The sequence below is a fragment of the Argentina silus genome, assembly GCF_951799395.1.
Source record: "Argentina silus genome assembly, chromosome: 18".
Classification (NCBI taxonomy): domain Eukaryota; kingdom Metazoa; phylum Chordata; class Actinopteri; order Argentiniformes; family Argentinidae; genus Argentina; species Argentina silus.
This window is the reverse complement of record NC_139672.1, coordinates 13,712,227-13,784,315: the sequence shown is the minus strand read 5'-3', so window position 1 is coordinate 13,784,315 and position 72,089 is coordinate 13,712,227. Positions and strand designations below refer to the sequence as shown.

At 39.7% G+C, this 72,089-nt stretch overlaps 2 protein-coding genes across 2 annotated transcripts in view; one reads left to right on the top strand and one right to left on the bottom strand.

Annotated features, from left to right (window-relative positions):
* The window catches only part of focad (focadhesin), a 30,753-nt gene extending 28,383 nt beyond the window's left edge, over positions 1–2,370 (bottom strand). Inside the window, exons 1-3 of the mRNA XM_083690127.1 lie at positions 2,303–2,370; positions 1,459–1,533; positions 549–703 (exon numbers count right to left, since the gene is read on the bottom strand). Coding sequence (XP_083546253.1) covers positions 549–703; positions 1,459–1,533; positions 2,303–2,359 — 287 coding nt within the window. The 5' untranslated portion in view covers positions 2,360–2,370. The remainder of the gene's footprint in view (positions 1–548; positions 704–1,458; positions 1,534–2,302) is intronic.
* Positions 2,371–13,760: 11,390 nt separating this feature from the next.
* Positions 13,761–68,216, top strand: mllt3 (MLLT3 super elongation complex subunit; the record flags this gene model as incomplete). Its single annotated transcript, XM_083689802.1, has 13 exons — positions 13,761–13,872; positions 37,211–37,293; positions 42,692–42,835; positions 44,330–44,368; positions 46,228–46,356; positions 50,278–50,865; positions 61,798–61,861; positions 62,370–62,423; positions 62,889–63,024; positions 64,942–65,038; positions 66,252–66,320; positions 66,982–67,053; positions 68,085–68,216. The coding sequence occupies exons 1-13, from the start codon at positions 13,776–13,778 to the stop codon at positions 68,214–68,216; spliced, it is 1,704 nt and encodes a 567-aa protein (XP_083545928.1). The 5' UTR covers positions 13,761–13,775.
* Between the last annotated feature and the right edge of the window lie 3,873 nt (positions 68,217–72,089).

Below are 72,089 nucleotides of genomic sequence, written 5' to 3'. Positions count from 1 at the left end.
GTCAAGATTTTTTTTCTGTGTTTCGGAAGAATCATAGTGTTGTGAATGTCGGCTTCTAGGGTTGATAAATTCCTTGGAAATCTTCATACAATATTTAGATTTGGTAAGCTAAAATTTTATTTGGTTTCATTTTGTGTTAGAATGATGTAGCTGTCGTAAGACTATGCCTTTTATGACATTGATGAAGCTTGAATTTGAATGTTGAGTTTATCGAGCCAAACCATCTTTGGAAATCCTGAACATTCATAGCTCACTTCGAGGCATGCAGCTTGGCTCAGCTCAGTGCTTTGAAAAGGGTAAGAAACTCCAACCTCAGCTTCAAATCATGGAACAAAGATGGCCTTTTACCATCTCAGACATATGGTGCAAATCGGACATGTTTTTTTATCAAGACAAAACTCTGTGTAATTGACCCATGCTTTTACTGTCATCATTATTTTGCTGTATCTGTTCAGTACCTTGCTGAAGGTAGGAGGGTTTGTACCTTGTTGAAGGTAGGAGGGTTAGGGTTATTACCTTGCTGAAGGTAAGAGGGTTAGGATTATTACCTGGCTGAAGGTAGGAGGCTGAGGATTCTGTTGAGGACATAATGAAGATCTGCATGGCCTTGCTCCACCAGAGACACCAGGGCATCGCAACAGGCAAAGCGCACAGTCGCGCAGTCACTGCAACACTGGTCCCACAGCACTTCCACAGCTGGGCCCTACAACACAGCAGCATAGTCAGACACACCATGGCTCAGTCATTACATATCCCTGTTCCCACAGCACCTCACAGTCACAAACACTGTTGCAGTCACTGCAACATTGATCCACTGCAGTCACTGCAACATTGATCCTACATCACTTCCAAAGCTCTGGGCTCTAAGATGTAACAACATAGCAAGAAACATAGCAGCATTCCCCCCCAGAGCCTCCATAAGCTGTCCCAACAAAACAGCAGCATCAGTTAGAAACACGGCAAGTTACTACACTCATCACACTCATTCACAGCAGCACACTGGCAGAAACATCATAGTCAAAGACACACTGTACATATTCAGGTTTTAGAAAAATGTCTAGATGTGTGTGAGCTGGCCACCGCTGTTGTTCTTCGGCTCATTATTTCTTTATTATTAACATTGCGTGGTGAAGAATGTTGGAATTAAAGATAGTTGTATGTTTAAAGTTACGATTTTGCCAACATAACATTGTGGGAAGTTCTAATAGCCACAATGTTATGTGTACAACATCTTAAGACCTGCATCGCTATACTGGGAGCGTTGCAGTTTAAAAAAGATGTATTTGGTTGTTTTGAGGACCTTTGTTCACAGTTACCACCATCGCCCTAGCACTTCCATGGTAGCATGATGACTTATCCTCACACAGTCAAAAACAGTGGGAGACAAGAAACACAGAAATACACTCAGAAACACAGATAACATTCAGAATCCGAGGTCAGTCAGAGACACACACTCACCTGGGCGAGGGCCTGGGTGATCCTCTCATTCTGGCCCTTCTCTTTCAGAACAGCAGCAACAAGGCTCCTCACCGTCTGCTGACACAAAGCACAGGCTAATCCAGCTACTTTGAACTATTCCCGAATGTGATTGACAGTCTCTATATATTGGGAAAAGGAAACCTTTTTTTTTTCTTTTTATGGCTCTATACAATTCAATTATCAGTTTTAATTCAATGTTGTTTTTGTTCAGAAATTACAATACTTTTTATACATAGTCCCCCTATTTCAGGGCACCTAAATTATTGGGAAATTTGGCATGACAGGTGTGTTCCGTCACATCATTTGTGCAGGCATAAGAGAGCTGTCAATGTCTAGTATTGATTGTAGGCTTTGCATTTACCTTTGGAGTCTGTCAACATGAGGACCAAAGAGATGTCAATGAAACTCAAGGAAGCCATTATGAGGCTGAAACATCAGAAAAATCCATCAGAAACATAGCCAAAACCAAAATCAACAGTTTGTAACATAATTAAAAAAGAAATTAAGCACTGGTGAGCTCAGCAATGAGAAACAGGCTGGTTAGCCAAGGAAGACCTCTACAGTCTTCAGTCTGCCTTCTTTCATTTGAATGATGTTACAAACTGTTCTTTTTGGTAAGTCTTGACTTTCATTGACACCTCTTTGGTCCTCATGATGACAGACACCAATAGCAGACACCAAATGCAAACGCAAAGTCTAGAATCAAGATCGCAAATGATTGCAAGCCGTGTCTCCAGTTATGTTTACATTCTGCAGTTTATGGCATATGAACTTCCAGTAGTGTATAGAGAGACCATTAATTCATGCTCAGTCATTACTTTACCTGAACCTGTATAAGAGGGCTGGGAAAGTCAAATCTCTTTTTCAAACTCTCACTCATCTTCTCCGGCCTTGCCTGAAAATATGGAGAGTGTAAAAGATTAGAAGAAAATAATATATTGGGGTTTTGTATTTTTAAGGAGATCACTTAGAAATGCAACACAAAGGGGCTCTGCTGTAACAGTACATATCCAGGCTACTGCGCTAGCCTGCTCTTTTCAGAGTGTCGAATTCTATTCAGAATCATGTATCATGTTCATCCCTGCAAGAATGGGAAAAAGCCATTTAATAGATGGATTTCATGTCAATAAACAAATATCAGACTCGAGCAGATGTGAATGTGATAACATTAAAGCGCATGGGGTAACAAGGAAGCTCAGATACAAATAAACTAGGGATGCACGGATTGATCGGCCAGCAATTGGTATCAGATCACAAAAACGTCAAGTTCGGTTGTGTGGGAGGGCTTAAAAGAGCGCCACTACAGAGGCTCGATGGAAAATATGGTGTAATTGTACAATTCAACTGATCCAGATGTTTTTTAGGTGCACGTCTTTTCTGTTTAGCTACGTCAAGCAGCCATGCCAGTTAAACTCAGTGATATATTGGTAGGAAACAGGGCAAGTAGCTTCCTACTCAATAAAACATAAAAACGTTCTTCTTAGAAATTTCAAACTTTCTGTAATGTAGCAATGTTATGTTTCCACATGTAGCGATGTTAGGTTTCCACATACAGTGCCCTCCATAAGTATTGGAAAGAGGAAGCATTTTGTCTTCTTTTAGCTCTATACTCCAACAGTGAAATCAACCAATTGCTATGGGGTCAAAGAGATTATCAGCTTCAATTCAATAGGTTTTTTTTTCAGATTGGGTTCACCATTCACGCCTACCTCCTGGTACTACTGATGCTGCCCGTGTGGGTTTGCCCTTTTAGCTTGGGGATATTCTTTGTAGATATTAGGGTGGACTGATTAGGTGTGTGGTATTAAAGGCAAGAGTTTGGCAGGACATGTGTTGCAGAGTAGCACATCAGAGAGTTATCGCCAATACCGATATATATCGTGCATCTCTACATGGCATATCTGCTGCCAGTCGACCGATAGCCTATGAAACAAGAGCAGTACTGAGTGATGCCTGAATTACAGCCATCAGCTTTACCCTACTACAAATGCAGTGTAGACTACACCTACTCTAAGGAAAAGCACTCCTGGGGGGGGGGGGGGGGGGGTAGCTATTGCTTTGAAAGCCAACCCTTGCAGTGTAATCTTACAGGTGGCACTTGCCAGTACATCATTTTGCATGAATTTAATGCATTATTCACAAGATACCTTCTAGAGTGACTCGCTACCAAAGTAGCTAAACCGAAACTGACCATCTTGGGTTGTCTCATTAAGCATGACAATGAGACAGAGCGCACTGACCACCAGCTGTTTCTATCAGGGCCATGGCTGGCTAACAGCCAGGGGAGATCTGTATTTGCTGGTTTAACTCTGTACAGGACGAAAATGAGACAATGTGCCCCCCACCCACCCACCCAGCCCCACCCCTCCTCCCTATCACGAAACTGATAACTGACGAGCCCTCACTGTGGAACACCAGTTCCATCCTTCACGCACCATCAACATTCTCATTCACCTAAGATAGAAGCCACACTACTGCCCAAACATATAACCAGGTAAGGCAACCATATTCTGTATTCTGCCACGAGACCTAAACAAGTTGAATTTGTTGTTTAAAACTAATACTGTAGGTGTTGTGAGTAAAAGACAGGCTAGACGTGTTAATGTCGGTTCCTTTACAATAGGCCTGGGCCTATTTGATTTGTTTCACATTGCTCAACCACTATTTGGTTCTGCTAAAATGTTAAAGTAAGTTTAATTATAATGGGAATACAAATGTAGGTTCTCTGTGTTGGCAAAACATGGCAATGCAGAAGGCATTAAGTAGTCCATGTTGAAAGTGAAGCAATGTTGGTGATGTTACACAAGATTACTTAGAATCTTTGGGTTGCCATGAGATAAAAAATCATTACTGTTCATTGTGTTCAACCATATTCACCTTACTACATCACGTTTTATGTCCAGTTAGTCTTAGAACACAAAACTCAGAGATACAAGTCAGCGAAATACATAAATGAAACTCCAGTGGTTTCTAGACTGCCTTTAACTTGTTCACTAACAATGTAGACTGCCGTGTACTGCCAGCTCTGCATTCACGCAAGTACAGACAATGTGACATTGTTTAAACGGCCATTCCTGTGCCTTTGCAAATGACATGATGACTATGGCTTGTTGCTTGTCCCCCACAACTATACTACCTATGGGCAGGCAGACAGGGACTTAGTTAACCTTTCTACTTATCCTCTTCAAATATAAGTAACATTCCACTTTATGTTGACAAAGGGGATACATTGCCTCCAAAAGTGTTTGGACAGTTTTGAATTTGGGCTCTATATTCCAGCAATTTCAATTTAGATATTCAATTGATGTGTGGCAAAAGTACAGAATGTGACCTTTGTTTCTAGGTTATTTTCATCTATTTTACCATTGAGAAATAAAAGGCACTTTATTTATGTAGTCCCCCCCCCACCCCTGTGATTTGTATCGTCTATATCATTTTCATGCAGACTTTTTAAAATGCAAGTGTGATGCATTCTGAAAAAGCAGGTGTATTGACCATGACCTTCAATGTGAAACAGCGAGGACTAGCGGCTGAAACTGGCGTGACATGTGACAACACACTAAAATTACAAATATAATTCAAAACTTATTCTCTGAACACCAGTAAGATCGATCTAGCTCCATTTAGACTTCCGATTTCCCTTTTCGTGGCTTCAAAATAAAAGTGCGAGTTTTGAGATGGGATCACAATATGTTTTCTCTTATTTTAGCTGAAATAAGGACAAATGACCCAAAAGAAAGTATATTCAATTTTGATCTTTACAATGTACATATTGGTGCAATTAAATGTAATTCACATGCCTATTACATTCGTATAAATTGGACTGTGCAGAAATGTCAATAATTTCAATTAATCTCTGGAACCACTCTACTCTGCAACACTTCTAGAATATGGATAAAGTGAGTTTGAGTCTAAATGTCTTAGCAAATGTTGATGGCTATTTACTCCGGCCATACACCTCAAAATGCCCTATCTGCACTGTGTAGGACACATAATGGACTGTACAGAACTATAATTTCAGTTCATCTCTGGTAACACTCTGCTCAGCAACACTTCTATAATACAGATCAGGTGAGTTTGAGTCTAAAGGATGATAAAGGCAAAAACATTAGAACTAGCTAGTATTGAATCATGTTATTTCACGTTATAAAAAGTATCACATCAGGTTCAGTGATGACATCTCCTGCGCCAGTATTTAGTTTTGGAATATGTAATTCATATAGTGCTATTGTACACAGTCTTGTACCCCTTTTTTACGAAAAAAAAAAATATATATCCTTAGTTGGCTTGATGTAAGGTTGATATATCATTAATAACATCACGGAAGTTTCTAACAGTCACATTTTTTATTTTAACTCGCCCTGCATTTAGCCGGAGCCGGCTAGCTTGTACCGATAGCTACAGCAGCAGCACTGATCAGCGAGAAATGATAAACGCAAAAACATTCGTAGCAGCTCGTACTGAAATCCTCTACAACGTTCCGCTACGGGCCATAATACTGACAAACCACTTCAGCAAACTTCTGGTCAAATGTACAAGCTTGTCAAACTCTCACCTTTCTGGTCCAGGACTGCAGAAAACGCAGGTACGGTGTGTAATAGGGATCAAAATTAGTTCGAAAAAGCAATAGAATAATTCCTAGAAATTTGATTCGTTTGTTTCTGTTATCTTTGTCGTTACATTTTGAATTGTAAAATATTTAAAATATATATTAATTATAAAATAAACAAAAAGCAAAGTTATGTCATGGGATCTGAGACTTAACAAGACACTAAAGCAAGGAGTTAAAGTATAAAAAACAAATCTATATTTTTTGATGAAAGTGACATGCTGTAGAAGCGTATAGACACTTGGTTTTGAGAAACATGCGTAAGTAATGGGACAGTTAAGCATGTTTTCTTCTTTTGGCACTATTCTCTAAAAGTTTGGATTTGAAATCAACCAATTAGGCCTACGATGAGATTGAAGTAAGAAATTCTCAGCTTTTATTTGAGTACATATTGATTTCACCATTTAGAAATGACCTCTGAATGAACGCTGTGTACATATAGTCCCCCTATTTTAGGGCAACACAAGTAATGTGGCAATTGGCTTAACAGGTGTTTCTGGTAAGTCAGGTGTGTTCCGTCACATCATTTCTGCAGGCATAAGAGACCTGTCAATGTCTAGTAGTGATACTAAGCTGTGTGTTTGCCTTTGGTTCTGCTGTTGGTGTCTGTCAACATGAGGACCAAAGAGGTGTCAAGGAAGCCATTATTGGGCTAAAAAATCAGGAGAAAAAAAAACGGCTTAGTCTTGCCAAAATGGAACATCATTACAACAAAAATAAAAAAGCACTGGTCAGTAATCATAAACAGGCTGGTAGGCCAAGGAACACTTCTACAGTGGATGAAGAATTGTCATCCTAATTAAGAAAAAAAAGCACCTAAAAGCCTGCAGAGGTCTGGAATAAGGTCATATAGACAGATACAATGAATATTATCATGTACCAGAGTTATTGCAAATGTACAGTTTGGATGAAAAAAGGATCTGCCCAAGATTTACAGCATACCACCTCATGTGTGAAGCATGATGGAGGTGGTGTTATGGTTTGGGCATGTATAGATGTCACTAGAACTGGCTAACTTGTCTTAATTGATTATGTAACTGCTGACCCAAAACAGACTGCCATAGCAACTAGGGAGTTTTTCAGGGCCAAAAAGTGGAAAGTTCTTGACTGTCAAAATCAAATCTTCAGATTTAAATCCAATTGAACATGCATTTTATTTCCTGATGATAGGCAAAAATACATCAAAACAATCAACAACTGAAGATGGTTGCAGTACATGCCTGGCAAAGCATCACCAGAGAAGACACCCAGTGTCTTGTGGGTCAATGGGTCACCGACTTCAGGCAGTTATTGCATTTAAAGGATTGTCAACCAAATACTTAACATGAATGCTTAATTTAGACATTTGAATCTGTCCCATTACTTTTGGTACTCTGAAATAGGGGGACTATGTATAAAAAGTGTTGTCATATCTAAATTGTAAAACCAATACTGTATGTACACCAAATACCGTCAAATAATCAAATAAAAGCTTATAATTTATACTTTAATTTCATAGTAATTGTTTGATTTTAAATCCAACCTTTTGTAGTATACAGCTAAAAGAAGAAAAAATGCTTCACTGTCCCATTACTTATGCAGGGCACTGTATATTCATAATGATGGGGTCCTATGGCAATCCTGACTCAGCCAAATATGGCTATCAAATATTGTATGTCAGGCAACTAGTTATGCAAATAAACAAAGTCTTTATCAATTAAATAGCCCCCTTGTCCGCAAGGTGTCTGTGGCGGCCAATATCCATGGAATCTTGGGGAAGACTGCCATCCAGTGGTACTAAACATTCATTGCTGTGGAATTGAGAGTACAGACGGGAGACTTGTGAAAGGTCAGCCATAGTTGAACGGGATTTATCATAGATGATTCACTCTCCAAACCCAATTCTTCATCGCAGTGCTGCCAGGACTTTCTGTTATCGTCTCAGTTGTGTCTACAACCCTATAGCAAAATCAAACTGATACAGCAATCTTTTGACCTGTACAACCCTCTGAATCAATGCATTTGTTTGCACAAGTATACTTGAATAAGGTTGCAGAATGGTTTGCTTTAGCCGAACACAAGTCATACTTGTGCTAGCGCAGGGTCTGCCAGTTCAATGAGTTTCAGTTCAGTTTCAGTTTGCTTTATTTTCCAAGATGGGAAACTTGGCTTGCAGTCAGGAGTCACAATTAAAAACATACAATATACAAATGCAATATACAATTACACAGAACAGAACAATCATGGAGGTCATCAATGATTTAGTTTTCTATGCAAATTAAGCAAGTTTATTGTACAGCGAATAAACTCAGAATCTACGGCCTGAAGGGAGTGTTTCAAATTCAGAGTGAAGGGAATGGTCTTCACTGTCCAACACAGATGGAGAAGATACCTTACGGAGGGGGGGTGGTGGTGCAGTCAACTTGACAATAGAGTTCAGGCGGTTCTTATTCCTGATATTAAGGTTACAGTACCAAGCAATCATGGAGAAGGTAAGAACTGATTCAATAAAATATTTACATAAAACCACGTAGCTTCCTCAGGAAACACAGATGTTGCTGACTCTTCTTATGGAGCATAATTTTACCAAAAACATCTGGTTGACTCATTGACTTTGGGCTTGGTTATAACATGTATGTATGGTCAATGCAAAACTAAAAAAACAATCCATTTAACACGTGAGAATTCATAAAAACTATATTTATTCCACCAATTTACATTTCAAACAATGTTTCAGGCAATTCTATTGTATTATGTACAAAGTACAGCCAACCAAGGCTTACAGTACACTGTTAAAAGAAAGTGTTGTGAGCCACCAATTTAAAGCATTCAAAATCACAGTGGGACAGGGTAAGGCCGAAGAAGGTCAAGTACTCCAGACGAGTGAAGCTTCTCTGACTGGATGTTGAAGTCACCCAGTAGTGAGAGTGGTGTACCGTCCTCAGGGAAGAAGATGAGAAGTACATCCATCTCATCTAAGAAGTGACCAAGCTGACCTGGTGGATGATAGATAACGACAATGTGAAGTATGACAGGGGAGGTGTCAGAAACAGCATGGAATTCGAAGGTGGATATGGACAGGTGTGACAGGGGAAGGACATTATGTGACCACTTAGGTGAGATGAGGAGTCCTGTGCCTCCCCCTCGACCAGAGAGTCTAGGGGAATGCGAAAAGGAGTAGCTGTGTTTTCCGGTGTAATCCATGTCTCTGTGAGGACAAGGAAGTAGAGAGACATGAAGCAGGCATAAACTGAGATAGCCTCTGCTTTCCGGACCACTGACTGGCAGTTCCAAAGTCCTCCCACGACAATGAGATTGTGGTCAGTTGAGCATGGGGGGTAGATTAGATTGGAATGGTTGCGAGGGGAGGTGTAGCGTCGATGTGTCCTCCTGAGGGATGAAATAACAGGAATGGGGAGAAAGCACATTGTGATATTTTCTGGTATAGAGATAGAGGGTTTGTGGGCAATACAAGATGTAGGTCGCGCTCAATACACTCAGAGTAGGCAGCTTAAAGATGAATGCATAATGGAAGTTTTGAACTTTTGACAGGCTATACAAGTGTTAACAGCTTTGAGTTTTGTGTTAAGAGTTCAAGAAATGTAGCACATACCCTGTGCCCTGTGTAAGTGCCCTGTGTAAGTATTTGGTAGTGCTTCAGTATGTGGAACACTTTTTGTGGCTTAGCGAAAGTAGCTAATTGGACAATTTTGGGGTATTACGAACCATTTATTAGGTTTTTATTCAGTGTTTTCTTATTCTCATATTATAAGTCATGTAGTAGCTGGCCAGTTAGATGTTATTTCAGCAACCTTCCAATCACTGGCTCATATCTGGGTATTGAACCGGCGACCTTGGGGGTAGAAAGCAAACAGGTATAAGCTACCAGTTAGTGCCTAATATGTGTTCACAAAACTAAGTAATTGGACAGTGAAGTATTTTGTGTCGGAATCAATAGGATTAGGCACAAAACAATGTGAAGCAATAATGACAAGGAATAGACGTGTAAATATATAGTCTACCAGGTAAGTTATTTGTTGATAATATTGGACACTACTATACCCTCAGGCTATGCACCTTTAAGCAATAGCATCAGTGTTTGTTCTTCCACACGTATCCTCCTCCTGGCCCTTCTGCTACAATACTTCAACAACAAATATTTGGGTTGGCACAAATTTCTGAGAATTAATACGGGCCCGGTCGGTTTTGGCTTGAGTGTTATGCAAGCATTACAGTAGCCTGTGTTTATGAAAAACTTAATTTTGGTGTGGGGCCTGACCCAAGTTGGGAGAAGGGTATCGTGTGTGCCCTTATCTTCCTATGTCCTCCTAAATTGTAGCCTATTAGTGAGACACTTCCAGTCTGGGCCCGCATAAAACAACCCTTCCCACTCTCCTTTGTATTCTGCCTTGTTTGGTGCAACGTTTTTTTTTTTTTTAAAGTTCCGTTGTGAGTTTTGATGGCATTATCATCAGTGAGAGACTGATTTGTGCTTGGGGGGGGGGGACAATTTGTGCTTGGGAAGGAGCAATGCTAAAATGTAAAAAAAATAAAATAAACTAAGGTTAATAAACTAAGGTTTATGAATTCAAGTCTACATCAGTGCTTTTGGAGCTACTCTGTCTAAATCAATACTGTTGGTGTTGGAGGTGCTCTTGGACATTTTGTCCAAATTAAGCACTCATGTTTAGTATTTGGTCGCATATCCTTTGCATGCAATAACTGCCTGAAGTCTGCGACCCATTGACCCCACCAGACATCATCTTCTCTGGTGATGCTCTGCCAGGCCTGTACTGCAGCCATCTTCTGTTTTTAGGTCTTTTTGCCTAAGTCTCATCTTCAGCAAATGAAATACATGTTCAACTGAATTTACATCTGGAGATTGTCAAGAACTTTACACTTTTTGGCCCTGAAAAACTGCCTAGTTGCTATGGCAGTATGTTTGGGGCCATTGTCTTGCTGTATGATGAAGTGCCATCCTATGACTTTGGAGGCATTTGCTTGTACTTGAGCTGACAAGATCAATTTCTCCATACTTTCCTCTTGTCATCACTCTGGTATGTTAACCTTTGTCTCACCTGTTCACAAGACCAAGGTGTTTCTAGTCACTAAAATTGAAACTAAAATGAAAACTAGAATATATAAAACTAAATAAAGTTAAATAAAAACCAACATAATTTTCTTATCGTTTTAGTTTTTGGGGGGTTGTCATTGGTCAAAAGATGATAAAAAGCGAGTGTTGCTCTGTGTCCTCATGCCTGTCAGATGTGTCAAGTAGGCTCCCTTATGCATCAACATCACTAACTAACATCACTAACTAACATCACTAACTAACATCACGAACTAACCTTAGAACTTTCAGCTGAAACAGACAGCTAACATGGCAGTCCGTGGTCGGTCGAAAGGAAAAGCGTACTCTGTCGACAGTTTTTTGTTCATATGAATCAATGAAACATGTACCTGTCATTCAAAAATATATACTGTAAACAGAATTCCAGTGTGTCATGCATTTGCCATAGGCCTACTGGATCTCTATAGCACTTTCATTGAAAAATACAGTACATTCTCCCCCTGAAACTAAAACTAAAACTAAATAATATAAAAATAAGGTATGAAAAAAATTAATTATTTCTTAATTATTGTGAGCATTCTTCGGTCATCCACTGTAGAAGTCTTCCTTGGCCTACCAGGCCGTTTGCGATTGCTGAGCTCACCAGTGATTTTTTTTTTTTTTTTTTTTTTTTAAATCTCTTTGGTCCTCATGTTGACAGACACCAATAGCAGCCCCCAAAAGCAAATGCAAAGCCTAGAATCAATAGTAGACACTGACAGCTCTATTATGCCTACACAAATAATGTGACTAATCAGAAACACCCGCCAAGCCAATTGTCCAAATACCTTTGGTGCCCTTAAATAGGGGGACTATGCATAAAAAGTATTGTTGTTATTGTTTGTTGTTGTTAGTTGTTATTGTTTGATTTCAAAATTCCAAAAGAAGAAAAAATGCTTCACTGTTCAAATATCAGTAAAAGTCAGTATAAAGCTGGTGATTTAACTAAATTCTAAATAGGAGCAATTGTACTTGACATTTAAAGTGGCAGCAAACTGCCAATACATACATTTATGCTGCCACTTTTAATGCCTACTTTGGTTTTGCACTTCAGGCACCCAGACTTCTGCAGATCGTCACCTTTTTGTTCTTGCCTCTATTCTACTAACATTAGGCGCTTTTTTCTCTCACCAACTATTTAAAACCTGATCCTTAACGTCAGAACTGCCCGTGTCCCCATCTATCCTAGTGCTCAAGTGACTGGTTCTAAACAATGGATGCTTTTCCCAGTGGATAATGATGATAAACTGTTTGTTAGCTGTGCAATCCGAGACTTCACCTGTTTTCTTTATTTTGATGCTGGCTGGAGTACTTGACTTTGAAAGTCCTGCTTACTTAGACCATTGATGTAGGAGGAGAACATATTTAGTATTTATATCGAAGCACAGTTCAATGCTATATACTGTATATGAAAAAAGTCTCTATGATAACAATCTTAAAGTTGATGTGTTGTCTTGAAAAAACAATGATGATGGTCAATTATGATCGCATCACAGTTGATATATAATGTATGATTCTGAAATGTAGAAAAAATCAGAATGCATTGTGCTTATTGAACGTCGATAATGCTAAATTCTGTTTGGAGTTTTCATGTTGAGAGGCTTCATGCAATCATGATTGGTTTGGGTCGTTTGATAGGAGGCTTCGTGACTTGCCTATACTGTGAAGTTGTGAGCGGTTAGAGCACAACATTGGCTGTCTGCGCGTGTCTGCTGTCTCATTGGTTCGCTCTCCCCAGATCTGTCTGCGACTCTTGTCAGGGCACAACACGGCGCATGCGTCTTACTTTGCTCCTCAGCCTTTGAAACTCGAGGTTGAGTCCAATTAAGAGACCATGTCCGCCATCAGCCACCTACACTTCTCTATCCTTTCATTTAAAACAAATTCTCCATGAAATAGCGGCAACGCACGGCCTCAAGAATGGCCAGTTCGGTGAGTATATTGCAAGTAGCCATAATATGCCGAGTCTGTCGTAGGGCATTGTTTTCTTTGCTTGAGAGAGGCGGTATTGCTCAGCGCGTCTGTGCCGAAAATTTCCAGCCATAATTCTATCGATATTGAAGTACATTAGAACTAGTTGAGCTGAGAGGCGCGTCTACAATGCTGCAATTCTCACGCAATAGAGCATGTCTGCGAAAGTGATGCTTGGATTAGTAAAAAAAACAAAAAAAGTCCAAGGAAGCCCTTGCCAACTTCGCTATAAACATTTCGGCGTTGATAGAAATGACTTGCAGTTTCGCTGTTTGCAAAGCTGTACCTTGGTGATATGGAAGGCTACTTCATGAACATTGTTAGCATGTAATATGGTTCCATAAGCTTCTTTGATCAAATGTTAGGTAAAATGATAACCAAAAATGCATTAGTTTTTTTGAAAATGTTGTTATGCAAAGTGCGAGTATTTGTTCCCCACTGTTCACACATCAGGCTAGGCTACTTGTGTCGTTTTAATGTCGGGTGAATTGAGGAACATCTGTCAGCAATTGACAATCTACAATGTTATTTTGGGTGTTTCAGGGTGCTGTTCAGGTGAAACTAGAACTAGGTCATCGTGCCCAGGTCAGAAAGAAACCCACTGTGGAGGGCTTTACGCACGACTGGATGGTGTTTGTCAGAGGACCGGAGCACAGCAACATTCAGCACTTTGTTGAAAAAGTAGTTTTTTATCTGCACGAAAGCTTCCCAAGATCAAAACGAGGTAAGAACATACAGTTTTCCTTGTGTTGTGTTCACTTCACACATCCAGCCTACTAGTCTTCTAGCATACCATTCGGTCATGGCCTGATGATCTCTTGGTGGTGATGCTGACGTCTCGCCCAATACCTTTTGTTTCGCTAATGCTTGGACACATGTTATGTTAAATAGGCTTCGTTGCAAAGAAACATGTTTAGATTTCTATGTCACAAGTTAGAACTTGTTTATTCTACTGCTAAACGCGTATATACATATGATTTGGATAAACGCGCATTAGTTCATGTCAACCATGCTGAAACATTTTATAACTCATTTATAAGCCATTTCAATTGCTCTTACTGACCTGCTTTGTTTTGGCTGTAACTTTGGAACGTCACAGAATACCGCTTTTATAAACACTATTACTTTAACACAGGTCTACTGGAATTAAAGCAAATAAGAAATCTCTATATCCTATTTTAAACGTTCTTGATTTCCTATTTCGGTCATCAGTTGTAGTAAAGCTGTCTTAGCGACCAATATTGTGATTGTAAGTCTCCTATTCAAACTGCCTATTTGTCCTTTCGGGGGGGGGCGATCAATTCAAATATTTGTTGATTTGGATTTTACCTCCTTTTGCTGGCGGTCTGTTTGAATGTTCGTGACAAGTGTTGGGAAACGTGCCAAAGTCGGTGCCTCGGAGAGACCCTGTCATATTATAATTACACGCAACTCTCTGCCGGAGAACATTCATAGTTTATTGAGCACAACTAGGTAAGACCATACTGCTCTCCAGTCATTAACTAATTTCTCGAGTTTTGGCTGTTTGTTGCCGCATTGTTGCTTTTACTCTCACCAACTATTTAAAACATATATCTTTTTTTTTTCCTAAACTGTATATCCATGTATTTTGTAAATTCTCATTTCATGCGTTTCATTCATTCTAAGGCTCAATACTACATCCTCATATTGTTAAATGAAAGGGGTGTGGCTAATATTCCTTTTAAAAAAAAAAAAAAAAAAGGAAAAAAAAAGAAAGTCTATACACAGGCCACAACGTATTTAAAACTAACTGTTCTGGTTTGGCTGGTGTTACCTAATTGATTGTGTCCCTTTTATATAAATTGAACAACTTTTTGGGGTGAAAAATGTTCTATGGGACTGTTGGACTGTTCACCCTCCTTTCCCTTCTTTTTGCATTTCTCCCTCTTGTCTTGTTGAATATAAAGCATGTTTTATTATGGTTATTGCTTTATCTACATGGCATTCCCTAGTTAGATCAGTTGCAACAGTGGTCATGCACTTTGAATGTTTTCTCTTGTAGCAATCAGACAATTCAGTTATGCACCTCCATTTCTGAAATTGAAATCTGAAAAATGTCAAGAATTGTCTTAACTTTTTGACTGAATTAACGGAAAACATACAATATGAATGTAAATTATATCCCTTTAACATGACACAAGGCAGCCAGCAGTCACAATAAGGCTCTCTTGCTGCATATGCATGGTCCTTGTTCACTGGTGCAGGTACAGTCTGTTGTACATGGTTGACTGTACAACTCCCCCCACCAACCAAGGCTGCTTTTCAGTCGCCTCTTTGTGGTACAAAGAGTCAGAACAGCCTAAGAGAGCAGGGGATCCAGATTTGTTGAGAGGAGAGCTTTGTTTCTTTTACTGGGCAGAGCATGCAGGATTTGGTGTGCACATGTTATAACTAAATCTGTCAGCGGAAATATAAATAAGTACAAAGCCACAATATTACTTTGAAATGAAAATAGCTTTTCCGTAACTTGCTCTGGCAAGAAAAATAATATATTTTAATTTGTTCACATTCTTGGATTGCCTAGCTTCAGATATTTGAATACACAAATACTGCTGACACTTCATTTGAAGGGGACTGACATAATGACTTCATGTTGCAATCATGGCCTCTTCATGGTGCATTTATAAGTAGTGCATCAGTATTTCATGAAAACAACCACAAGTTGACTGAATGCTTTGTCATCCGTTGACATTACTGTGACACAACAAAAAGCATGACAGGATGAAAAAGCTCCTTCATTCTCAGCATCAATAAGGCATTGACGCAGCATAGGAGACCCTAAGACCCAATCCACTTGCTTAAATTAGCCTTCTTTACACTATTTGCCTTGAATGCATTCATGGATCGAGCGAAATAGGCTGTCAAGGTGCATTCTAAGAGGTGTTTGGTGATGGATGACTTTTATGTGAACACCCATGTTAATGTGTTGTCATCTCCTGTCATGCTTTTTCTTGTCAACATTCTTATAAATGCAGTATGAAGAGGTTATAAATGCGACAGTCATTATGTCAGTACTCTTGAAATAAAGTGTTGGACTAAGTCACTTCCGTTGTTTCATTGATGACACCGTTGTAATACTACATCTGTTGTTCTACAACAAACTTCCTGATCTACAGAGCACTCACTTGGGAGAGTATTTGAGCGGGTTATGGAAGTATTGGATCACTTCACATAAAACGACATGGTCTTATTTTGTGTCCTCATTGGTTTTTGGAAAAAAATCAGTCTTCTGTCTGTTAGCTGGAGGATATGGTCATGTGCGTCTTCCCTGTTCAACAAGCCCGGATCCGTAGTGGTATATAGTGAGGAGATGTGGTCAGGAGCTAGGCCTATACAAAGTGTTGCTTATAGTTGATGCTCTTCACATTCTTGAATGTACAAGTGAATTCTTGAGGCATATGAAACTGACCTCTTGGCCCTTGTGGGACACCCCTGACATAGGAGAGAGTTTGATGTAGTTGGCAAAAGTACATATTTATCGAAGAGTGCCTGATTTATGGCTGGCCCAGAAATTGATGTACTTCAAAGTTGACACTAGATCTGAAGATGTGGTCAAGTGAACAGCTGAGTTTGTGTCCTCCCCCACAGTATGTATTTTCCTTTAGCCTTGAAATGGCCCATAAATCAAACTCCCTTCCCTTATAATATATTGCAGTATATGGAAACTGCAGTGCTTGAAATGGGTTCTAAAGGCCTTTGATGACAAGAGGTGTACCAAATGAGGTTTTTCTCTTGCTTACACCCCCCCCCCCTCCCCCATCCATCCTCCTTGATAAATTTGTTTCAGGACCTGGAGAAAATGTCCCAAAACCCAGCAGGAGGATACTTAACCGCCAATAAATCTTCTCCCAAATCCCTGTGAAGTGAATGGGGCTTACAGTATGTGTGTTTTCACATGGTGACAAATTGCAAGCCTAAGTACTTCCTGAGCACTAATGCCTTTAAAGCCGCTGGAGGGTTTTTGTTTTAGATGTACATGTAGGTGTAATTTGACTTCATGACATTGGTCTTACTGATACAGTTTTTGGTAAAAGTGCTGCAGCTATTGACTAAGACACTCGACTAATGGCTCACTCAGTCTGCGTTAGTGTTGTGATGACAGTGGTTGATATTATGCTGCTCATCTTGCAGGATTCAGTCAAATTTTCTGGACCATTATTAATGGCGTAGCATGTTTATGCTGCACACTTTGTTTATATATTACTGCCTTGCACACTTCTCATTCTGAAAACTGGTGGTATCTACGTTTGAGGAACCGTTTATTTTTTTTATTTAAAAAATAATAAAAAAAATTAAGTCATTAGCGCTAGTCGTCTTTTTTTTCTTAGGCGGAAGAGGTCACGTGCAGCGCCCAAAAAGTTACACTTGTAATTCTTTCTCCGACCACGCTGGCAGTGGCACTGTTACATATTGTGAATTGACAAACAGCGGTAAATTTGGCAGTTTGATAAATAATGGAGCAGAAATGTTATCACGGTATTGAAAATCAGACCGTGGACATTGGGGTAAGACCATATTAAGCTCATGAGGCATCTACTGTATAAGCAACTCTTCAAGAATCACATATCGTCAGAATTATTGATTGTGGCTTTAGTCCGCATAAAGGAGCCCTCTACATGTTCTGTGCAGCCCTGTATAATGTATGGTGTACATCAGTGCCCTCTCCTCACTTGAAAGGGAAGCTTTTCATTCACCTTGCTTTGAAATATGTATTTTGGATGGTTGCGCTTTTCAATCATTCTTGTGTAGAAAAAGGAATATATTGTAACATGCTCTAATGATAAAATAAAGCAAGTATGTAAACTGTGGGATGAGTGGCGATTTCATTTTACTGTCATGATTCTGCTCCAATTTAGGTGCTTGTCTGGATTAAATCACCCAATTTTGAGTTTTATGGTCATGGCAAGACATAAAGAGCTGAAGAAAATGGTTGACAACTATGATTGACTGCCATGCTGTGTATCCTTGGAAACGTGATATTTAGTGCTGGGAGTAGGACTGTGGATGGAGAGAGGCGGGGGTGTGGGGGACCCCAAATCAAAGTAAATGGAGTAGAACATGGATGACCATTTCAACCTCTTGGCTTCACCTGCCTCTTGAAAATGTATCTCATTTTAGAGGGTGACTGACTTCATTGTGTTATTGTGATATTGAGATAGAGAGAGATATATATATAGAGAGAGAGATTTATTTTTAACATTTTGTTTTACTCTTAATTAGATTCTAGACTAACATTTTTTTTCAGTCATTTAAATGTCTTCTTGAGACATGTATTTTTTAAAAATAAATTGGTTAGTTTTACCTACAAAAATGTTTGAAATTCAAGTGATGCCTAGTACATCATTTTCATTCACCGGTCATTTCGCATTTCATCAGATTTTTCTCCATATGCCTATTTTGTGTGTAGTATGGCCTATATTTTTGTTGTCTCTGTGAATCATATGCGTTAAAGACGCTTTCACACTTCTTTGCAAGCCATAGGGGAACTGATGACGACAGACTCCCCTGACTACTGAGTCATAATCATTTTTCAAAACCTCTGACAGCTTTAAGGCATAAAGGTTATGTTTCATGACCAACAGGTCCATGGGAAGTTATATAGTGTAGATTTTGAGGGAGCTGAATAGATCATGTTTTTTTGCCTGTGTCGATCCGTTTCCTTGTGAAAATAGTTGATTAGCCAATTATCCATGTTGGTAAAGTACAGCAAAATAGGCTCTTTGAGGGTGTTGTTCAAAATCATCATGTTTTCTTGTGTTAGAACTAGAGCCTGACAGATATATTGGAGCACCGATATTATCGGCTAATCTTGGCCTTTTACAGAAATATCTGTATCGGCACATTCCTCCGATAATGCACCAATGTGTGTCAGACTGACCTTCAGAAATCATAGAAAACGTGTAATTCGTTTTTTTACAGAGCAAATTATAGACATACACTCACCGGCCACTTTATTAGGTACACCTTGCTAGTACTGGGTTGGACCCCCTTTTGCCTTCAGAACTGCTTTAATTCTTTGTGGCATAGATTCAACAAGGTGCTGGAAACATTCCTCAGAGATTTTGGTCCATATTGACATGATAGCATCACGCAATTGCTGCAGATTTGTCGGCTGCACATCCATGATGCGAATCTCCCATTCCACCACATCCCAAAGGTGCTCTATTGGATTGAGATCTGGTGACTGTGGAGGCCATTGGAGTACAGTGAACTCATTGTCGTGTTTGAGATGATGTGAGCTTTGTGACATGGGCGTTATCCTGCTGGAAGTAGCCATCAGAAGATGGGTACACTGTGGTCATAAAGGGATGGACATGGTCAGCAACAATACTCAGGTAGGCTGTGGCATTTAAACGATGCTCAATTGGTACTAAGGGGCCCAAAGTGTGCTAAGAAAATATCCCCCACACCATTACACCACCACCACCAACCTTTGAGTTACTGTTGCCTTTCTATAATCTCGAACCAGTCTGGCCATTCTCCTCTGACCTCTGGCATCAACAAGGCATTTTCACCCAGAGAACTGCCGCTCACTGGATATTTTCTCTTTTTTGGACCATTTTCTGTAAACCCTAGAGATGGTTGTGCGTGAAAATCCCAGTAGATCAGCAGTATCTGAAATACTCAGATCAGCCAGTATGGCACCAGCAACCATGCCACGTTCAAAGTCACTCAAATCACCTTTCTTCCCCATTCTGATGCTCAGTTTGAACTTCAGCAGATCGTCTTGACCATGTCTATATGCCTAAATGCATTGAGTTGCTGCCATGTGATTGGCTGATTTAGATATTTGCGTTAACAAGCAGTTGAACAGGTGTACCTAATGAAGTGGCCGGTGAGTGTATATGGATTGAATAAACCTGTTTATTGGCGGTTGCTTTTACCAGAGTGCCTTTATGAAGTGGCTGAATTGAGCAAAGTAACATTCTTTGGATTGTAGTCAATTAGCACAATGTAAAATTCTCATTTGGCATAGTACAAATAACATAAATAAATAAAATAAAATAACTGTGCACATGAAATGAATAAATGTTGCTCTATTTATCAGTGGATTTATCATTTCAGGCCATTATTGAGATTATTATTTTTGCCTAATCAGCATTGAAAGAATCTTTTTGCCATTGTTTACTTTGCTAAAAAAAAAGATATCGTTTCAGTGAATGTTGCCCCCCATGAATTGGTATCGGACCCAGACATCCAGTATTGGTCGGGCTCTAGTTAGCAGTCTGGTAGACGCACCTTTTGTTCATCCACATGTCTTCTCTTTTACTTTTTGTGGTCACTGTATATCGTTCAAGAAAAGGTTGTGCACACACAAAGCCAAAAAGAGACACAACTGTGGTGTGCAGCCATCAGAGTTTCTCCCACAGCTGCAGTGATTTTTAGTGAGTCCAGGGAACCTGCTCCTCAACACATTAAAATTAATGATGCAACAGTCAAGTCACAGCAGCGCTTCATTATCCCCCGCAGTTAGGGCTAGCATTCAGGTGTTGCAGTGGAGATGGCGCTGCGTAAGTGGCATTGCCGTCCTGCTCCAAACAAGTATGGGGCTGTTTTTAGCAGTTGGGTTCAATGGCACATGCTCGTTCAGCACCCCATTTGCTGCCATAATGACAATAATCTGGTTTTGAGATGGCATCTCTTAAGATGTGTGTAATGTTTCATGGAGGATATGTTACTTTTATCAGAGGGTGTTTCAGCATTACAGGGGGTGAAATGGCCGAGTTGGCAGAGAGTCCCCTCAATGGATCAAAAATACAAACACAGTTTATCAGTGCTGGGTGGAATATGAGTTTGGTACAGAAGGTCCCTTCTCAGGCTCATTATATATTCCTGCTATAGGGCCTCTATAGCAGGAACCAGATTAAATAAACCCCATCCGCAAACACACACACACCCCTGCCCCGTTCCCTTCAAGTAGTTGTTTAATGATTGGATCAGTATGTTGCCTTTGGGCCCCTCCGGAGCTTCTTTAACTGTACCATGAAGCCGTTTAACTTCCCTGTCCTCTTTGCGTTCCCTGGTCATTCGTTTGTGGCTTGTGTGCGCATACCATTTTAGTCGAGTCACTGGAGTAACCCAGTCGATATCCCCGGGCAAATTGTGTCTCAGAAGTTGCGTTGCATTCCTCTCCTCTTTTACTGTGGGTTTGCTAATGTGACCTCGCTAGCTCTTGTGATATTGATAGTGATCTGTGACACTGAACAGTTAGCAGAATCTAGGTTTAGATACAATACTGTTAATGTGTATGCTTCTGTCTGTGGTTACATTTGTAGTCTAGATGTTTGGAGAAATAGGATCTTAAACAGAAACCTTCATCACTTTGCATGGCCTTATCAGCATTTATAACATCATTGACAATTGCTACATTCAGTAGACTTATGTGATGTGTTTCTAACTTTGTAAAGGTAAATTGTGAAAAACGAAAATGAAAAAGTTTCAGTACCAGCTTCATGAAATACATTTGTAAATTCAATTTTTTTTAAATCTGAGTGGCAAGGTTTGATGGCGGTTTGATTGAAAACTTGTGATTTGAGTGACAGGCTTTTACCCCAGTGTGAAACTGCAGGAAATACATTGCTTTCAATTGTAGTTTGGCACTCGTGCCTGGGTCTCAAGTGTAATTGAGGCAGTTTGAGTCTTTGGCAATGAAGCCTGCTTGTAAAGAGGCTGTACTGTATACCTTTTTACCTTTTAGAATCTGAAAGTTCCATTGTTAAAGGCACTATCCGAAATTGCAAACTGGGTGGGCCACCAGGATAATTAATACGAAAAACATTGTTGTGCTTTAATAAGTAACCAGGGAGTTAAGTTACATAGAAGCCCTTAAAATTGTAGGTTTATGGCAAAATACAGGGGAAGTAGTTGCATGAGGTTATCTGTGCAATATGCATCTTTCTCTCTGCCCAGATCAGTCAGAGAGGAGGCATGAAAAACAACAAATGGTGCAAATCATCAACTGTGATAGAAATATACAATAGACACTCTCATTAAGGTAATAATGTATTCTTTATCAACGTATATACAACATTAAAAAGGGAAATTGTTAACTCACAAAACACAAGAAACACAAATCAGCCTTTGAAACTCCATTCATTTTAAATGAATTTTTTGTCTGAAAATAAAAAGAAAACAGCCAACACTTTCAGTAGCAAAAAACTGATTTTGAACAAATTAAATACAAGTAGGCCAATTTCATGTGCAGACACACAGACACCCAATCTGCTCCAAGTTTGCCTCAGAGATAGCTTCTGCAAAATGAAAACGTTCTTTATTTTCCTCAGAACGTCCTTTTAAGTATCCTAAGAATCTGTCTTGGGGACACGACACCATATGTGTCATTGCGCTATTTAATAATGAAGATAAATCCTTTGTTTTCCTGGTGTTTTTTCCTGCTTTTGGGTGTTTTTTGATTGAGCAGGACAACTTGTGTGTGGGGGGGGGGGGCATAATGATGAGGTGGTTGGTGGACTGGAGCCTTGTTTCTACTGTTTTCTGAAATCCACACTATCACAAAACACTAGTTGTTCCTTTCACTGGACAAAGCCTGACCTCCCCCCACCCCACTAGTTCCCTGTACCCTCCCCCCCCCCCCCCCCCACTGTATTGCAGAGATACGAGCAACCCCATGGCCCCTCCACCTCCTTGTCCTTCCCAGCCCCTGGCCAGAAATCAAAGAGCTGCAGGAATTTGCCAGTAATTGTTTTACGACTCAGCAGAAATCATACCTACTTGTATAGGTGGAGCACAAAGGGCCCGGGCCGTGAAACTGCAGGCTGCCTCCACTGCTGCTGCTGGCATGAAAGGAGTGGAAAGGGGGGAGGAGGTGCGGATAGAGGAGGGGAGAGTGGGCAGCAGCCGCCGAAAAACAGGAACTGAGCTGTAAATGCTCACTCTCCCCTGATTTTGTCAATGAAAGGAGGGAGGAGGAAGTAGTTTATTGACGCATGGTTTATAAGGGCTGTCTGTTGGCAGGTCTTTCACTCCCTCCTTCCCACTCACTGAATACATTTGTCTTTTTTTTTTTTTTTTCTTTCTTTAACAGCACCTCTAGAAACTAAAGCTGGAACATTTTAGTCCGTAATTGCACCAATGGCCTCATTTGAATAATGTGCCAATTGGCAAGGTGAATGGCTAGGTTTGGGCTCAGTATGAGCTTTTTCATGTGCTTGATTTTTGCTTGCACCAGTCATACACTCTGACTTGGCTATTTGTTATTCCAGGAAACTGTCTCAATGACGGACCCAAAAACTGGGGAAAATTCTTGAATGTACTAATCAATTTCGAAACTGAGGTAATAACAATTAAATGGCCATGAGAAAGGTAAATGGCCCATTGAGATTTTTTGCTATCATTTTGTTTTGTGCCGGGTATTCTGATCCCAATGATTTTATAATTGCTGTCACAAAAAGAAGATGGAAGCCCTGTCATGCAGTGCAACTTGGAGCTGGTTGTGGCCAGGAACAAACCTGTATCCAAAATACAAGGGTAAAATAACTAATACTTGGAAGGACAGCGACCGGCGTTGGATGTAAATCTTAGTTTTTAAATGTTATAATGCAGGTTTACAAATGGCGTGAACAACAACTTTGCACCTTGCTTCGTCAGGTTTGCTCTCCAGTGGTGAGGAATAGCAAGGATGTGGGACTTAAATTTGACTCTCAGCTCCATTGTCTCAACAAAAGGGAGTCCTACAGTGGCCATTGTCAGTTTGGAAAGCAGTAAGAAGCTTAACTCGAACCTTAACATTACTGGGAACTCAACTCCAGTCATATTGTCATAAATCCCACAAACCGCAGGCTCAATAATAATGTTGTTTAACAGTTTGTGGGTTTTTTGGCCAAGAAATAGTTTTTCTCCTGATTTTATATTTTTTGTTGTATACAGTAGGTGCCTTAGAAGTGAATCATGAGCGATTAGTCAAATGGGGCAAACGTGAAACTGCAAAGCTCCCAGTATAGTGATGCAGGTGGAAATCCAAACTTTTTCTGCAATGTTATATTCCATTTTGTTAGACTCAAACAATGGGGAGTCCCACAAAATGGAATATAACATTGCGGAAGAAGTTCATTTCGTTAAAAAACAACAACTGAATTTTACCCTAGAAGACATGAAAAATAGTCAAGATGTAAATAGTCAAGGTGAAAAATAGTCAACTTTTTGGGGGGATTTTTGAAAATACATAAGTGCACTCATGCAATAAAAAAACAACTGTTCTTTCAGTCTACACTTATATTTTACACTTGTTCACCTGTATTCTTTCATTTTAGAATAAATGTAAAAGTATAGTAGTCATACATTTTTTTGCAGACTAGATAATAAAACCGTGGTTACCGGGTACTTTTGCATTCTGTCAAAATCTCATACAGCTGCATAAAAATGAAAAAGATTAATCTATAATTCAGGCACAGAGAAGCTTGTCCTCCCTTAAGATGTTTAGTTTGTTCAGTGCACTGTAGGCCAATTCATCCTCCCCACCTTGCACCATAGGGAGTTGAACACAGATAGGGAGTATTCCTCAGGTTTGGAGGAGGTACAGGGTAATCCAAAAGGGGTTGTCCCCCAGAGAGCAAGCCTGCATGGAGGTAACAAGCGGGTGATGCAACAGGGGCTTTGTTTTATTCCACTCTGTCTGGGTGGGCGAGGCCGGGGGCCATGGCAACTGCCTGCTTGTCCTGATTGATGGCTTTGTTGTCTCTTCCTCTCTTACCTTGATGTCAAAGCATTTAACTGTTCTTGCTGCCTCTCAAGGTCACCTGCTGTAGCATTACCCCAAATCAATAAGCAATAATATAAATGCTATAAAATCTGTTTTATTTTTGCCTTATTTCCTTTTTTTTTTTTTATTTTTTTTTTTACTCCATCTGGCACCCAGACAGCAGTTAGTTTTCCTCAGTGCATGTCCACAAGCTGAATCTAGTGGCCTATTCAATTAACACAAGAAATCAAGGTAGTATTCTGTCATGTGCTTTTTGTGCTTTATGATGAATAATGTTTTGAAAAGCTGTTTTTACCTACATAAGACTAGCATCTACATTGCTAAAGTAAAAACTCCACACATAAAGCCAGCTCTGCTGTTGGTGCACAATGCACATATACACACAAATGGGGGACTTTTTTGTTGTTGCAAGATTATTGGGTTGTTGCAGGGTATAATAGCATCACAAATGTGTACTCTTCATAAAATATAATTTCTATGTAGTGAATGAAGTTGTTCTCTTATCATTTTAATGCAATTTTCCATATTGCCTAATGCCATTTTTATGTCTGAATTCCGGGGATTATAGGGCTCTACAGTAATTTACCTTACACTTGTGTTATTTGCTTAAGTAAAGGAAAGTGTGGAGCTGTCTTTTTTAATCTTAGAAGCTATGATAAAAAATGTTTTAAATAGTTTTTACCTAGATCGGTCATATGCGATGACCAAGATAAACAACTATCCACTCAGTACCTTGTCTCAGCCATCTCCCTAATTCGTTCTTCTGTTACCCAGGTTGCGTTTGCCTCTTACTTGTAGTGCACCTCAACATGACCTTGGTTTTCTTTTATATTTAAAGTTATTATATAGAACGTCCGACCTATGGGGGAGCTCTTGAGCTAGGAATGTTTCCTAAGTAGACAGAGATATCGTCAAGAAATGACCTGATTGAGCATACAGGGGGCAAACCTCTCCACACCCCTAAAATAATTTTTTTTTATTTTTTTTATTTTTTTTATTTTTTTTTTTACAAAGGACTGTGTGGTCTAATGAAGACATTGATTAACATTATATAATCAACCATGCAGTCAACATTTAAGCCAAACATGTTATGTAAAGTTCTGTATTGTATGTTTAATACCAGTTTGTTCTGGCTGACCCACTTACCCACTTCATTATTAGTTGCAACATTAATTGTATTTGGAATGGACTGTCATTTAAAACTATCAATGGGAATTTTTCATATAAATATTTATTTGGGCTCTGCAGTGTTAATTTTGGCTCTCTTTTTTAGATTTAGTCTTAGTCATTTTGACTAAAATATCTGTTGTGTTAAATTGACATTTAGGTTGGTGTTGTTCATACTGTGTAATCCAACTGAGGTATCTCTCTCTCTCTCTCTCTCTCTCTTTGAGTTTGTTTGTCTGTCTGCAAGCTGCTGCCATGACAACCTCTTGCTTCAGGGACAGTAAACCTCTTGAGTCTAAAAACCCCCCAAAACATCTCCCTTTCTGTGGTGTCTCCCATGTGGTAGGTTGTGGTGTCATACCTATGTGTTTTGAGTCTAACTAATCCATTTGGCTTGGTATGCTTCGATAAGCAATCTGGTTTCTCCACCCTCCCTGTGTAGGATGTTTCTCCACCCTCCCTGTGTAGGATGTTTGTTTGTCTGAGGACTGTGCTATTTCATCGTTTCCACTCAGCAGTGGATGACAGGAGCAAATTGACTAAATTGTCTACGAGAGTTAAAAATTGGCAGCAAACTGTTGTCGCAGACCTTTGATTAGCATGAGTGCTCAGGTCATGACTGATTCCCGGCTGCTGACTGCGTAACAAATAAATTAATAATATGCCATGAAAGTCCGTATGTCACAAATTGCAGTGTAAAAACAAAACTGGAGACACTTGGTAATTTTTGTAGAGAGGTGGCAGCAAAAGAGGAGTCCGAGCCGTGTGGGGGTGTGTCAAAAACAATGATGGACCGTATTGTACCTTTAAGTACCAAGGACGTTATGGAGTGAGCACAGTGACAGAAGATATGACATTTTTTAATTAGTTTTATTTGGTGGTAGAATAATAGGAACAGGGATGGATGGTGAATACAGAATCATGTTTATAAAGTTAAATACTGAGTCCAGTTTAGCTTCGACCCAGACTAACCTGAGCTCCTCTGTCTTTCTAATCTCACCTTTGTTTGGAAAGCAGAAGGTCTCTACAGAGACAGTGGCATAAGCTAGCATAAGCTAGTGGCATAAGCTTGATGGTAAAAGTTGCTGTGACTGCTTTGTCACCATTCTCAGACAGCCGTTTGATCCTGTGACCTTGTCATGAGGCTTCGACCCTGTTAATCGCTGCTTGCATCCTCATCAGGTTAACATGCCAGGTTGGAGCAGATTGGAAGGATCAGAGAGTGCACATTTTGAGGGCATACTGTACGTTAGAGGGGGAGGAGGTGATTCAGACAGTTTGATAGATCATAGGCATAATTGGTGGTGGGGATGGGGGACACGTTCCCCCCAATATTCAAAAACGTCCCCCCTAATAATTGCATACATACAAAAAATCTGGGGGAAACAAACGTACACGAACAGAAAACAAACAAACAAAAAAAATCTCAGGGCAGGGTCCCCAAAAGACAATAAATAACTGAGGAAAAGCTCACCTGTGGGGAAGAAAGATAGGAAGAGGGGGATCGGGAAAAGAGCAGGCAGTCATGAATACAGTGGCTTCGGAAAGTATTCAGACCCCTTCACTTTTTCCACATTTTGTTGTGTTATAGACTCAATTTAAAATTGATAAATTTCCATCAATCCCCACACACACACACCCATAATGACAAAGCCAAAACACGTTTTTAGAAATTTCAGCAAATATATTAAAATTGAAATACAGAAATACCTAATTTACATAATTATTCAGACCCTTTGCTATGACACTCTTCAAATTAGCTGAAATGCAAAAATATTGTCAACAAGTCATGCAATAAGTTGAATTGAGTCCATCTTAATGCAAGGATAATATTGAATGTGCTTTTTGCAATTAATATCTTTGTTTTTATAGGGTCTCTGATTTGCATAGGAATCTCTCTTGTTTCAAGTTAATTACCCTTGGTTTCTACAAAACAACATTGTCTTTTAGCTTTGAGATAATAGATAAAGACAAACATGTCAACACTAGCTAGAAAGCGATTTCGCTAGCTACTCTTCAAGCCATGACCAGACGTAGCTATAGCAACGTGACATCTTTATCAGTGTTGTTGTAGCAAATGTTGAGTCAAATGTATCAATTAGCTGATGTTTAATAAAAATAGTTTTGAACTTGGCTAGCAACATGAGTTTCTAGGGGAAACTAACTTATGGGTTGCTCTCGCATGGCGGTGATCTGCACATCAGATTTGCCAGGACAAGGGATTCAAGCTGCAAAGTTGTGAACAGAACTCATGGGGAAATACAGTGCCCTGTGTAATTATTGGGACAGTGATGCATTTGTTGTTCTTTTGGCTCTATACTCCATAAGTTTGCATTTGAAATAAAACAATTACTATGTATTACTAAAGTATAGATTTTTAGCTTTTATTTTAGGGTATTTTCGAAATGACAACACTTTTTATACATAGTCCCTCTATTTCATGGCAACCAAAGGTATTTGGACGATTGGCTTGACAGGTGTTTCTACTTAATAGGTGTGTTCAGTCACATAATTTGTGCAGGCATAAGAGAGCTCTCAATGTCTAGTCTTGATTCTAGGCTTTGCGTTTGCCTTTTGGAGTCTGCTATTGGCGTGAGAGTCAGTGTACAGAAACATCTTGTCCCTTTCTAAATTGTTGGAGAGACACATTTTTAGAGACACGCATTAGCATTATGATTGTTAGCAAAAGAGAGTCAGCGCAGTACATAATTAACTCTAAAAACCAGTAAATGACTAAATTTACTTGCAAGCTTAGTAAACCTTGGTCCAAATCAAAACATATTAACAGTTCGTTAGCTACAACTCAGATTTACGTTGGCTAGCAATCATAAAATAAAAAGATACAAAATTACTGTCTACAGTTATGTTTACATTCTGCAGTTTGTGGCATACTGATTTTCATAGCCCATATAACCACTAATGGAAAGAACACTGAAATCATGTGAAGAAGCTAGAGTCATCTGTGATTGGTTGTATGTAAAACATTTTTATCTAAAAACAATGATATCAAACTGTCCACAAATGGACAGTATAAAACATAATAAAAAATTATGCGTTCAGAACAAAACTAAAAATGCAATTAAATTTCACTTTGTCATTTAGTTACTTTGGATATAATCAAAGTGTCAAAATGCTGATTTTGATTGTACAGGTCCTTTTTAATATGATTACCGTTCCAGCCCTGCTTCATACTTTCATAGAATATTATTTGAAAGGAATCCTGAGCAAGGGTGGCATTTGATTTATAAAATGGTGAACTGCGTTCAAGAGTACATCTGATACTCTGGTCTAACATTAGCGAAGGTGTCATTCATGGTAAGAAATGTTGACGGTATGATAGCCAAGGTTACCATGAATATTCAGTTGGAACGTCATCATGGTTTTATGAGGAATACATGTCGGCCATATAGCAACCACATGAATAAGGTTGAGTGAAAATGCTTACATTAGTATTTTCCTGTAATCAGTCTGGGACTGAGGCCTGCTCATGGGCTTCTCAAGCAGTCGACAGTGGAGAAGAAAGCAGAAGCTGTAGTTAGGGGGAGCACTGGGCTGTTGTAATAAAGAAGTCCGTCCCTGGGACCAATTATCGGCAAACCAATTTCATTTCCCAAATGGTTTGTTATTTCAGGTAGGCTGCAGCTTTGCCAAAAATTGTTTGCAATGCTCTGTGGTCATCGCCTTCCACTATTCATAACTTAATAGCACCTCTGTTTGCCCTTGTTTAACAAGGGAATATCCTGGATGACACCTTTTTGTGGTGCTGGCTGTTTTTTTGAGAGTTGTGTCTGAGTGCCTCCTTTGTCTGAGTTCCTCTCTAACTTGATTTGCCCAAAAAGGAGCAAATTACCTTTCTTGGAGCCCCTGGCTCCTGTGTGGAGCACTGTGACCCCAGTGGCATGAGGTGTGTGTGTGAGGGGGTGGATGTACAGCTGAATAGAGGCTTTACCCCTACCGAGCACCTAATCACTTCCCTCCTAGGCTTAGCAGCTCACAACCACTAAATCGCCTTGCTGCCGTACCGCAGAAATTTGTTCAAGGGAGTACAGTGTGAGCTCATCATTACCAAATTTTGGTTTGAGACTATTTGTATTCTTTTGGCAAAACAAATGTTGTACCTACAGTTGGTCCCACATGTGGTAAAGCTTTTGTTAACACTTATTTCAGATTTCTGGTTTTATTGGAATAAATGCAGAAACGTCAACAGACATGATCCCATCCTGGTTTGTTGTCGCGTTCTCATAGCATGTCATAAAGTGACACGTGGAAAAAATTAAGGCCGAAAAGAAAATGACATACAGCTGCAACATAGCTTCCCCACCGACGTATTGATTTCTCCTGGCAGGTACAGCCACTGGGCCTCATTTGTCAATCGTGCGTAGGCATGGATTTGCTCTTAAGTCGTGCGTAATAACAAATTCAGGAACTTTTCAGCATTCATCAGTGTGCTTGCAAAGCTGTTCTTCAGGTTTATTCAATAAGGAGTCTAAGCCTGTACAGCATAGAACCCTATTGTTATTGTTAGGGTTTTTATTCTTATTATTGTTAAGATGCCGTCGCTCAATTTCCCATGAGATGCTTCATGCTAGAGACTTGAAATGTGGCGACCACTACCCCCAATGACCTAAGGGGGGAGCTATAACAAGTGTTTGAAAGGCCATATCACCCAAACCTCGAGTCACCACATTTGGTTAATAGGGTCCCTCTTATCATGATGAACAAAAAGGCCTCTAGGACCATTTACATTTCTTTTTTAAACACTAAGGCTATACAGTTTGGTGCTCTATCTGCACAATGGACAATTCACACCGGGCCACTTAAAAACGGGCAACGGGCCGCAGTTTGGCCATGCCTGCCCTAAAGCCACATGCCAATCAACCAAAAGGGAGCGCCATAAGTGCCAATCACACAAAAGTGGATAAATCAAAGATGGTCTACCCTATTGCTATAAACCTGCTAGACATCTCCAGACATCTCTCTCCCTTGACCATTCTCAGACAGCCGTGACCTTACCATGAGGCTTAGACCCTGTTAATTGCTCCTTGCATTTTATTGTTCAAGCCATATTGTATTTGAAATAATGTAATGTGTAATAATAGTATTCCTACACTCAGGGCACTCGGGTCAGTTGCATGAATATGGTTATACATTTAGTTGGGAGTTAAATGACTGCAACCGTAAACATTCTCCGTTCCTCAAAGGGATGCATCTACCAGTGTCCTCTTATACTTCTGAAGAGACAAATGAACTTTCTTCTGGATCAGATGTAGGTCATTTAGCATAATATAAAATAACAGCAGACTTGTGCTATTCCTCATCTGGGATGAACCTCCCAGTGTCCCCCTGCACCTTATGACGGTGCAGACGTATGACTTGGTTTGGATCACACAGAGGTCATTCTAGCATTATATGACCTAACTATTAATTATTACCCATGTAGCACAGCCCCATGCAATCTGCCCTTTTCACTGCATCACAGGGCAGGGAGTTTTACCCTTTAGACCTGGCACTCTACCCTAGAACCGGTTCTACTCTAAACTCATCAGCACCCAAACAGTGTACACTAAGGCAAGATACTACCCAACAGTATCTTGGTACATGGGGAATATTCTACCTGATGAATTATGTGATTTACAGTGAAATGATCACTGTATCCTGTACATGTTTCAGGTTTGACCAAGGGACATCATGAAACCACCTCATGGTTCTGTGCTTAGACTCCAGTTCACAGAGCATGTCCACATCTCATCATGAGTGATTGTCGTGATCTGAATGGTCATTCTACAGTTACACTACGCCATCAATACCCGGCCACCTACCTGCTTATGTGAGCAGGCTGCACTTCAACACAGAACTTCTGTCTCATGCATTTCATGCTGCCTGTATTTCAGGCTGTTAATTGCTGTATGCCATCGCAGGCACTTCCAGATTATACACTGACGGTACTCAAAAACTAGAGTTTTTGGGCTTCGAAAACCTCAGAGGTTGAGGCCGCTGAGGCGGCAACACTAATGCGGAATAAGTGAGTATGCATCTTTCAGGAGACAGCCCACAATGTTGACACAGGAACCGACACAGGAGACGTGCTGCGAACCAGCATCTGGTCATAGGTTTGCCCTCCTCAGCGACGTACAGTGGTTCGGTAGGCATCACCCTTGCTGGACATTGCAATAGCAGAACACGGAAGAGGGAAGAATGCAGTATTCATTTGAGAGATGACAATGGGAATTCCTCTGTTACCTCTCAGACTCGAGTGAGCGATCATAGGAGAAGGATCGAAGAAACCACTAGTAGTGTATGCACCACACTTTAAAACCCCTAGAAACCGTGAAAAAAATCATTCCAGTAAAACATCTCTATAGCGACTGAGGACCCAGCTTTTGCAATGGCTTGCCTTATCATGGACATGTTTCTGTTATGTCCCAGGCTGCCAAATAGGAATTGAATGTTCACATTTGAAGTTTATGGGATAGGCATACAATCGCAATCGTTGCATTAGTTCTAAAAAAAAACGGCCCAAGCGTGTCTTACCACATCTAGCAACCGAGGTCAGTGTGTGGACAAGGTCAGGTTTAGCATGCCTCAGTGGCACAAATGCAGCGCGCACAATTGCCACATTGTCACACGCAATATATTTGGCTCCATCTCTATGTAAACTTGTTCCACTACCTTACGTTTAGTACTACTATACTTCCCTTTGTAGTTGAAATATGTTGTTGAGATAAAAATACATTTACAAGTGCTCCGGACCACTCGTACACACATTTCCTTGATGTAGCAAGTCACATTGTCACGTTAACACAAACATCTGTTGATGGGGCATCCTCGGCAGAATGTACAGTACACGATGATGGGCCAATATATTAATTCATTGCAATTTCAACAACTTTGATTTATAAATAACATTTGAAGTGCAATTAGAGATGAGGTGTTCAATGGGGGTAAGAACAAAATCTAATCGAAGATTATTTCATGAGTGGAATGTTTTGGTTGAGCTGCGAGAGGTCTTTTTAGGAGCTTTTATTTTTCATAATTTTTTTTCTTTAAATTAAGACATCCAGCTATGCCTCATTACAAACCATTCTCTGGGGAAAGGGCAAATGCATTGTGACTGACATTGTTCTATTATGGGCATCTCAGCTTGATCCGGGGGGGGGGGGGAGGGGAGAGAAGAGGAATGGCCTGCTCAATAAAAGGCTTGGCCTCTGTTTCTCTACCAAACCCGCTGTAAGCTTTGGCAAAGTTCCTGTAACAGGTCAATTAATGTATTGTGTACCTTGCTACTCTTCCAGTCGCTCCTTCACATGTACAGTGACCTTTTCAACTTAAACTAGGGAACCATAGCCGAGATGGAACTCCCTGGCGCAGTCCTTTGATTTCTCTGAGTCATAAACTGTATTAGATAGTAACAGCCAATAATATTGCCCTCTGTGTGGATCTTTTAGCATCAAATCGGTTAATTTTAGGTTCACTTTGTTGCTAGAGCAGTTGATTATAGACGTACTACTGCCTCCCCTTTTGTTGATCTGTTACACAGATGTTTTGTTACCTTTATGATATTTATCTTCACTTTTGGAGGCCAAATATTAAAACAAATGTTTTTGTGTGGTGCTGCTCATCTTATTGTCACCCCTTATTCACCAGATTCCACATAAATACACTACAGTGAATGGAACCTTTGAGCTGCACATCATTTAACCTGACCCAGTCTCACCGTTAATCACAACCCACAACATTTGTGCAGAATTATTGGGTTTTTGATGGCACGACCGCAGTGGCCCCTAGCCAAGGGGTTGGTCATTTTAATCCCCTAAAGGGGGTGGGGTTCTTCCCTGCTGTAATATGAGAATTGAGTTCCTGTGGCTGCAGTTGGCTCTGAAAATATGACGGCTGTTTAACAATTCTAACAATATTTAAAATGTTTCTAAACAGTTTTCAATAAGAAATATTAGGGATGTATATGTAAATAGGCAAAATAATTTGTAATACTAATCACATACATGCATACATTCTAACACTTTAACTAAAACAATTCCTAAACAAGTTTCACAAGCTGTTGATATATATTTAAACTGCTTCAGCTGTTGCAGTAGGCCAAAAAGAATAATAAAATAATACAAATGATAAATAATTAATAAAATAATGATAAATAATACAGAAAGATAGCTATCAGCTAAATGCAGCTTTGAAATTAATCACTATGGTAACAGAGCACAGAATTTCACTGCCTGCTCAGTCACTGTTTGGATGATGTTCCCCTTTCCTTCTCTTCCTACTCTTCCCCATTTTTCAGATGTGGACAGGCTTATATTTTAGGTTTTGATGGGGGTAATAATGTCGCATTAAGCTCATGAGGCATCGATACAAAATATTATTGAAGAATCACTGTCTGTGTGTGTGTGTCTCCAAAACAGCTTCACAAATTACAGATTGTAACTTTATTTGCACATGTAGATGTCTTAAGATTGATGAAAGCAAAAGAAAAAGATGGAAGAGTGCTAGTAGTGTTTCATCTTTAATTTCCCTTAAGGTGCTCAACAATCTGTTACACACACACACAGACTCTTCAGATGCTGCACAGACTAATTGGCACTCCTGCTGTATTATATAGTCCTCTGGGACAGACCAACAAACAGGTGTCTCCACAGGGTCACCTGACCTTAAGTACAGGTTGTGCCTGATTGGAACAAAAGACACTTCCTACTGGGCTCCCAATCTTTGAGGTTTCTTCACATCTAATTTAAGACATAATTTCTGGTATTATATGTCGGATTAGTTGTGGAAATCATGTCCTTGTCTAAAGAGAGCCTATTAGAGCTACTGTATGTTTCATTGTTTTTTTTGTAATGGCTGTGTTTTGTTTTTTTGGCAGCAAGAGGACCTCATGTCTTATACACTTAAAGGTGCATTAAGTTTAATTTTCTTCATCCTCAAATGTTCTCAAATATATGCAATATATTCCCATTATTTTCTTATTTCGTTTAATGGTTATTTTTGTATTATTACTGACATATAATGCTATATATTATGCTCTATTTACATATTCTCTATTGCTTTGTGAAGCACGATGTGACATCATTTATAAACATGGATGACTAGAATAACAACAAACAAAGAATGACTCAACAGAAACAATGATTTTCTCCATTTATTTTATTTTGTAAAATGGTAATTTAAAGAACTACAGTATCACATGCTTTCAGGCATGGGGGTGTCAATTTCAGTTCTGGCTGTTTGTAAGATGTGTGTGTGGTGGTGGGCGTTCTGAATCTTTTCAGTGACCCGGATCATTCAGCTCTGTTCACCTAAACGAGCCTTTCGTTCGGCTCCCAAACGGCTCCTCGTTAAATACTGTACATATTGCCAAAAATCTACCCGTGAATAGATTTTACCCAACCCTACTTGAATAGCCAATTGCTACAATGGCAACTGGACACCACAGGCCATTTATTGATTCAGGAATTAAATGAAAGAAGAATATGATGATTCCCAGTTTATTATTTAACCTGCAGATATTGAAAGTGGTCTACTTTGGAATAAAGGAACAATAAGGCATTTGGCTACTGTCAAAACTGTTGGCTCATTAGCTATAAAGCTCTCCTCCCATCACGCAGCTTCTCTTTCCAATATGTTAGCTGTCTAGTTGTGTCTATTCTGTAACTAGTGATGCCAGTCCAATAGCAGATGTGCATAAAGATGCCATTCTAGCAGTTTGATGCCTTTTGGCGCTACGACTGCAGCCATCATTCAGCTCCACATTTCCCACAGTGCGTTGTTTGATCATTTGAACAGTAGCTACGTGCAGCATTAGTTGCTCCCCGTTTCTTCATTTTATTTCAGTGTAGGAAGGCTACAGTATGAGAACATTGCCGTAGTGTAGCCTCTCAACGAGGTTGCTTGCCCAAGCTCCACTTTCCCACACCAGATTTCCTTAGATTGTGTTTGCATCCCAATATGACAACACAGCTAGATAAGAGAGAAGTAGCATATTGAAGTGGGCTGTTCTAAGATGATACGGGGTGACTACCAGCAGAGATGGCAAGCTGAATTGTCTACGATTCTATGCAGCCCTTTTTGTCACGTTGCGTTGACCTGCCCGCTTGCACTTTCAGAAACTGAGTGAAACATCTGAAGTCATTCCACTTCCCGTGGTAAAGTCATATCACTGAGTCTACCTTTAAACAACAGGTCGTTATTACATGTTTTGATATTACTACACAGCTCACTGATGATCACCCTTAAAGGGATAGTTTGACATTTTGGCAATTCATTTTTTCTACTTACCTGGGGTCAGATGAACTCAATAAATACCATTTTATGTTTCTGTGTGCAGTGCAAAGGTAGTTATGGAGCTCTTGCTAAATGCCTTAGAGCAATTAATGGAAGTCTACAGGAACAACTAGCTAGCTCCTCTTAACTACTCATAAGCAGGGCCAACATGTCTAACTCTTTAAACCTTATTTAGATGGTTCTTTACCTTGAAAAAGTAGTGTATGGCCCAGGAGAAACTGTAATCCATGGTTCAGAGTTGTTTTTACATAGATATTACTCACTTCAGCTTTAACTTTAGCCACTGCTAAAGAAAGCAAACAATGGGAATGAATAGGATACACATTTGAGACCAAATCAACTCATTTTGAGGTGATTTGGCCCAATCATTCCCATAGTTGTTTTGGTAGTGGTGGCTTAAGTTTGCTGACGTTAGTAGTGGCTATTTAAACAACTCTGAACCATGCATTATAGTTTCTCCTGGTCCATAGACTACATTCAAACCATCTGACTGTAAGTGGTAAAATAGTGAACTATCCCTTTAATGTTAATGCATGCATATGACATTACTATGGACCATGATGAACTGGTTATGCAACATGATTCATAACAGATGTCATAACACTGGTTACAGCTAGCAATTGTTGCCTATGTGGGAAACTGACATTAGCTGTCATGATGTCACAACAGCTGTGATAACTGTTTCCAATGCATGCTCAATGACACTGTCTTGACATTTGACCTTCAGTTAGGAAATCATGACATCCCATGAGCTTGTCAAATGTTTTTATTGTTTTTCATAATTGTGTACACACACTCAAGCTGTTGAGTGAGCACAGCAAACTACATTGAGTGAATGGCTAATTTTCCATCTTTTTTATTTCAGTGTGCAAGGATCCACCTTATAAAGTGGAGGAGTGTGGATACGCAGGCTTTATCTTGCCCATTGAAGTTTACTTCAGAAATAAGGTACATTTAACTCTTTTTCTGACCTGTTAATCCTGCGTTGTTTACCTAAGACCTGTAACATTTGTCTTAAAACCAGATTCATGATCATCTCGCAGACAGTGGGTGGGATCTTTAGTAAATTATGGGAAACACTTTACAATAAGGATACATTATTCAACATGTGTTAATGCCATAGTTAATATGTATAAGCCATTTTGTAATGCATTTACAAAGCATAAATCATTCTAATACATGTTTACTACATTATTAATCAGGGGTGTGAACAGTACTCATACCCGGACTTATAATTGATTAGGAAAAACCCCTACTCAAGTCTTTTTTTTTTTATGACGATGAGTCACCTACGTAAAAAATTGCTAGTTTTCAAGCGAACTTTGCTAGCTTGCAATCCGTGCAATTACACAAGTAAGAGCTGAGTTCATGGCTAAAATCTGACTAGAATGAGAGCCATCAAAATAAAAGTCGTCACGAGTGCAATTGCTAAGAAATTCTGCACTGTCTGAGCAAAGTAACTCCTTATGAGTGAGTAACTCCGTATTGATGAGGTCCCTTTCCAGTCCAGTTTCATGTAAAGCTGAATAGTGCAGCTTTTGTTGGACTGTGGAAGTTTTATCTCTAAATCATGGATTTGACAGCACCTAGATTTTTTAATATTAGAAACAATAAGTGTGAAAAGGGTTTCTGATGAATTTCACGGCTTCCCAGAGCACTTGTGGGTCATCAACAGAGTCTTTATTTAATGAAATAAGCTCTGAAAGGTCATATTCAAGTTTGTTACAAAAGGATACATTTTGCAGAAGAGCGGTATTAAATTGCCAGCATGCAGAGGCCTCTCAGGGATCAGTGTAGCATTACAATAGACAGTGTTATGATCAGAGCAGTTGGTGTGATGTCCATCTCATTAACATTCTCAAAAGTATCTTTTGAAATATATATGTAATCAATTTGTGAGGAAGTCTTAAGTCTTGAAGAGTAGAATGAGAAATCGTGAACATGGATTCATTAGGCGGGGGCCGTAGTCCCCAGCTTTTGATCTTTTCCCTTCAGAAGCCGGTTTCACCTCTGCCATGTACTCAAACAGCATTGAAATCACTTCCGATAATCATTTGGAAGTCTGCTGATAGTTCAAGCATCAATTTAGTGAGGTTTGCAAAAAACGATTTATCGTATGTATTTGGAGCATATATGGATTTATTTATTTATTTTTATATGGAGCAATTACAATGTTGAGAAAAGTTATTCAGTGCCACTGCCTAAATTGGTAGATTTGTGTTTTAAATAAAATTTGAAACATTCTTAGCATTAGCGTGATGCTGGTGCTAAAATGAAACAATAATAGTTGTTTTTCTTCTGGTTTCCGTGTTTTTGAAGTATCAACACCAGGTACAGGTCTCCAGGGCGATGTCCTTAATGTCCGTGACAAGTTTCATGTGAATTGAACAAAGTGATCTGGAGTTATAATTGTTTTAATAGGTCTATATGGAATTAGAATTTTGATCTGCATGTGTTCTGGTCATTTTTTGATGGAGTACTTGGAGTGCTGATGGAGCGCTTATCAAGTTATTTGGAGACATACACAATGAGCATGTGTAATGAATTTCAACAAATTTTCTGTTACTCTCATTTGTTTTGAACTCCTTGAGATGTCTAAAAACGGGAAGATAGATGGCCGAAATGAACACGAGCAGGACATTTCTACTTTGGTGCAGTATCATCATTACATGAAAAACTGAGACATTTTCCTATAACCTATTTGTTTTCCATTCAAATGTTAAAGTTGAGAATCAAGTGTTTTTGTTGAAGTGATTTTTACCTTCCATGGTTTAACTGTTATATGCCTAAATTGCTTTATTTTATGAGTGAAAGGGACGGCCGGCTGTGGCTATTACAATCAGATTTAGAATGGCCGCCCGTGGCCATGGTGGGGTCTAGAGGGTTCAGTACACCAAATATCATGATTCTTGGTCAAACGGGGTGGGGGGGCTGAGCCCTAGACTTTAAGTGCTTATTACAGCACCACCTATAGGCCAATAGGTGCCCTTCCTTCTGAGGAGCGGCTGACATGGACTTTGATATTGTCAAAAAAGAAGACTTTTGACCCGTTGGTTGTTGAGATATATCGCAAAACAATAATAAGAATATGAATAATTCCAACAAATACAGAAGGGTTTCAGCCCTTCGGGCTGGGACACCTAAATATAGCTGAAGCAGCATTGAACAAGGTTCAAGCCATGTATGCAGTGTCAGGCTCAGGTACAGATCTTCAGGGTGATTTCCCATGACAAGTTTCAGGTGATTAAAACAGTAAAAGATGTGTCTACTTTGTTTAATCTGGCTACATTTCATGTCTCCTCTTAATAACAACCAACAATGCCAGGCTCGGTGCAGGTCTTCACGGTCAAGTTCACCAAATTACTGGACTCGTCAAAAGATGCAAGAGCAAAGAGTATATTGCATGCTATAGAGCCTTCCATTGGCTCAGGCGGCCACCTTTTGAACAAAATGACTATGGCTGTGTCCAAATGCTCGTACTGCGTCCTGTCTACTTACAGTATATGCTTTATACTAACCACACTGGGTATTGTTTAGTGGGTCCCATTTAGTACAGTCGGTCAGAGTTTAAAACCTCTTACGCTGCATGGGCCCAATTACGGGCCTGATCTCTGCTTTCATTTGATATGCTTAGATGTCTGATCATAATACAGAATAGTAGACTGCATAGGCGAGTGCCGTATATCACAGGAAAGGTGCGGATCTTGGCTTTCCAATGATGCCATAATATCTTTGTTTCGCTGACGGAACAAATTACGTCACCTTCGATATATGGGCAGTGCTTCAAGTCGCAAAGTAAAAGAAGATGGACGTCTCCAGACGCTCTGAATACTTGAAAAATATTACAGAACATACACATGTTTAGTACTGATTGAAACAGGATAATCTAAGTAGCAGGTCAGTGTTGTTTTCTGTGAAAGTCAAGTGAAACTACAGCCCAAAGTGTCTGTTGATTTTTGCGTTTCATTTTATCAAACAAACATGTCATAACAGTCACCGTACAGGTCTCTGTGTTTAATCAGACATCATGCGTATAGTATGTAGTTATTTATTAGGTTGTTATAAACATGGCTACCATTGTTTGCTGTGATCAGACAAAGATTGAGTGTGGTAGTACTCTAAATGCGTAACAGGGTCACTACGTCGAAAGAGTGCTGGATACGATATTTTGAAGCCACACAATGACACTATATGCTGAGGAAAACCAGACAGGCTTGTAGCCAGTCGGGGGGGGGGGGGGGGGTGACTTCCATTCAGGTGATTATTGTTCATATTACTGTGCTTTATTGTATATAGTTGATGTATGTGTTGTTTGATAGTCATCCAGAATGTTCTACAGTTGGGTGGATTGATAGGTTTTTATAGATTTGATAGTGTTCTTTGCACATTTCTATGGTTCTAAAAGAAATTAAAGCATTTGGACACATATATAATATATATAATACATTTTAATATATATAATACATATTTTATTAGCATTTTGTCTCCTTGTCGTGCTGTATGTTTTGAACTATGATCTGAGCATATCCACACAAACTTCAAAGTGTTATCTATCAAATGGCATCCTGCTTTTGCATCTGATCATCATATTTCTAATGTTATAAGCAGTTTAGTTTGGGTATGTTTTTTAGGCGGAAATTAGTCAAATAGGGCCTAAAGCTTAAGAGGTTAAAAGGTTCATTGTTGAGTGATGGTAGGGCGGTGCTACCACGGCAGTAGTGAGTCAAGTTGACTTTTTCATATGTTTTATTTTAGGTATTTCACCTCAGCAAAACAACCACCAAGGGCCATCGTTGAGCAATTATAATGGATAGGCTTACAATGTGTTAGATCCCTTTCAGCGATTACAAAACTAACTATTGGCTATTCTGACAGCAAACTCCACCTTAATGTCTGGGTAGGCTACCTTCCTAAAAATGTATTTATTGTTACCCAATATGGTGAGGCACTGTTAGTTGGTATTATTTAATTTGTGGAGCTAAGAGCTAGAGTAGGCTATCTATACAATATGTTGAAGTGACCCTGTCATTGCGACCATTGTCACAGTTAGTAATGCATGTTTTACAGTATAGCCTTTCATTCTTGTTAAATGTTGTTTTGTTTGACAGTCTTATTTTAAAGCATTCCAAGTATCAGAATCAACCTCCCAGTGAGCAGAGAAATGACAGCACTTCCACATCTGTTCTAGAGGCATGTGGCATGTACAACTTTGTTCCCTGGGCCACCTCTGGCTGTCATTCCTAAGGCTCATCTTTGCCATGTAAAGAGCAGACCTTGGCCAGTATGTCACATGAGAAATAGTCCAGATATGGGCCAGGTCTGGTTGCTTAAAGCAGAATTTTACGCTGTAATCTTGCTGATGTTTGTTGTTTTCATTAGTCAATAGTAGACACATTCACAAAAAACTTTTGAATGTTGAATGCCCTGATCAGTCCTCATGTTCCAAATTGTCCATTTAAATCAATTCCTACAACTCCCAAGATTCCCCTCTCGCTCCCACGCAAGGTTGAACAGTGGCATAGGAAAGCAGGGTCAGAGTGCAAAAACTGTCGTCTGACGTATTTTAGGAAGTAAACACAGACCTCGCTTTTTCGACAGCTATGATGCAGCTACATGAAAATGGATTTCGGGTGAACTTCCTCTTTTAAGGCTTAGATGTGGTAACCGTATCTGGCCCATTTCTAGGCCATAATTCCAAGTGGTAACTGGGCCACTATTCACATGTTGGCTAAGATTTGCTTATTGTAAAGTGGTAACTTTTCATACTTATCTGATAACTTAAGTCATGTGAATAGGCCATTATTAATAGTGTTTTGCCAGTTCAACAATTGGTAAGGTAGGACCACCATTCGAGGTGACCCGCTCTTATGAAGTAGCCTAACATTAATCTTGAACACCTCTTAACTGTAAAAATCGAACCACCAAATAGCATTGCCTTAGTGGAAAATGTAATCATTTTGCAATCGCTAGAATGCTCTGCGGCTGTATTTGCATAATTTCTGCATATTGATGGCCATTGATGACGATTTGAGTTAAACTGCCTGTATTAAGCATGAACAAGTCTTTGTGTATGCATTTAGTCATGTTTACTATGGCATTAATTCATGTTTATTAATATATCCTTATTGTAAAGTGTTACCACATTTGAGTTTTGACTTTTGACTATTTAAGTTTATGTATATTTAATGTTTGGGACATTGAATGTTGTTAATTGAGTAATTCATAAGAATATTTTACAAACTCTTTGTCAAATATGCATGGTTAACATATCTATATTGATATGAATTTTGAATGCAATTTTGACTTTTCTGGTCTATGTTTACGGGTGGTCCACGGCTCCCTTCAGGAAGAACCTAAGAAAGTGCGCTTTGACTACGACCTGTTCCTGCACCTGGACGGCCACCCACCTGTCAATCATCTGCGCTGTGAGAAGCTCACCTTCAACAACCCCACTGAGGAGTTTCGCAGGAAGCTGCTCAAAGCCGGAGGGGTACAAAATGGGGTTGGGATGGGAAGTTGTTGGGGAAGTGAGGGAGTCCTCTGACCAGAGGGGTATGAAGCCAGCTATGAATGTTCAGGATTATCCAATGAGGGCATTCAATAAACTAAACATTTGAATTCAAGTTTCATACTGATGCAATAGTTAAGTTAAGATAATTGCACGTCCATGCCACAAGTCGGTGCGTCCGACATTTCAAACACTTATCAATGCTGAAAGCAGTGAGTTGGTGTACATTTTCTGTGTTGCCAAAATGCTGTCAGCTTGCTTATGATTGAACGTAAAGACGTGTCCCTATTAGCTTTTATTTCACCATGCCCAGATAGATGCAGTAGCCCAAAACGTTTTATGGAAGTGTCAAATTCATTTTTACAATGTTGCTTTTACTCAGTTTGATGGGTGAGGTGAAGTATCAAAAATGTGTGTGACTACTGCACTCAGAACAGGTGCGACAAAATGTAACAGAACTCCAAAATTACGTAGCCACACAAAAAGCGTGAACAAAGAGTAGTGAAAAGTTGCATGACTTTGCACATAAAAACATTGAATATGCGCCATAAGATATTTTTTGCCGTCACCATTTGAGAAATATGGGGATGACATTCATTGAAATTACGTACCTCTTTGCAAGAGGGAGGAGGGACTTTGATTTAATCGGTCCTCAGCATGTGGCATCCGACATAAATTAAGGAAAACTGTGGTTGGCCTGCATGCAAGCAGGTTAGTGGTGCCATAGTAATTTACCTACGGTTATCCAAGGATGTTTCTGAATGTTTACCATAGTTAACTTGCTTAAACTCCCTTATCCTGTTGTGTGATATACCTTGTAACAATGCAACAAAGGATAATGTAATATCTACAGATAATGTAATAACGTTTGCATTTATAATGTCATAACTTGCCAGATAATGTAATGAACTTCAGTAAAGGATAACATATTAATGAATTATGAAATAACTTGAATTGTTTCCCATTTATTTGGCCTTTATCCAGTGTTTTCTTATTCACAAAAGTTAAGTCATGTTCTAGCCAATCCTTGATAACCTCATTGTTGGCCATAAATGGAGGGAACAGACTCTTAGTATGCTGTCTAAATGGTTGAACAATGGTAGCGCAGCAGTACCACCATGGCGGGGAGGGGAAAAAGAAAAAAGAAGACATTATGCAAGCAATGCTTTCTGATGGCAATTAAGTTATTTCTTCTCATTTCAAAGCTTCCGCGGGCCTGATTGGACCACCCAATGGGCCGGTTCAGGCCCACAGGCTGTATCTTTGACACCCCTGGCTTAATGGCTTTGTACATTACACCATGCACCTAAATGTGTATTGGCCCAATTATTTTCAGAGGAAACTAACGAGATGGCAACAGACATGCTGACTCTGGTTTAATTAAGAGAGACATTTGTTTATCCAAGTTTGGATGTTTCAAGGCCTTCTCCAGTAAAACCGATTGTGAGAACTAATATGCTTTATTGTCCTCAACAGCAACGGGATCCTCACAAAAGAAGCTCTGAAGACTCTAAAGTAAGCCTTTTTATATATAAAAATAATATATAATAATATTACTTTTGGTACTAATGATTTCAGAGATATTGATACTGATTGTAGCTCATTCCTAATATTGGCCTTGAAAATAGAATACAGTGGGTACAAAGCATGGTGTTTTTTTGGAACGGGGGGGGGGGGGGGGGTGAAATGGAGAATGGAGAGACTGAAAGGTGGGGGAGGTATCAAAGGAAAGTCTTACTAGGTTGTGTTGCTGTCATATCTGTGGCTCGGTTGACTGCAGGCACTGTAGCCCTGAGAAGAATGGGCCTCATGTTTTCACAGTGTATCTTTTTAACCCTTTATTAACCTCCGTTCTAGATGGAACACCACAAAAATACACTTAAATGTAGGCACAGTGCAATCAGCTGTGTCCTCCCTCACTCCTTGCACATGCAAACAGTCATTACTAGTTAGAATGATGGTGTATTACAACCAAGTTGAGACATTTTAGGAATAATTAGCGATGTGATGTGTTTGAATGTACCTTTTGTGGATGCAATTTGAATTTGAATTAAAACAACTTCCAGAGTGCAGAATTGCAATTTGAGTTACAGTAAGTGTAATTCAAGCTATTTATAAAACAAGAAACTTTTTATATAGACAAATGTACTACTCAGCCTCCTCAAACACCCCCCACTTAAGGTATCAGCATTGTTTACTGTGAAAAGTGGATAATGTTTTAACCAATATGAGTTTGATTGTTGTCGTGATAATGGTCTCACTAAGTCAGACGGCAAACCCATCACTCAGTGGGGCTGGGAGGCGGTTGCATCTGGTAATTTTGACCAGTATCACAGATTCTATCAACGAATTGTATAACGAGTTTTGTATAGAAAACATTGAGTTTAATTAATCAATTATAGATTGTTTTCACTCTACATCCTGAACTCTGCTTCAATTCCAATTCAAACTCAAATTAAACAATTGAATTGGCTGATTTATTCCATTCTCAACATTTCAGAATATACACCAAGACTGCTAGAATGTCAGAGTTTAACACTTGGAATAACACTTTTACACTTGGAATACTCAAATGTGTATCTAGTCTCATTAAACCAACCAATCAATCAGTGACACAAATAATGAGTCCAATTGAATTCCCATAAATATTTAAAATGTTTTATATTTACAGTCTGTAATTTATTTGCATTGGGTTAACTACTTAAACAATAAAGCCTGAGAGGCTGCGATTTATTGTCAAAATTGTCACGGCTGACTTTCTCAATTGCTTCTAGCTGTATAATCATCAAAACAAATGAAGCAGCAAAACTGACATGCTGACGCATATCCTGCATTAATACTACTAGTATTACAGGCACTGGGCGCTAACAATACGAAAGAAGCTAACTAGCAAGCCAGTTCAGTGGTTAGCTTTCAACGTTCCCACACTAGTAATGAACCTGCGTCCCTAATGACGGTGATAGTTTTACAAACTATTTTTCTAAGTGGAGGGGAGAAACCAATACAATCCATCATGAAAATAAGCGCCAGTATCATTACTTATTGGTACTTAATTCTTGTTGTTCATGTACAAATCATTGTATAAAAGCAATAACACACCTAATTCTACATTAATAAAGCAATAACAGACGCAGGTGTGCTAAATCGTGGTTTTAGTATGGCTTAGCTGTTCGTCCCAGTCTTTTATTAAATTGTTATTGCTATATTGGAGTTAGCGTGGTGTGTGGTGGTATTGGCTTGCCGGAGCTTGTGACTTAATTCAACCATGAGTGCTCGAAACTCTGGCAAGCCAGTACCATGATACTCCATCTCATGAAATGATATGGAGTGTTGCACTGAGCTATATTAGAGTGTGCATCTTTTGTGGTTGCCAGGTGATGGTTATGCAGGAGGGATCCACATCTCTGTTTGGCCAGCATCTCAAACTGCCCACCCTTCCCAGCAGCTCTCTGACATTGACCTTCTCCGACACGAAGAAGAGCAAGGCCGTCCACGGGTCAAAGGTTAGTGGCTTCGGTACAGCCTTGGGCTGAACCAACTCCTCAACTGCTTCTTTCGCCCTCCCAAAGAATTTCCATCTCTTCCAAGTCCCCTGCTAATTCCTGCATGTTTGGCAGGTTCAAAGATGTTGAGGGTATTTAACTTTGTGGATTTCAAAGACGTTAAACTTTGTCTTAAGTTTGGTGTTTCTTGGCTGCTGGAGCGTACTCTGCCATGCTTTTTAGAAGCAGTCATAGGGACTCCACTAACAATTGTGCTACGCCTCACACAGTTTAGTTGACAGAGGCGCTATGGGTGAGTGGGTGTGATAATTGAATATTGAGATCTCGCTAATCAGGATTTCTCTGCGCATGTTCAAAATGGATAGGCCAGCTCCAAATTTTCGGCAGCTGCCTTGTTGGGTTCTCACAGGGATATCTATAGTTGTAAGCAATACATTAAACCACAAGCTGAAGTTCCTATAATAGCAATTTAACCAATCCAGCAGCAATAAGGCCTACAGTGGTGCCAAATTCAACCTCAAGTCTCCAAGCCCTGTAGAACGGTATAATAAACCTGTCCCGACTTCTTCGTGCATTTAGCATTTGCATCAGCAAAATAAATATTCTCCATTATTGCTCCTGACCCCCTGTAATAACCAGAAGTAACTGCCCCTTTGTTTTAGTCGATCTTATCTTCAGTTGCCTATATTTCATTTACCTTTTTGTTTCCTCTCTGTAAAAACGCTGTCACGACTGGGTAGTTATTATAGTACAGTACTTGGGGTCATTGGCAGGAGTGGATAATATTCAACATAAATCAAATGTTTTAGCACATAAACGAACATGGTTATGACGGCGATGTGCACAGTTACATCAGTGGGGCGGTTAGGGTCGATGTACATAGGCAGACGCACCTAGACTTAACACAACAACACCGAAATCTTTTTTGTACCTGTTTTTTGCAATGCCCATGGCTTTTTAGCAGGAGCAAGTTGAAGCCCATAATTGATCAAGAAACCATAATATAAAAATTACTTGAGCTTTAAAGCAGCGATCAGCGATTCCCGCTTCCACCACAACATTAACCTGCGCATTGTTTTGGAAGTTGAGGGCTTGGGTTGGTTGAATGAAACACAGGTCATTTCGACTACATCCTGCACTAACCATGACAGATATACTCATTATAACCAGATACAACCTTATCTAACTGTACTCATGTGCAAGTCATTTTTCTAGCAAATGCTTTCATAACTTTGCAATATCCCGACCAATGATTTAAGTGCCTAGCTCTAGCATGTGACAACATTCTATGTTTCCCTGAAACACTTTGAGATGCCATGCCTTTTGAGAGAGAGAGAGAGACCCCCGACCCCCCAGGTCATCTGCAGAAAACTTGCGTCTTAAAACATGCTTTTCCTCTCCCTCTCTCAGCAGGGAAAAGGGGATGTTTTGGTTTGGTTGAGATTGCAGATAGTTGCTTTAAAGTCCCTCATAGCCCTATGACTATCAAACTTTATCTTGGAGATGCAATTGTTCTATATTAATCTCAAAAGTACACACGTGTAACTTGGGCTGTTATCCGTCATGGCAGTAAATCATACATATGAATAAACTGGCATGTTGCTTCCATTACATGTTATTTTTAGTCTCTTAAAATTGCGTAATGTATTGTGCCTGGCAGAGCCTACTCCGGCAAAGGCTGTATTACAATAGGGCCCCATGCACATGGAAATGGTTTTCAATCCAAACAGACTGTGTGTGATGGATTACTGATTGAGGAAGGGGTCTCTCTCTCTCTCTCTCACTCATTCTCTCACACACACACACACACACACAGCCGCTGCACCATTGTCTTTTACAAACCTCAAATGGCAAACTACTATTGTCTTCTCTCTCCTAGTTAAATTGTCTGAAGTGTATGGACCAGTCAGGCTTTTTAAAAACACCAACAATAATTTGGTGTTTTCAAAGGAATGTAGGAATTTCAGAAGTGTCTTTTTCATAGTTAAATCATGTGTGACCTACCAAAATTTAATAACATTGTTATTTCTTGTAGTCTTACAGTTGCTATCTCGAAGATGTTTCTCACACTACACGATTTAATTCATACATTGACGTATACAATTTGATCAAGCTCTCTAACATTATCGATTGTGAAAGTGTTTACAGTAACGAGAGATGACAGACAGAAAGACATGGTTTAAAAGCAGTTAAATAAAGACGATTTAGAGAATTTACTGGTAAACTTGACAGGCATGTGTTTGTGTAATAATAACAAGGTATAAACATAGCCTACAACACAAGAAAACTATGTAATTTTGTGTCACACATAAAATATGCTAAATGCATCATTTGCTCTGCTTTAGCGTGATGATAAAATATTTGTATTTGAGACGTGTACTGGTAAAAGTAACTTGGCTAACCTGAGCATTCGCTAATAAAGCTGCAGTTTTTCCTCACACTCTGTTTTTGGGATGATGGGAAAAGTGAAATAATGAACACTAGTCAATTCTATTATGGTGGGATCAAGTTTGACAGCCAAATATCAGCATTGCGCGCTTGTTTTGGTGTCTCCAGTGACAATCCACTTTACCAGCATATTCTGTCTAGTCACACTGCTAGCCAGAATGATGTCACTGAGGGTCGTATCGTCCCAAAGTCTCGTCAAGTCACTGTCTTCCATTGACGATGAATGACCACTTGTAAACACGTATGCAAAAAACACCATCACATGTTCAAGGTACAGGGGCTTAAAGGCAGCCAAGTTTACACCACTCCATAATATTCATTCATTCATTGTGACATGGTTGCACTGGCTATAAGTGTAGGTTGTGTGTGGTCGTCCCACCCACCACCCCAGCATCCACTTGCTTGGTCGCTCTGCATGTAGCCTACCCACGGGGATTTGATAAATCATGGACTCCCTGCCGTATTGCACATTGTCATACTGCTCCCTGCCAAATTGTTTACTATTGTCGTTTAACACCATGCAGGGAGCTCTACAGAGCGGAGCCATCCAATTACAGTTGGCAGTTGCAAACATCCATATTTGTTTACACTCGTCAGCGCGCGTTTGACAGTGCGCACAAACAATGACCACCATCAGATTATTTTCAACTTCTGGAAAGTTTTTTATTTTTTATTTTTGATCACTAGTGAGCTCACGTAATGTGATCCATTGTGAATTGTAATCACTACATTGTGAACAGAGGATGATCTCACGTGAGAAGATGTACCTTCATCAGAAAATATTTTATTAAAATACTTAAAGTCTTTTGCATGCACATGCCTCAGATTGGTGTTATTTGTGTCTGCTGCCCTGAGCTCTGGGTTAAGTGAGATACTATTGTCACAGCTCTCTGGCCAATGTTGTCCTCCATTGCTAGCTTGTCAAACAGGCTTATTATGCATTTTGGCTGCAGACCCTGAAATTGGATTTTCCCACATCATCTTTTCTTGCCAGTAGGGTAATCCTCAATGTTGGTTAGTGCTGAAACAACCTTTAACTCTCACCTGAGAGTGTGGCATGTAATGCAGGGGTCAAGCAAAAACACGTAATTATTATGGTAGAAACTGAGATTTGCTGGATCAGGTGTGTTAATGCTGGGCTGGAAAAAATCCTGCACACAGTGGCCCTGCTGAACTGGAGTTGCTCTCGTCTGGTGTAATTTGTTGCTTGTAGCCTTGAGATTAGATAGCCGCCCAGTAACCGGAAGGTTTATCCCTAGTCTATCCGCCAGTGCCAGTGTCTGAAGGGTTTCTGGCATCTTATCTTAGGTGCCTGCCACTGCCAATGTGCCCTTGAGCAAGGCACTTAACTGCTCCAGGGGCCCTGTGCTCAGACCATGGGCTGTGTGTGTGTCACGGGGGGGTAAGCAATGTAACCTCTGTAATGGACAATAAAGTACTATTCTCTTCTTTGTTGTTTTTTCTTTGCCACAGGATGGGTCCAAAGGAACTAGCACTGCCCTCCTTACCACCACCACCACCAACAGCAGCAGCAGCAGCTCCTCCAAACTCTACAAAACCACAAAGGACCACAAGGACAAGCTTACAAAAGACTCTTCAAAAGAGCCTAAAAGTGCCTTCAGAGACTGTGACAGGGAACCTAGCAAAACCTCCAAAGATTTCTCCAAGAAACCCAAAGACGTCCCACCCATCCCTAAAATGGGCTTCAAGGAGCCTAAGTCCATGTCCAAAGAACATCGGTCAGAGGTCAGCTTGTCCCATGGGGCAGGCACGGGGCCCAGCAAACGGCTGACTGTCCCTGACGGCGAGGACCACGTGACCAAAAAGCGGAAGAAGGGCTTCTCAGAGTTGAGGATTAAGCAGGTAGGGGGCTCCTCCCTGCCTCATCCCCATCACTTGGATAAGAAACTGCTGAAGGACAAATCCCAGATCCGGCCCGCTAAACTGCGGGTGGACGGGGAGGTGCTGGAGCGTAGGAAGGTGCTGACGCTACAGCCATTCCAGGAGCTAGTGGAACCCAATGATTCAGACGTGGAGGACATCATATCCACTAAATCAGAGGTAAGTGGAGGTTTTGGCATCTATTTTTTTACCCCTGCACAATTTTCAAATGTTATTTACCTCAGAGCCTGACATTTAAATACATTAAAAACATTTTTTTTTTTTTTTTTTTTTTTAAAGGTCAAATTTAATTAGCTCAAATGCAAAAATGTCTTCATCATAAGTCCCTCTGTGCAAGAATAATAGTTTGTGTGATTTTGGAATGAATATCTTTGTCTTTTATAGGGTTCAGTATGAATCAATTACACACTCCCCAGTTCTTGGCAGTGACAAGTTTTCCCATAACATGATGCTTCCACTATTTTTCACCCGGGACATGAAAATGGCAATGCGTGTGCTAGATATCCACTAAACGTAATGCTTTGTTCAGTAGATCACTGTTTAACATATGAAATCATCAACGATGGCAGAGCACGGTAAACGCGGCAGCAGTAGTGAGTCTACTGGCCATTTTCACACATTTTTGGAGGGGCATTACACCTCGGCAAAACAGCCACCAGGAGGCATCTTTGAGCAATTGGATTGGAGATGCTTGCTGTACCTCAATGACACACGCATTGAAGTTGTTAATATTGTGTTAGAACATGAGAGACGGAAGATTTCAGCATAGTGTATGAGATAAATATATTATTATATAACAAAATTACATGTATAGCCTACTCCTGTGATTATAATCAAATTGAGTAATTTATTCTCATAGCAAACAGATGTTTTTTTTATCACAGCAATCCTATTGCATTCTCCTTTACCAACATAAATTGCGACTCGGCTACTACTACTGAACCAATGGTAGGCTAATTTCTAAATGAAGATTACATGTACTGCAGAGGGAAGTGATCATTTTTGGGTTTGTTTGGTTGTAGGTTGTTATCATTAAGCGTCATAATAGGCTGTGTGAAGGTTCGGTTTGTCAGAAGACATAGAAATACTGTAGTTATTTTGTGGTTTATATCAAATAAAACAACTATTATCTGATGCAATATGGTCGAGAGCAGTCAATACAGATTTCCGACATCCACAGAGGATATTGGTCGTCACAAGGCTAAATCAACTAGAAGTTGGATCTGTCGGGATGCTGTTACCATACATTCGCAACAATGTTAGCCAAATCTCCGCTACGATAGTTGAGATGTCAAACCACTTGGCCAGCAAGCATGCTTCTTTCCATGGCATGTTAGTAGGTACAGTAGATAGCTAGTCACAGTTACTGAGAAACTTGCCTCATGTTTATTGCAAACCCTTGCTGTTAACTGATTTAGACAGCTCGCCACTGGTGGTTGACACGGTTTGTAAATGCGTCTCTCTGTTTGACAGAGGAGCCAAGAAATATGAAAAAGAAACTTCAACTGTCAATAGGCATTTGCCAGTTATTACTGGCTGGTACACTTTATTTCATCACCCAAATACCAACATATATTTTGAGAGCTCCCTATGTGTGAGTTATAAATGACTAGAACACATACATCTACAACCTCTCGATATAGACAGAGCAGAACCAAAGCAGGTGGAGGCTGGGGGTGGTGGTGGGAACAAAAAGAATAGCAACACTCTCAGTCACTACCAATAATACCAGCAACAATATTGTGGGTAACACAGAGGTGTATAGAGTGACCACTTAAATTCACACACACACCATGGTTACTGTAACAGCTTACTGTTGACGTTAACCAGCTTGCTAACCAAAAAGTGAGAATTTAAAACTTAAGATATTTAGCTACTTACCATCTTCTGCATAGATTAGCCAGAGCTAACGTCTGCTAGCTAGAAGTTCCTAGGTCCCCACCTAACAACGTATCATAATAAACAGGATATGGAGACGATTATGTAGAATTAATACAATATTTATTATTGTTATACTTTTGAATCACCTGATATTTCTGAGCCACTGTTGTGGGTGATTTGATGACGTTGATATCACAATGTTAATAATAACGATAATTAGTAAACATTCTATTATGAGAACCAAAGCCATTGCAAAGACAGAACTCTAATTGTCTCTAATTGAATTCCCAATTTTGAAATTAAATATTTTAGCTTGAATACATTGAGTTTTTACTCAACGCTCTCATTTCTCTCATGTTTATTTTTGTTTTGTTACAAGGAAGGAACACAGCACTTCTCACGTCTTCACAACTACTATCTGCCGCAGTAGCGACATTGAGGTAGTCCACTGCTGCGATGACAACATGCATATTTGAAACTGTGACCTACTGTAGTAAAACCAAAGAAACAAATTTCCAGCCTCTTTTTTTATTTTTTTACTGTATCACTTGTCTTTGTTTTTGCAAAAAAAAGTTATGGATTTGAAATGGATATTTTTTCATTAGGTTATATAGACCAATTTTGAAGAGACTGAAATAATGTTGTCCCATCGACTGTGCTTTTCTCTCTCAGCTTTTTAACTTAGTAGATTTTATTTTAAGTCTCCCCAGGCCTCAGGGTAACATTCCTGAGCAGTTTGTTCCCTTGCCATTTGTTCAGTTTGTAGTGGCAATCTGATGAACAGTGTGTAATTGATGGCTATTCAAATGAGGGACTCCGCAAAGACAAGGTTATTCATTCAAACTATAATCATTGCACTCAATGGACTCAATTCAACTTATTGAGTAAGTTGTTGAAGAAATGTTTGCGTTTCAGCTAATATTAGGAGAGCTACAACAAGTGGCGTTTCTCACAGGTCTTCTGTTGTGATTTTTTTTTAATATAAATTGTTGACATTCTTTCTTCTTTCTTTGAAAGTGTCCAGTAGGTTGTGTAGATCAGTGGGAAAAAAATCCTAATTTAATGTCTTTAAATTTCAGGCTCTGAGGTAACATTTGAAAATTGTGCAGGGCGGGTGAATTCTTTTTCACGGCACCGTATGTGATACTGTGAATGGCACATTTTGAATCTTGAATTGTCTTGAATTTGGTTTAGATAGGCCCTTAATTATGCATTTATGAACTCGCATTCATATGAATCCATTACATAGCTTATTAAACCATGAGTCCTGAGTTGTAGGGTACCACAATTTCAAATGATCTACATTGCAAACGTTTCCTTGGAGAGATAAACACTGTCCAATAAGACCCAATTTCTCTGACTCTTTTCAGCTTACTAGCACCTTAGTGGACATTTATGGCAAGCTGTACCTTTAACTTATTGAGGAAAGAAGAAGCTGTCCTCCTTTGTAAAACAATGTCCTCTTAGTGCTCTCTTGGTGGTTTATTAGGAAGTGAGTGGAGGGGGGCCGGTGCAGGAGGAGGGTTATCTCATTCTCTTGTGTTTAAGAGGAGGCCTGTTGGTGGTCAGTCCATCTTCAACATGCCACGGTTGTAAACATCAAACGAAAGACTGAAAGAATCCCTGTAACGGAGGTTTGGGCAAAAGGGTGCTAATAAACACATGGTGGGTGTTCAGTTGTAGAGAGCAGACGTTGTCTGGGTGACCAACAGGACATTGATGCCTATAACCCTCCATGGAATAGCCTGTCAGGGCCTCACATTGACAGCACAAAAATAGATCTGATGTCAATTTAGTTTCTAGTATACTAGTTTCAAGTACACTCCCCATACTTGTGGAGTTTATTTCAAAACATATCTGTTATGTTCATGAGGCAAGGTAAGAGGGCTCTTCAAAACCATAGAATTTCTGACATTTGGAACACGTAATCCACAGTTTGGCATGTAGAAAATGGTGCAGAAGTAATATACTACTTCCCTGTAGTATGGGATTCAAATGTTAGACTAGTGTGACAATAATGTTGCTTGCTTTATTATAATAATAATAATAATTATTATTAGACCTGTGTTTATTCAGGTTGTCCCAGTCAGATCAAGGGCTCTTTTTCAGGGGAGCCATCCTTACAACATGCACAATAAAAAGTAAATGTAAAATACAAACAATTACACAACAATTTACACAATATACACAACAATTTACACAATATAACCAATTAAAACACGTACATTCCTTGGGATGACTGATCATTTATCAAGGTCATAAATTGACCCATAAATACAAGAGAATCTAACTTGAATATGTTTTGAAGGTCATTCCATGTACTCGGGGCACAGAAACTAGATGCTGCTTTACCTAGTTCAAAAGGAATGTGTGGAACTTCTTTGGAAGCTTGGGACCTGGTATGGTAGTTTGGAGATTGGTCTACCATAAAAGCAATGATGTGAGGTAAAATGGGAGTTTTAAAATAACTGCTTTATATACAAATAAATAACAATGATAAGTCCATCTTGAAGTCAAAGACTCTCAAACCACAGACTGATGTAAAAGACAATGGTGGGTGCAGAATTTATTCCTCGAGATGAACTGCAGAGTAGAGTGATAAACAGAGTCTAACCGTTTACGAGTACTGAGGCCTGCCACGTGCATGTATATTGTGTAACCATAAATGAGGAGGTCGCCTGGACAGCCCCCATATTATTTCTGTACAAAAAAACAAGTTTAACTCTCAAACTCTTGATCAGTTTTTCAGCATTTTAACACTAGAAGCCCCGGGCCCTCATTACTAACCATAGTGCCCAGAGTGCCGTCTGGAGACGTCCATTTGTTGATGTTGTGTAACAGTGTAATCATTGAATTAGATCAGTATAATGCAAACAATAATGAACTGGTTGTGTTTAGTCAGGACATAAGAATCATTAGAATGTCACATAGTGTTTTGAGCTTACATATTTAACATTCACAGACATCATTTGGTGTTGTACATGGCAGTGTTAATTTCATCAACGAAAATCACCTAAAACATCTATTTTTCTGTGTCAACAGATGAAAGGATAAATAGGCCCAGAAAAAACGACTAAAACGAGACAAGATTAAATGATCTCTGTGACTAAAATCTGACTCGGTAAATGGACAAGAGTTTTTGGAGAAATGGAGCTTTTCAGTGTTATTTGTTTGGTCCAATTAAAAGCATGCATGTCAACAGTAGAATTTTAAGACAGGGTTGCAATGCTGTTCTTGGTGGAAAATAAATACGATACCCAGGTCATACACAAGTCACCTCTCAGCCCGGCAACCTCTCTGCCCGAGAACCTTCAAATCTGGTGGTGCCATGGCTACAGCTGCTCCGGTGGTACCTGCTCCTGGCAGGAAAAGGGGCGACATTTGGAGCCACTTTGCTAATGTTGGTCTCGAGGCATTTGAAAGCGCACCATCCCAACATATGCTCAGGTAGGTAATAACAGATTGTGATTGATGGCTAGTTAGTGTCAGTATCATAATTTATGATAGAACAATTATAGATATGATAGTGTGTGTGTGTGTGTGTGAGAGAGAAAGAGAGAGCACACCTGCGTATGTGTGTGTTTTCTACTTAATGTGCACTATATTAAGGCTGAATAGGGGCAATTTACCTGGCCAGATAGTTATTATATGTTTTTATTTTGTCATATTCCACTCTTAATGATTTAATTTCTTATTCTGAATGTAATATAAAAAAAACACTTAACATGATATGCTATTTGTGTTTGATAATGTTTTGCCTTTGATTAATAAGAATATTGTTTGATGTGTCTACTCTCTCTTCTTCACACAGCTCACAGACCACAAGAAGAGTCACAAGAAGCAAACCATCACTGGAGCTTTCTCCTCAGGCTCCAAGTATATAGGCTTGACTCGAATGACCAGTGTTCCATGGAGGAGTCCATGGCTCGCTGGATTGACAGAACTGGTCTACCACCAAGAATAATACAGGATGAGGATTTTTTGGAAATTATTAAAGGTTTTGATTGATTGATTGAGTCCCAAAGAATACAAAAATTAACAACCCCACAGAAAAAACTATACTGTTCAGAAAAGGAGAAGTTCAAGGCAAAACTTGCAAAATAGCAGTTGGCACAGATATCTGGACTAAGAATGGAATGACAGCATCTTTTCTTGGAATAAGTGCATGCTTCTTTTGCCCTAAAGAGAACAAGCCAGTGCATATTCTTCTGTCTCTTGCACAGATTTCCCATCCTCAATCACGGACAATGGCATCAATATGGTTGCTGCCTTCAAACAAATGGAGGAAGAGGACTCCAGCTCTGAAGAACAGGATCCCCAGAGTGATTCTGAGTCCAAGTGGATAATGTCCAGCTCACACATAACATGGGGGGAGCCTTGAGAGAACCCCCTGTGTGGTCCATACACTACAACTTGTTAACATGATCCAGAAAGATACCAGTGTGAGAGTAGTTGTGCCGATGTTTAACAGATCATCCAAATCTACAGGAAGAAACTACAGGAAGAATGTGGCCTGTGTCTAGTGAAAGACTGCATCACAAGATGGTCCAGGATGTACAACATGATTGCGCATTTCCTACAGGTAAAGGACACCCTCTGCCAGCCTGCTGACGAACAAGACTGGGACTGCCTCCTAGTTACCCCTACCATTTGAAGAGCACACTAAAATGCTGCAAAGTGACACAGTTATCTCTGTCATTGGTTATCCCCGCTCTCGTTAATGTCACTGTCCACTTGTGTAAGTTCAGTCAGAGCACAGGCTTACAAGGGTCTTGCTGCTTTACCCGTCAGAATGAAGGCAAACCTAGTGCAGCGATTCAGCCGTTTCTTGGGAGCCAGATGCAGATGATTTCTCTCCGCTTGTAGCTGCTACATGCCTCCTGGATCTTACAGCTGCAGCAGATACACTTGTTGAAAACAAAGATGAGGAGTTTCAAGACCTTTTGAGAACAGCGGAGGATTATGTGATAAGAAGTACCACAACCTCATCAGAAGAAGACGGTGATGACGAAACAGCTGATGCACCTGATGGAGGAGGCCGCCCACCATCAGCAATATTTCTCAATTGAAGTGAGCATTTGAACTGAGCTGTTTGTCATAAAGTTAATGGTATGTTAGTGATGTGAAAATATCACATCACTAACATACCATTAAAGATTAATCTCAGTCATGTCAGTGAATGTTTTTGCAGTGATACTATGATGGGATGTTATGCAATAAAATATGTTGGTAGGACAAGTAGCCTCTGTTTGCACACATTAATGTGAGTGATTTATGTGTATTATGGGTTAATGAGGCAATAACAATGTAATGTGACTAAAATGAAAGGACATTCAAAGGGCTAGTCTAAATTGATGTGTGGGTTGGATCTGGCCTCCGGGCCACCATTTGAATAAGCCTGCAGTATGGTATTTATTTTCGCTGGAAGGATACACAACGCAGCTCATTCATGACAGGAAATGCTCAACCAGGAAATTGCTTTAGGAAAAGTTATGCAATACAGCAGACGATTTTGCAGCCATATATTGGGTGAATGAGTGATCAATATGATGTATTATACACATATTAGATTCAACTTTATTGTCATTGTGCAGAGTACAAGTACAGAGACAACGAAATGCAGTTAGCGTCTAACCAGAAGTGCAAAATAGCAGAAAGTGCAATGAACAGTATATACAGGTAGTGCAATATATGAGCAGTAAGTAGTGCAGTATGATATAAGTAGTGCAGTGTAGCAGTACACACTATAGCTCAATTTTGAGCCCAAAACGGGAGGTTTAAAAAAATACTGACGGTGATGGTAGGGGCGAAGATCCTGTAGCATCTCTTTAATTGGATTATGTCAGCAATTCAAGTACCACCTCCCAAACCATTAAGACAACTATAAGACCATTTTTCATTTCCAATTAGTAAATATTCAGAAAAGTTACTCCCGGCTTCATGGGATAGCATTGCTCAAAAAGAGGTTTGGGCAATGGTTTTTGTATGGCTGTGTCCAGTAGTTTCTGCATGATGTTGCGGAATGCGGATGCAGAGAAAGAAAGCGAAAGACAAACTCATCGTTAGATAGATTAACAAGCCCTTCACATGGTTCCAGGTCCTCACGCTTTTGGTCAGGAAACTTCACATAAAGAGGGGACTCTTTTATTAGCAGAAAAGCAATCAGGAAGATTTATGGTTGTATGGCACCTAAGGAGATTAGGGAAAGGACGCCATGAATAGCTAAGAGTTCCCCTTTAATCTTTTGCCTTTAATGGGGGAGAAAAGGGACAAACATTCTGCATTTATGGCAGAAAACATTTCCCCCCCCCCCCCCCCCCCACACACACACACACACACACACACACAGGGCTGGTCCAGTTTTTATCTTCAAACTCAAGAGTGATTCCCTGTTCTTTGTCAACATATTTGCCAAACAACAGGGCTATGCTCCCAAAGACAAGCTTGCAGTATCAATAGGATGAAAATCAGACCAAGCGACACCACTGTTGAGTGATTCTAATAATTGTCCAGCTAATTCTAGGAGTGGCAGAACTAAGAGGGTCAATACGTTAGAAATTGCAGGCAGCAATATGGATAAAATAATCAGATAATATTGCCATTTCTAAAACGTCCATTGACATGCTGACGTTGTTTTGCTTGTGACAAACCAAAACACTACCCCTTTGTCCTGTTACTACTTTGTAAAGGGATGGTTCACTATTTTGACATTTACATTTCTTTTTAGATACAGTGCCTTTGGATTATTAAGTATTCAGACCCCTTCACTTTTTCCACATGTTGTTGTGTTATAGACTCAATTTAAAATGGATTAAATTAAAAGAATTTGCCATCAATCCACACACACTACCCCCAGAATGACAAAGTGAAAACAGGTTTTTAGTAGTTTCAGTAAATTTATTAAAATTGAAATACAGAAATACCTCATGTACCTAAGTATTCAGACTCTTTGCTATGACACTGTTAAAATGAGATAACATTTAAAATTAGCTAAAATGCAAAAATGTCAACAAATCACTAAGTTGAATTGAGTCCATCTTAATGCAAGGATAATAGTTCATGTTCTTGTTTTTATAGGGTCTCTGATTTGCATCAGAATCAATTACACACTGTGTAGATTAGGATGTCACTACCAACTCAGCAAATGTCATAATTTTCTCTTGATCCTGACAAACTCTCCAGTCCCTGCTGGTGACAAACATACCCATAACTTGATGCAGCTACCACTATTTTTCACATGAGATGGCGTGGAAACTGCATTGCATGTGCTGGATTTGCACCAAACTTAATGCTTTGTAATAAAACCAAATAAATACATTTCCAGCCACTTTCTTTGCTGTATCACTTGAATTCATTGTTACAAACACAATTATGGATATGAGAGAGATTCTTTTCTATTAAGGGATTATTTTTGACCACTTGGTTATAGACCAATTTTGTAGAGTGACTGAGATGATGTTGTCTAATCGACTGTGCTTTTTCCTCTCGACCATTCAACTTTGTAGATTTTTGTAAGTCTCCACAGGCCTCAGGGTCGCATTCCTGAGCAGTTTTGTTCCTCTCCATTTGCTCAGTTTGTAATGACAACCTGACCCACACATTGTGTAATTGATTCCTGAATGTGGAAAAAGTGAAGGGGTCTCAATACTTTCCGAAGGCACTGTATATCTCCCATGTTGTTGATGGATCCAGATGTTTTTTAGTTTTTAGGTTTTTTCATTGTTACTTTGTAGCTACATCCAGCAACTGCGGGGAAAGTAGCCTCCTACTATAAAAAGCACAAAAAAGGCCCTCTAGAAATGCTTATACGCTGCCATCTCCCAACAATTTAGCTATAAACTTGCCTACGTTTGTCAGGGTTGTCCTGTTGATGATAAACTGTCTCCCCAGTTACTTTTACTTTGCGCAATGCTATGTTTTCCATGTTGTTTACCCTGAATGGTGGGTCAGACAATTCCGACTTGCTTAAGAGCAGCTATAAGCAAATAGTTTGTTAACTTGACCTACAAGATCAAACTGAAAGTGCATGGCGACTTAATTCACGTCCAAACTACCTTGTTTGCTCAACCCTTGCTGAAGTGAAAGAGGACTAACCAAAATTCTGTCTCTCCTCGGTTTGTCGGCCATGTCTAGCAATGTTCATATTGTGTCTCACAATTTAGCGAGACACAAAGAAAAGGCGGCAGATTGATTGGAGCAATCTATTGTTATTGTCTTTTAATAGGGCTGCTTTGGTGGCTTTGAGAAAGGCAAGACAAAAGTCCTGAAACAGAGTGGTGGTGAGATTTATGGTGCCCTGAAGAAACCTGCCCATAACCCGATAGACCTGCTGCGTGTTGTTTGTTGTCGGTTGATGGCCATTGAAATGTGTCTGCCTTTTGTTCAAGGTTCTCTACTCTAGTTGACTACTTATGACTTCTAGTCATCAGTTTTCCTTGTTTTAGTACAAACCCATGTTCACAAAAAACTAATAGAACACACTTGCTATGGACAGTAGGTCCATTCACACTTTGTACCATGGATTCCCCCAGCCTTCATAGAGCTGTTATGACTGATGCAACATTGACACTCTTCAGGGAGTACATATATATCAGACAAGTTGATCAAATGTATCAAGGGTGTTCATTTTCAAATTTGTCATTGACAGCTTATCCATGACTCAAATGTTGATCCATAACTCAAATGTTCAATGATGTACATTTTTATTGAGAGAGAGTTAATTTTTCTTAGTGGAGGATGCTCCGGCAAGAACGTCAACCAAGGGCCATGAACAATTCCATAAGGCCAATCTGTTGCTGGCTTCCCTGCATATGTTATGGCATTGTCAAAACGGTTGAATCCTCTTGCTTCTCTTTCCACCTTCAGTTTTTTTTCCAGTAGGCCTATGTTATTGTTGGGAAAGATGATAGACTTTCGTGTTTGGTGATGCGTCTCTTGTCATAAACATGACATAATATCTGTAAATTAGGTGTCATATCCATTCATGACTGCTGTTATGACAGAGGTAGTGAGACTTGTTATGACTGAAGTGACAGCAGCCTCACTATGACACCAGTGTCAACACTATCATAGTGAAATAACTACAGTATGTCAACCACCATAAGTCATTGTGTATCAGCTTGCCAAATAGTGTTCCTGTTGTAAAAAATATTTTTAAACTCTCTCTCTCTCCCTCTCTCTCTTTCTCTCTCTCTCCCTCTCTCTGAGCAGCCCAGTCCTGCCAGTTCAAGCTCCAGTTCCAGTTCAGGCTTTGCACCAAGCCACAAATGTCATGGTAATTAGCAAATGTGCATTAAGACACACCCACGCACCGCACTCACAGTCCCTGAATTAAGTGATTAATTTAGCTTGAAACATTGATGTCCAGTGTGAAGATAATCAATTGGTGCTGATCTGCATTGCCAAAAGAGCTCTAATTTTGTTTCATTGGTGCAACAGAACCATCTGGGAAAATGTTCTGCTGACCGATAAAATTAGAGCTCTTTGGCAATGTAGATCAGCTCTACGTTTAACTGATGACCAAATGAAGCATTAAAAAAAAGATGGGGGAGGTTTGATACTGCTGTTTTGTGGTGAACTCCCATGCGATGCATATGTTGAGCATGGTCCTTGACAAATGAACAGTGAATGATTAGAAACAAGAGTTATCTGTATCTATAAGTTGCCTTGTGAAATAGCCAATTGGTGAGGATTAGTTTGGGTGGAGCATGTCCTCCCCTCTGTTCTGCTCACCCCTCTGTTCTGCTCACCCCTCTTCTTGTGATTTTGTTCCATGTATACAGTGGCTGACTTCGTCCACAGGAAAGTGGTAGCCGCCCCTGCCACAGCTCATACAGGTAACAACTCACCTGAACCTCGAGTTTATTTAGATTTCTCTGGTAGTCAGCACCTCACTTGTAGTCTTAGTCTCTGGAACCTATCCTGGGACCAGGGACCGCTAAACCTCACCCACTCCTTCCACTAATAATGTGCTGCATGAGCTACAATTGATCAGTTTGTTCTCTATTAATCAATTCCACTGGACCAACTCCCATTTGGCAGTATGTTTATGCATTAGAAATAGGTCTTTCGTTAAGGGTCACAATACTTAAAGTTAAATTGTGCTCTCCTTCTACACTTACTCCTTCTATTTATTTATCATTATCCTTTTTCTCACAGTGTTTCTCTCTCTCTCTCTCTCTCTCTCTCTCTCTCTCTCTCTCTCTCTCTCTCTCTCTCTCTCTCTCTCTCTCTCTCTCCCCCTCTTTCTCTCTCTCCCTCCCCCTCTCTCTCTCTCTCTCTCTCTCACACATGCACCACAGTGTTAGGTCCCCTCCGGTCAATAATCCAAGACATGCATTCAGATGATAACGAGGAAGAGTCGGAAGACGACGACAACGACATGGACTCTGACCTGGAGCGACCGACGCACACACACCTCGCCCACCGCCATCGTAGGTCAGTGTGTGCCCATGCATCGCCCAACCAGGCCACTGTCGTTATCATGGCAACAATGGAATTTGTTATACAAGCCCACAGACCATAAGGATCCACACTACACTGTTGTTTTTATAAGCATAATATAAGTCAAAAGACACAGAGGAACCTGTACTGTACTTATTGGTAAAAGGTTGCAATCAGGACAATAATATTGAATTAATCTGAGAGTTAATAACCAGCTATATTAATTTTCTTTCTGTTAAATGGCACCCACAGCATTGTAGACTGGACGTGTCAATTAATGAAAACATTTTGGTGGAGTTTGGAATTCTACAGATAGTGATTGCACACCTAGCAATGTTAAAACTTGATGTTACTGCAGGCTCTATTCAGTGTAAGGAAAATCAAGCCCTATGTTTTGCTCTTGTCTATGCAGGCTATGACTGTCCATGGTTATCCATGAATAACTGTGAATATAGAGTCAAACACACACACACATTGGCTTTATTGTCAGTAATACTTTTTAATTTGAAACTGGCTCATATTTTTAACATGACAATTCTCTCTGGCCCTATGGCCCCTGGTGTATTGATTACTTTGTCTTATGATGACTGTTGGACAGATGATTCACTTACTTAAACAAATGTATTGTTGTAAGTCACTTTGGATAAAGGCGTCTGCTAAATGCCATAAATGTAAATGTCTCTGGTACCATTCCCAACGTGTGGAAGGTGGCCAATGTACTCTACCTCTTCATAAGAGGGTTATACCAACAACTTGAATAATTAGGCTTTTCTTGCTCAAAAAGAGTCCCTGATCAATTCTCAGATGCATTCCTTTTTATCAATACATTTTATTTTAAATGTGCACCAGTCAGATTTTAGGTCTGGACATAGCACCATCTCTGCTGCTTCCCTAATTATAAATGACATTGTGATCTCTCTGGATGAGAAACAGAATAGCGCATGACCTCAATATTGACCTCTCTAAGGCTTTGGATACGGTTGGTCATGCCCTCCTATTACAGAGGTTATCTGCCATTGGTTTGAATCAGTCAGCCTGTAATTGGTTTCAAAGGTTCGGTGTAGTTTTCTCAACATTTAATAAAAAATGTTCTGTTCAGAGCTTGCTACTATTTAATGTCCTACGGATGTCTAGAGAATTAAGAAAAACTGCTTTTAGCTAATGTGCTGCTCATACATGGAATGACCTTTAGGGGGGCTGAGGTTGGAACATCCTTGTTTAGGGACCAGCTCATGCAAAAATGCTCTTGTTTTTATTAAGTAGTGTGTGTATTTTGTGTTTTAAGGTGTTCTTTTGTAATATTTGTGTTGTAAACAGGGCACACCTGCAAAGGAGACTTTAGTCTCATTGTATCTCCCTGGATAAATACAAGTTTAATAAAAAAAATAATAATAATGAAAATGTTTTGCTATGCAAGAAAGCCTTGAGAGAGAGCAGTAATTATTCAAGTCATTGGAATCACCCCCTTTATTAAGAGGGAGGACATTGGCCATCTTCCACACTTTGGGAATGGTACCAGAGAGAATTGTCATATTAAAAATATGAGCCAGAGGTTCAGCTATTAAAAGGGCAGAGAGCTGCAGGACATTGCGCTTGATTTCAGCTGGTGTGCTCAAGGATGACATTACATGAGAGCAGCATTACTTTATTAAAACATAATTTTAAGATATCATTTGTTTAAAAAGTCTCCTCTGACGAACTGTAAAGGTAGGCCCTTATTGCTTCGGTTATGATGAGGTACGACAATTGCTCTACTTTCATAAAGGAACTTGGGGACATATGTGCCATAATCGGAGTGTATTCATCATTATTTGAAATTACTCAGAAAATGTCTGACAGTGACTCAGTATCTTTCGTCGTATGCTAACGCCAGATGATCCCAATGGTTCTTGTCTTTTTGTATCTCTGCAGGGTTTGCTTGAGTGACGGCAGTGAGAGCAACAGCTCAGCCCCCTCGACCCCTTCCCGAAATGAGCCCCTGCCTTTATTAAAGACCAGTAACAATCAGGTAGGACCAAATGGTATGATGTAAGATGTGGTCATATACTGAAACAGTTGCAACAGTATCTTATCCATTTGTTGACGTTAGTGTAACAGTATAATTATTAAATTAGATCAATACTATGCACAGAAATAATTAACTGTTGTGTTTAGTCAGGTCATTGACTAAAAGTCATTAGAATATCACATTCTATATTTTAAAGAGCTTACATATTGAATATGACATTAACTGACATAAATGTTGTAAAACATAACTACATAGCCTACTGTAAAAAAAAAAGAAGAAAAAAAAAGAAAAGAAAGAAAGAAGAATTTGTCATATGAAGCACCAACGCTTAACAATAACAATTAAAATGGAACACAAGTCTGAAGCAATAATTCATGTAATGAAATATAATTATACATAGTTGCAAGAAGGTCTATACACCAGTCATTTGCTAAAGTTACAAGAGTAAAAGTGACAGCTATACACACCCGAGCCATAACACCGACTCCACCATATTTCACAGAGGAGGTGGTATGCTGTGGATTTTGGGCAGTTTTTTTTTTCTCCACACTTTACAGTTGCCATCAGTCTAGGACATGTTAATCATTGTCTCATCTGTCCACAAGACCTTTTTTTCCAGAGCTCTGCAGGCTCTGTTATGTTCTTTTTAGCAAACTGTAACCTGGCCTGTTTTTGTAGTTAAGTAGCGGTTTACACCTTGCATTGAAGCCTCTGTAGTTCGGCTGGTGGCGTATTTTGCGGATTGTAGTCTCTGACACATTCACGCCTACCTCCTGGAGACTATTCCTGATCTGTGGGAGTTGTTTTGGAGGTTTTCTTAATCATGGTGAGCATTCTTCTGTCATCCACTGTAGAAGTCTCCCTTAGCATGCCAGGCCGTTTGTGATTTCTGAGCTCATCAGTGCTTTCTTTCTTTTTAATGATGTTCCAAATTGTTGTTTTTGGTAAGTCTAAGGTTTTGGCTATGTTTCTGATTTGATATTTTTTTCTGATATTTCAGCCTCATAACGGCTTCCCTGACTTTCATTGACTCATTGTCTCTTTGGTCCTCATCTTGACAGACACCAATAGCAGACTCCAAAGGCAAACGCAAAGCCTAGAATACATAATACATTAAACATAGTCCTATGCTTATAAATAATTACAGTTGGTGAAACAAAGCTATTTGTATCTGTTTCAGAGAGAAAATAATAGTTTTTCTGATGTCCTACAGATAATTGAGGTAAAGAGCCCCATTAAGCAACCAAAACAGGCTAAGAATAAAAACATTGATTGTGACAAGGTAAGTGGCTGAATGTGTTGCTGTTTGTGGTCTTATTGTCTGAATTGAACATAGATTTGCCATGATAGTAGTGATATTACAGTGATATTACAATGTAATCCTGGCATTCTTAAAGACCTAATTTTAAGTCTATGTTACAGCAGCTTTTCTCAACTCCAGTCCTGAGACCCACAGGGCCTCAAAATATAATTTTTGTTCAAGTATGATCCATGTCATGTTTGTACCAGAAATGGCCTCACAATCGTTTGAATGAAGATTTATTGACAATGTGATGCAGTAGAATTAGAGCGACATGGGTCCTGTAGTCCAAGCGGGGGGGCGATAGAGCCCAGTGGTAAGATGGGACCTGGTGATGCAGGATGGCACTGGAGAGATGGGGTATTTTGTGGACACACAAATACAGAAAAGGCATTGAAGAAGGTAGGCAGGAATGTCCTTATACTGTATATGATCAGCCTTTTAGTCCCATTGGACTGGCTTTGATTCCTTGGTGACGAGTAAAAATCTGCCTTTCTGGTACAATCACATAACGTCCCCTGTGCTGGTGTAGAACTGGAGTTGAGAAAGGCTGCGTTAATTCCTTGCTCTGAATAAGCCGAGGTAGGTATCGTTTGGTGTGGTCAATAACACTGTCAACCCAATGTCCCCCCGCATGTCTCAGGCTTACCTGGATGAGCTAGTGGAGCTGCACAGAAAACTGATGGCACTGAGAGAGAGGCACATACTACAACAGGTGAAGTCTGATACTGAACTCCAAACCAACTTCATAATGTTCAGAAAACTCTAAATTAAGAACCCTGAAGAAATCGAAATTATTTGGTTCACCTTTCTCCACCTAAGAGAGCATATGCAATTTTGCTTATGTTCTCAACCTTTTTTTTTTTGCTTATGTGCTTAAACTTTTTCAACATAAGAGAATACATATTTATGTTCTCAATGCCTACAGTATAATATGAAAAGCATTAACGGTTATTCCCAGCACTAGTGCCAAGGACACCCTTGCTATCCTAATGAAACCTTTGGCTCGGAGGGAAGATGGAAAACTCTTAAACAGCATTGTCAGTGTAGCCCTAACTTGTGGAGCAATCAGGCTAATCCTTCAGAGTTCAGCGATGCGTTCCATGTCCTCAGCCATGAGAGATGGGAGTGATTAACTCAGGATGCTCTGCCATTCCCCCCCCCCCATCTTTTTGAAACCACAAATTGGAAAATTGTCTTATGTCATTGAAAGGCTTAAAAAACAAAAATGAGTTGGTGTTTAGTTCCAGTAGACATTAATCATTCAATGGAAAACACAATTAGTTCAAAGCCTGCTCACCTGACCAAAACCGGTCCAAATCTTGGTGTTCCATCACAACCGATATGGGGGAGTGGGGAGAAGAGAGCTGGAACCAATAATCCACTTGGAACGGAAAGCCACTGTTAGTGTCTACATGCAGGGTTTTGTATGCAAGGAGGGGTGAAGGCTCCTCATTCCAACTTGAGCCTCGTAAGAACACAACATTAGCCACCCCACCACTCAGTAACAGTTCCCACAAATGAGTAACTAATTAGTCTTATTCTGCACAAAACAACATTGTCTATTACCATGCTGCTCCCTTCGACTGCACAACCAGGGCGAAAACATTTGGCTCTTGCTTACCTCACTTTGAAAATGGTGACGCTTTCTCCAGACCTTATAAGACTTTGGGTCACATACTTCAACTGTAGTCGTAGTAATTGTTTATTGTTTTGTTTTTTTCTCTTTGTGTTTCCCTCTTACAGATAGTAAACCTCATCGAAGAGACTGGACACTTCCACATCACAAACACAACTTTTGACTTTGATCTCTGTTCCTTGGACAAAACCACAGTGCGAAAGCTTCAGAGTTACCTGGAAACCTCTGGAACCTCCTGAGGCTCGGAGCAGCTGGCTGCTGCGAGGAAGAAAATTGTTCTCCTCTTCTCCTTTTGTCCTTTTTTAAAACTTGAACTTTTTTGGCAATGCAAATAACCTGCCATGGCTGGAACCTGGGTCCTAGTGCCTGGCTCTGCCTGAGGCACTCTACTGGTTGGACTTGGTTCTCCATTTGACAGTTCCCCGCTACAGAGACTGTCACCCTGGATATGTCCCCTTGTGGATCAGGAGATCACACAGAAAGCCTTGAAAACTTCATAGTTCTCCAAAAATAGGGAAAATTGAGATCTTGCTCTTAATGAATGTGCATATTGTTACCATGGATGTGCGTTGAAATGTTTTGTTTGAGTGTAAGGAGTGTGTGTGTGTGTTTGAGTGTAAGGAGTGTGTGTGTGTGTGTGTGTAATGGTGAAAACAGAAAAAGACTTGTGCAAGCACTTCACAACAGACATCTCTTTGGCTCTGTAAGATGGTGGAGCACCACATTGTCATCACAACATTGAGATATAAATTCTCTTAATATGGGAGGTATGACTTGAATGGCAATCAGGATAACAATTCTGCCCTCTGAAATTAAAGTCAATAAGTAAATATACATTTAACAATACATTCCATTCTTGATAGCAACATTTGTATGAATGTGTTGGTGCTTCAGGTTGTGTTCTGCAGCTCTGTGTCCAAGTTTTAAACAAAACCAACTGTTGGTCATAGTCATGTGACCAGTCAGTGTCATCAGGTTATGGGCAGGTGTGTACTACTGTATACAGGAACCATTATTCTAATTTCCTCTACCACCTCCAGGTGAGCCAGTGTTTGCTAGAGCCATTTCATTGTCCACTGTTTCTTGCGGGCCTGAGAGGTGCTTGATGCAGGATCGATCATCTAATAGAGATTTAAAGGAGGGTTTCCAACTTATTGACTTTTGCACCAGTTTTCACAATTATCTTGTGTCAATGCTCCCAGACAGTTTTTGGGTCCATATCTCATATATTTAGGTTTTTGTAATTTATGTCAGAATGGCCATGTAACACTTAACTAACACTTTAAAGGGGCAGATGGTTCCTTACCTTGAAAGTAGACTATGGTCCAGGAGAAACTTTAATCCATGGTTCAGAGTTGTTTAAATAGCCACTACCAACTTCAGCTAACTTAAGCCACCACTAACAAAAAAAACAATGGAGTGATGGGGGGGCTCCAGAAACATGTGTGGCCACAATCACCTAAAATTAACTCTCTTCCCAAGGAGACCTCAATGTTGCCTATATGCATGTAAAACTTTTTTTTCCTACAAATATAGGCAGCTAACACTCATGTGTAATAAAGAGATCCAGACTCTGAATGTACATTGTCATTCAGCTTTTGAGCCATAAATTATTATTTTACATGATAGCTTATACAAAGCAGGAATGTGTGACAGTACTTGATGCCCAGAATTGCATATACGCAACATTAGTATTTCAAGTGATTAACTTCACCTAAAAATATTTTCTTTACTCTGGCGTCTCTCGACATCTTATGAGCATTTTGCATCTATTGAAAACTCACCTTTTTTGACCACCTACGAGACTCTTTTGGAGGAGCAGAATTTCCATGTGATTTCCGCCATTTTCAGCTAAATCTTCTAATGGTGTAATTACAACAATTGGCCACCAGAAGGTGCTAAAAGTGTTTAATAGGATCTCAGACAGTGGTTTCCTTTTGAGAATTGATCGCATGCAGACATTTTACCAGGTGTTAAAAGACAATGTTTTGCCTGTTTGCAAACTCCTTGTCCCTACCTCGCATCAGGGGCCACACCTGCTAGTAGCGTCAATGGTTTGCTTGAAAACCTTTTCATTGCTACATTAACATATGGCAATTTGGCAAATATTGTATTCAAGATTGAATACAGACATGCATACTGTTCCTGATGGTAAAATTGTTTAGGGGGGGTGGTGGGCTATAATAATAATAATAATAATAATGAATACATGGAAACCACTTGCATCTTGCTTATAGTGGCACCAGTTGTTCTCTGTTGCTATGGAGATTGAAGGCGGGAAAAGCAGTGTGATGCCTACTTTCCCAGCTTTCCCAGACACATGACTACTCTCGGTACTTCAAAAATCAGGACCACAGCTCTACTGGGTAAAACATTGGGATATCGCCCTTATGACTCATTCTAAGTAGCCAATAGATATCCAAAGACTCAACATATGGACCTGAAATGAGGCTGATGATTCCTGGGAATTTGGGGAAGATATTTCATAGAAACCTAAGTTGTCAAATTAAACTTCTTCATAAAATGAGAAAAAATATATTTTGTTCAACTTGTTTTGGTGCACAGTGTCAATATACAAATCTGTGGAATTGAAACTGATTTTGTTTAGTGTGCAGAGCCATGCCATAAAAGAAATACTTCACTCTAAAATCAAATGTCTGCAATTAATTTATACCTTCACTCCAATCGATACACTAAGACACTTTTTAAGTCATTATTCTAGTTATGTAGCTACCTGCATCTCCGCGTTTTTTATGGCCAGAAAGTGGATCCCGTCCACTTCCATTATATTAGAAAATGTGGAAGTGCAACCTGGGTTTGATGACTTATGAGCATTTTGCAACTATTTTACATGAAAACAACTCAGTGTCCATAATCAATATGAAGCTGTCATAGATTGCAAGTCTTTGACAAAAACGAACCTGGAATCAACTGGAATCTTGCCTTTAGCATTTGTCCTGAATAGGTGTGCACTACCACTATCACCAATCAAATCGAGGGAATAGAGGGAAAACAACTTTTCCTAATCCAAGTTGGCGGCTTGCAACTGCAACATTTGTTGGCTTTTTCGATTGTTACTGAGATAAAGCCTAATTTTGGCCTGGCTTGCACAAGGCTTACTACTTGGTAGTACAATAAAGCTACATGATTTCTGAATGGATTAAACCAGTTTCAAATGTATTTTGGTTGATGAATAGAGTATGGTAGCCTTGTGTTGTGTAAATGGTTTATGTTATATTCTGTTTTGAATCCAACTGCAATTTCCCTTGTCACAAGAGGCACAACGTTGCAAAATACACTTTTAAAAAGTGTCTTGTGCATAGACTGGAGTGAAGGTATGTGGTTAATGACAGAAATGTGATTGTAGCATGAACTATCCCTTTGATGGTAATACTGGTGTTTACACTTGCAGGGCCAACAAAGGCAGAATGTAAAATTATGGTATGATTGACCTATGCCTTATGAGTTCATGTGTGTACTTTGGATGTACAATAAAAATGCTGTATGGTATACAGCTGAGGTCATGTGCAACCTGTGGAGAAAAAAGTTATTGGCACTGTGATTTAAAATATATATTTTTCCTTTTTGTATGTTGTTGCAATGTATATTGAATGACTAAGTATTTTGTCATAATTTCTCTCATTCAATTTCTAAGCCCAAAGATGTTCATTTTGGTTGAAATATTATGATATGTGGTTTATATGTTTATAAACTTATGTTCTAAAAATGTTATCTTTCGTTTCTTGGAAAGTGTTGGCCACCTTCCATGGAAAGTTAAATCACACAGAAGATGTTACTGAACACTTCTTAACCATGTCAGCATCAGAATGGATTATGAATAATACTCATTATCCGAATTGTAGTAGCCTACTCGAGACCATTTTGGTCTTTTTTTTAACCATTTATTTAATTAAAATGACCTCAACATACAAGTATACAATATGGCAGGGGGCCCATGGAATATAAAAAAACACAACAGAACCATCTAATCACCATGCACCAACAGTATGTGTCCACGGTCGAGCCGCGGTTCCTGCTTCACTCAAGATGACCCTCCTGGTGTCCCCCTGTACCTTCTTCAGAGACAGCTTAACCTTTGCATCCTCGATCAG